The sequence below is a fragment of the Mixophyes fleayi genome, chromosome 4, assembly GCF_038048845.1.
Source record: "Mixophyes fleayi isolate aMixFle1 chromosome 4, aMixFle1.hap1, whole genome shotgun sequence".
Taxonomy (NCBI): Eukaryota; Metazoa; Chordata; class Amphibia; order Anura; family Limnodynastidae; genus Mixophyes; species Mixophyes fleayi.
Window position 1 is genome coordinate 62044857 of NC_134405.1, and position 72089 is coordinate 62116945.

At 42.3% G+C, this 72089-nt stretch overlaps 2 protein-coding genes across 4 annotated transcripts; one reads left to right on the forward strand and one right to left on the reverse strand.

Annotated features, from left to right (window-relative positions):
• Positions 1-7470: 7470 nt before the first annotated feature.
• Positions 7471-43998, forward strand: AEBP1 (AE binding protein 1). 2 transcript variants are annotated; one of them, XM_075207236.1, is made up of 22 exons: positions 7471-7817; positions 9523-9842; positions 12469-13173; positions 19183-19248; positions 23614-23679; positions 24659-24745; positions 26648-26722; positions 27978-28055; positions 30003-30071; positions 31883-31948; positions 32319-32428; positions 33098-33237; positions 33329-33413; positions 34094-34238; positions 35680-35768; positions 35881-36004; positions 37004-37200; positions 37391-37570; positions 37689-38079; positions 42212-42351; positions 42900-42999; positions 43253-43998. In XM_075207236.1, the coding sequence occupies exons 2-22, from the start codon at positions 9560-9562 to the stop codon at positions 43810-43812; spliced, it is 3756 nt and encodes a 1251-aa protein (XP_075063337.1). In that variant the 5' UTR covers positions 7471-7817; positions 9523-9559; the 3' UTR covers positions 43813-43998. The 2 variants fall into 2 exon arrangements, with proteins under 2 accessions (XP_075063337.1, XP_075063338.1); XM_075207237.1 differs by having other exon boundaries at positions 12469-13167.
• A 333-nt stretch (positions 43999-44331) lies between these two features.
• Positions 44332-56187, reverse strand: POLD2 (DNA polymerase delta 2, accessory subunit). Of its 2 annotated transcripts, none has more exons than XM_075207239.1 (11): positions 56084-56187; positions 55521-55749; positions 53558-53679; positions 52043-52166; positions 51659-51773; positions 50294-50492; positions 49919-49999; positions 49600-49757; positions 49399-49526; positions 45525-45626; positions 44332-45262 (listed from the first exon to the last, which is right to left on the reverse strand). In XM_075207239.1, the coding sequence occupies exons 2-11, from the start codon at positions 55738-55740 to the stop codon at positions 45120-45122; spliced, it is 1392 nt and encodes a 463-aa protein (XP_075063340.1). In that variant the 5' UTR covers positions 55741-55749; positions 56084-56187; the 3' UTR covers positions 44332-45119. The 2 variants fall into 2 exon arrangements, with proteins under 2 accessions (XP_075063340.1, XP_075063339.1); XM_075207238.1 differs by having other exon boundaries at positions 55461-55749.
• Between the last annotated feature and the right edge of the window lie 15902 nt (positions 56188-72089).

The window sequence follows — 72089 nt, forward strand, 5'->3', positions numbered from 1 at the left end:
ATACTACCCACCAGATAAGTGCCATCCAAATGGAAGTTGTTTAATAGATCGGCCAATCAATGGTGCATGAGCATTGAAATGTTATGAGCTGAACTCGCCTTAAATGCCTTCTATAAAGCAAATGATGTTAAATTGACATTTTCTCCAACATCTAGCTTTGTATGGGTTTGGGCTCTTTGTTATCACTAAAATTCAGAGTTACTCTTCCTGATGTTGTTTCTGGAAAAATTGCTGATGTTCAAGCTTTGAGTCCTCCAAGCTGATCAGATTAGGTAGGTGGTAATTGTCTGACTGCCTAATGTTGGTGAGACAGCCGAGCACCAAGCAAAAGGATAAGAATCCAATATGTGTACATACGTGGTTCGAGGCTTGGGTAGGCCCTGTGGCCAGATCACAGTGCTCCTCTCAGTGCAATCAGCACACATCAACTGACAGCGGCCATCTGTCCACTGGTTAGAAGGCTATTCCCAAAAACAACCTGATCCATTTTGACTTGATCATCCTTAGTACAGAACAGGAATGGAAGAGTACGCTTTAGATACTAAAGACATACTATCAAAATAAAAAACATTTGTGTATCACATTCTATAATATCAATATACAATATATTTTTTGAAATAAATATGAGGTTATAAATAATGCTAAAAAAGGGGGCAGGTGATAATGCTGAAAAAGTGGGCAGGTGAAAATGCAAAAGGGAGCAGGTGACAATGCTAAAAGTTGGCTGGTGACAATGGTAAAGCAGGGCAGGTGAAAATGCTAAAAGAGAGGGCTGACAATGCTGAAGGGGGCAGTTGACAATGCTAAAAGGGGGCAGGTGAAGAGGCTAAAGGGAACAGAAGAAGAGTCTGAAGGGGGATGAGGGGGATATTTAAAAAATAAAGCAGCTTTGGGAGGCACAATCTTTTTATTGTGTGGTGGTTATGAGGATGCTCTCTGTGGTCTCTAGGGTCACTAGAATGCTAAATATTAGTCAGGTGGGGTTGAAAGAGGTTTGTATTTAATTCTAGCTCTTTGACAACAATCTTCATATATTTTATTTCCTACATATGCCTGTGCTATGGGGTAGTTTTATCTGTCCATAATGGGGTGTTGTGTTCAGACTAAAGAGCCTAATCATTCAGGGTTTGTTAACATTTTGCATTACAAATAATTGCTCATATTTTCAAAACAGGACCCCAAATTTCCAGAAGCCAACTAGAAGACAACAAAGCTGCAAGAACAGGCAAGAGAGAAGAGCAAGAACTGGTAAGAGAGAATGCACAATCTGTCTAAATTTGAATGCTGGCGAATTCTCCTGAAATCAGGAGTATTTCTATACGCCTATATTGGGGGGAAGGAGGCTTAGTCTAGGGCTGCTGGAACCCTTAATCTGGCCCTATATATATATATATATATATATATATATATATATATATATATATATATATATACACTATATGGACAAAAGTATTCAGACACTTGACCATTACACCAACAGGGACTGTAATGACACTGTATTCAAATACATATACTTAAATAAGCAGTTGGTCCAGCTTTTGCAGCGATAACAGCTTCTACTCTGCTTGGAAGGCTTTCCACAAGTGTTTCTGTGGGAATTTGTGTCCATTCATTCTGTACATTTATGAGGTCAGGCACTGATGTTGGATGAGAAGGCCTGGCTCACATTCTCCTTTCCAGTTCATCCCAAAGGTGTTCGATAGGGTTGAGGTCAGGGCTCTGTTCGGGCCAGTCAAGTTCTTCCACACCAAACTCATTAAAACTATATCTTTGTAGTCCATGCTTTGTGCACTGGGACACAGTCATGTTGGAATAGAAAAGGGCCTTCCTCAAACTGTTGCCACAAAGTTGGAAGCATAGCATTGTCCAAAATGACTTGGTATGCTGAAGCATTAAGATTGCCCTTCACTGGAGATAAGGGGCCTAGCCCAATAACCCCATACCATATATCCCTCCTCCACCAAACTTCACAGTTGGCATAATGTAGTCAGTTAGGTCACGTTCTCCCAGCATCCGCCAAAACTCAGACTCGCCCATCTGACTGCAGAGACACAGAGAAGCGTGATTCGTCACTCCACAGCACACTTTTCCACTACTCCACAGTCTGGTGTCGGTCTGCTTTACCAGACTCAATCCGATGCTTGTCATTGGTCTTGGTGATGTGAGGCTTGCATGCAGCGGTTTGGCCATGGAAACCCTTTCCCTTAAGCTCTCGCTGCACAGTTTTCGTGCTTACATTAATGTCAGTGGAAGTTCGAAACTCTTCCACTATGAAATCAAGAGAGCGTTGGAGACTTTTACACACCATGCTCTTTAGCATTCGTTGACCCCGCTCAGTGATTTTATGTCGTCTTCCACTTTGTGGCTGAGTTGCTGTTATTCCTAAACGCTTCCACTTTCTTATAATAGTACTTACAGTTGACTGTCTAATATTCATCAGGGATGAAATTTCACGAACCGTCTTATTGCAAAGGTGGCATCCTATCAAAGTACCATGCTTAAAGTCACTAAGCTCTTCATAAAGACCCATTTTGTATCACAAATGTTTGCAAATGGAAACTGCATGGCTAGGTGCTTAATTTATACACCTCTGGCAATGGGTCTGATTGAAACACCTCAATTCAATAGTGTATATAAGGATTTTAGAGCACACATTTAACCAATGCAACTTTTTATAGTAATTAGGGTCATGGGTGATAGGAGCCCCATTTCAGTCAACTCAAACATATGATAAATAACAGAAAAGTACACATTATTTTGCTCACCCTTACTATCAGCAGATGTTACCGCTACAACCTATGGTTGACTGGGTCATTTATGATTGGCCTCTCGCGGCACAGAGTTATCCACATGTCACATATATACATCTCCAGCAAAATATCAAAACATTCTCAATCCTGGATGAAGTTTAAGCAATGGAGAAATTTCAGCACTTTTTAGAAAAGAGAGAGATTTGAATCCCTGCCTCAATGAGCTTACAATCTACTTCATCATTTGTGTTTTTACTGGCGATATAAAAACAAACGGTTGTGCAATCAAGCAGGCTGCTAGTGCTGGGAGATCTGTTTTTCTTGTTTAGTCCTCTTGTTAGTGCCTTTGGCCTTCTCTGTCCCATCACGAGGTCTCATCTCCTTCCAATGTGTTTATCATTTTGTGCTCAGCCAAGATAAATCTCCTCATGTTATCCACATTGCGGGTGATTGGTTTCAGCTATGGCCAGATGAGTATGACAAATTCTTCAAGATGTCCATCAGTGTTTAACCCTGATGCTTCCAACATTGCAATGCCCTCTGACTCTGACCATTTAGGAGTGCAGTGTACAAATATTTGCCCAGCTGCAAGAGTTTCCTACAGGACACACTGCAGAGCAGGGAGAGAGTTGTAATGGGAAGATACTCTGCAGGGCAGAGATACACTGTTAATGAGAAGATACTCTGCAGAGCAGGAAGAGAGTGTTAATGAGAAGATACTCTGCAGAGCAGGGGGAGAGTGTTAATGAGAAGATACTCTGCAGAGCAGGGGGAGAGTGTTAATGGGTAGATACTCTGCAGAGCGGGTAGAGAGTTTTAATGGAAAGATACTCTGCAGAGCAGGGAGAGAATGTCAATGGAAAGATACTCTGCAGAGCAGGTAGAGATTGTTAATGGAAGGATACTCTGCAGAGCAGGGAGAGAATGTCAATGGAAAGATAGCTGTAAGAGAGTGTTAATGGGAACATACTCTGCAGAGCTGGAAGAAAGTGTTAATGGGAAGATACTCTGCAGAGCAGGTAGTGTTAATGGAAAGATACTCTGCAGAGCAGAGAGAGAGTGTTAATGGGAAAATACTCTGCAGAGCTGGAAGAGAGTGTTAATGGAAAGATACTCTGCAGAGCAGGCAGAGAATGTCAATGGGAAGATACTTTGCAGAGCAGGTAGAGAGTGTTAATGGAAAGATACTCTGCAAAGCAGGGAGAGAGTGTTAATGGAAAGCTACTCTGCAGAGCTGGAAGAGAGTGTTAATAGGAACATACTCTGCAGAGCTGGAGGAGAGTGTTAATGGGAAGATACTCTGCAGAGCAGAGAGAGAATGTCAATGGGAAGATACTTTGCAGAGCAGGTAGAGATTGTTAATGGAAAGATACTCTGCAGAGCAGGGAGAGAGTGTTAATGGAAAGATACTCTGCAGAGCTGGAAGAGAGTGTTAATGGGAACATACTCTGCAGAGCTGGAAGAGAGTGTTAATGGGAAGATAGTCTGCAGAGCAGGGAGAGAGTGTCAATGGGAAGATAATCTGCAGAGCAGGTTGAAAGTGTTAATGGAACATACTCTGCAAAGCTGGAAGAGAGTGTTAATGAAAAGGCACTCTGCAGAGCAGGGAGACAATGTCAATGGGAAGATACTCTGCAGAGCAGGTAGTGTTAATGGAAAGATACTCTGCAGAGCAGGGAGAGAGTGTTAATGGGAACATACTCTGCAGAGCTGGAAGAGAGTGTTAATGGAAACATACTCTGCAGAGCTGGAAGAGAGTGTTAATGGAAAGATACTCTGCAGAGCAGTGAGAGAGTGTCAATGGGAAGATAATCTGCAGAGCAGGGTGAAAGTGTTAATGGAACATACTCTGCAGAGCTGGAAGAGAGTGTTAATGAAAAAGCACTCTGCAGAGCAGGGAGAGAATGTCAGTGGGAAGATACTCTGCAGAGCAGGTAGTGTTAATGGGAAGATACTCTGCAGAGCAGGGAGAGAGTGTCAATGGAAAGATACTCTGCAGAGCTGGAAGAGAGTGTTAATGGGAGCATACTCTGCAGAGCTGGAAGAGAGTGTTAATGAGAAGATACTCTGCAGAGCAGGTAGTATTAATGGAAAGATACTCTGCAGAGCAGGGAGAGAGTGTTAATGGGAAGATACTCTGCAGAGCTGGAAGAGAGTTTTAATGGGAAGATACTCTGCAGAGCTGGAAGAAAGTGTTAATGGGAAGATACTTTGCAGAGCAGGGAGAGAGTAGAAAGATACTATGCAGAGCTGTAAGAGAGTGTTAATGGGAACATACTCTGCAGAGCTGGAAGAGAGTGTTAATGGTAAGATACTCTGCAGAGCAGGGAGAGAATGTCAATGGGAAGATACTCTGCAGAGCAGGTAGAGAGTGTTAATGGGAAGATACTCTGCAGAGCAGGGAGAGAATGTCAATGGGAAGATACTCTGCAGAGCAGGTAGTGTTAATGGAAAGATACTCTGCAGAGATAGAAGAGAGTGTTAATGGGAACATACTCTGCAGAGCAGGGAGAGAGTGTTAATGGAAAGACACTCTGCAGAGCAGGGAGAGAATGTCAATGGGAAGATACTCTGCAGAGCAGGGAGAGAATGTCAATGGGAAGATACTCTGCAGAGCAGGTAGAGAGTGTTAATGGAAAGATACTCTGCAGAGCAGGAAGAGAGTGTTAATGGGAAGATACTCTGCAGAGCAGGAAGAGAGTGTTAATGGGAAGATACTCTGATGAGCAGGTAGTGTTAATGAAAAGATACTCTGCAGAGCAGGGAGAGGGTGTTAATGGAAAGATACTCTGCAGAGCTGGAAAAGAGTGTTAATGGAAACAAACTCTGCAGAGCAGGGAGATTGTGTTAATGAGAAGATACTCAGCAGAGCTGGAAAAGAGCATTAATGAGAAGATACTGTGCAGAGCTGAAAGAAAGAATTACTGGGAAGGTTATTAGTCCAATCTTCTGCAGACCACTTTTAGGAAGTTTTAACAATGCTCTTTTGCTGCAAGACTGACTCTGAGTTATGTTCTAGATATTATTTTATTACTATACGTCATTATATATATTACTATTGTGTGAGGCAGTAAAGTATTCTCAGGTGTCATGTTCCACCTGTCTTTTGGCTGCCTTCTCGTCCCATACATCTAACGTTCCGGATCTGTAATGCTCTGCAGGTTTATGGCATGCTATGCTGTTAAAAATAACTTATTGTGGCTCTTCTTGGATTGCTCCCCACTTGCTCTGGTCTCCCAAGAGTCCTTTGTTTTCTCTGTTTACAAATCTGTACCTAATTAACATTAAATCCAGTGCCAGCAAATTAATGCCCCCAACACATTTCCCATCTCCTGACCCTTTCCCTCCCTCTCCATGGAATGGGTCCCTCCCACTCTTCTTCCAGACACACGCTAGTCGCCAAACACACTCTGCAGAGACATATGGAAGATCACACAGTGTGCTGTCAGCCAGGGGGACTACAAAGATGTGGAGAGTCAGCCTGTGGCTCCAGCTTAAAACTTAGACCCCCTGTGTTGTTAAAAGCAAGCGTATGTATAAATAGAAATGAATGACAATGTAGCATCCATCTCCTCCACAGTCATGCAATAACACAGATGTAATCTACACATGGTCCATAATGTCTATTTTTTACTTCTCCCTCCCCCTTCCTTTGTAAAAAGTTACTTACTGAGCAGTGTTTTGTTATAAGATGTTATGAGGTAGGGCTCAGTATGGAGCATTTTTCTTTCCATGAAAGAGTTTTCATACTTCATCCCATCAGGCGCTTATAGCATCATATTGACTCATATGGGATTTTATTCTCCTAAAGATAAAACAAACCACAGTCAATAATATAGCAATTACCATAAGAGTAGGCTTTGCGCTGTGATACCTGGTACTGTGGTGACTCTGCACTGCTCTGTCACACCATATGCTTACTTATGGTGGTCTCTGATACTATTGGATTGCTTGAACTGTAGTGGAGGGAACATCAGATTGAGGTGGAACTTCCAGCTGCCAACATAACAGTTTGATGTACTAGGAAGGAATAACACATTAAAAAGTTAGAAGCACTTAAATACAAAATGCATCGCTTGGCAAACATTTATACACATTGGAATAAATATATACAATTTAAAGGTACTTTTGAAAACTTACAAGAAATACAATATAGGTGAAAACCCCTGCATTATTTCCTTATGATATCATGCACTTATTGCTGTATTTACCATATAGGCAAGCTGGGCAGTAATGTCGATTAGCTGACCCATACTATAAGTGCCCTGCAATACAGTGCACATCTGTACTGTGTCACATGCCACTTATTAGATGCTGCTGCCCCCTCTCTGATACCCCAGACCAGAGGCAGACAAGTCCTAGCAGGCACTGTTGATCTTCTATAAACAGCTGGAGGGCCACAGGTTGACTACAGCTGTATTGACATAAAAGAGTGCATCTTCCCATCAGTTCTGATTGGGTTGTTGTGGGGGGTGGGTAAAAAAAGATTTTTGTTTTTTTATAGTATGTTACGGTACTATAACACAACGTTCTAAGAATATAATTTAATAATCCTAATCACAGTGTGAAGCCAAATAAATACACTGAAAGTGATTACACCACATAAGACCCACATTTTCCAGCCTATGTCTCCTTCTCCCTCCCTCTGTTTCAAAAAACATTGATTTGTGGTGCTGGGAGGGTTAAGGATTTTAGAGGGGGAGCAGGGTGGAGAGGGGCTGGATTCAATTTCCTTTCTGCAGATGTCAGGTACAGACTGAGAGGGTCAGCAGGAGAGGGGTAATAACGACGCTAGGAATTACAATAAAAGTACAATCTCTGGACGTTTATTTCATATCCTTACCAGTAAACTCAACTATATCTCGTGGTCATTGAAGTTCAGTTGTCCTGGATGATCTCTGTGTTCCTCTCCCACCTCATCATCTCATTACTGTGACCCGACACACTGAAAACCCTGGTGAAGAGGACCAGAAGACACCTCCCGACTTTTTACTGGTACATGTGGGACTACTGACCAGTGGGCATTCCCTATTACACAGCCCGAGGGATCAAGTGACCCCATAAGAGGTAGGTGGAGCATACAGTCCTGCAGGTAACCCTACTGAAGTACTGCCTGTGTGTATGTATTCACTGCATGTGGATAAAACATATGTATATACATTATTAAGCAGAGTACAGAGTATAGCTATTTTGGAGTACATAAACTGAAGATGGCAGTTCACACCAATAAGTACCTGGCTTTAATGGTGTGTTCAGAATGAGTACACTTAATTGGAAGAATACAGATATTATTATTATTATTATTATTATTATTATTATTATTATTATTATTATTATTATTTATTTGTTATATTGTGCCACTTGGTATTGAGAGATTTTACTCTGTTTTGTAATATATAACATAAACAGTGATATGGATACGGTAATGTCCTAACATTTTTGCTTAGGTTTATTCATCAGGCTTTGTGATAGTTATTCCTTACTAGACTTGTGGATTTTGATTTATATTTCATAGTAAAATTAATATAATCTATTTATTGAGAGCTGCCTAAATAAAGATTATTATTACTACACAAAGTGTTTTTAGGTAACGTTGGAATTTATTTTTAATAGTGGCATTTTGTTTTACTGTCTATGTAAAATAACTAAGCTTACTTTGATCTGAAGAGGAAAACAGGCAAGCTTCTGTTCACTTTTTGAAATACAACACATATAGAAGCCATGCTCCCTACACACAATTGCCTGTGGGGTTCTATGACTGCGTAAATAAATCCTATACCTGGATATAGGATATGTTCATCTTAAAATGGGCATTAGGTAAGTGAGCTAAAAATCTGCTGAACCTTACTGGCGCCTAATATAAAACAGCTATTTTGAACACTAACACATACACATATCTACATGGGGAAACATTTGCCTATGCAAACCAGACTTCCTGTCAGTAAACCTAGAGAAGAACATATCACACCCTAAAATGTCTGACAGCAGGGACAAGATTCTATGTATATATATATATATATATATATATATATATATATATATATCTGTATATATCATATGGTGGCTAAGTGGTTAGCACTTCTGCCTCACAGCGCTGGGGTCATGAGTTCAATTCCTGACCATGGCCTTATCTGTGTGGAGCTTGTATGTTCTCCCCGTGTTTGCGTGGGTTTCCTCCGGGTGCTCCGGTTTCTCCCACACTCCAAAAACATACTGGTAGGTTAATTGGCTGCTATCAAAATTGGCCCTAGTCTGTGTGTCTGTCTGTCTGTGTATGTATGTTAGGAAATTTAGAGTGTAAGCTCCAATGGGGCAGGGACTGATGTGAATGAGTTCTCTGTACAGCACTGCCGAATCAGTGGCGCTATATAAATAAATGGTGATGATGATGATCCATCTATCCATATGTATGTATATATGTATGTAATAATAGTGCTTTACTCCCCCTGTGTGGAATGTGCCTTGTAGCGATCACATTCTATATGTTATTGCAACTATAATGGGGGGGGTGGGGGGGAGTGGTTTGCATTGCTAACTACGATGCTATTTGTGTGGAGTTTATATAGTCTGTTCTCACAATGGTCACATGGTTTACTCTGAATACTCTGCTTTCTTCATGCGGTCCAAAGACACACTGCAAAGTTAATTGTGTGTTTGTGTGCCTGTTGTAAAGAAATTTAAATTGTTCCCTCATTGCACAGTTCTACTGAATATGTTGGTGCTATATAAATCTATATATAGTTTAAATGAGCCCTTCTGTCCCAATTTTTAGATTTCTTTCCCCTTATCTCTGGCTTCCCCTGATGTGAATGATGTGGAGTGGTGGAACATCTTTGGTCGTACTCTCTCTGCTCCTGCCCCTGCTGCCCCCCACAGGCCGGGCACAGAACATTCTTACGGACGATGAGATTGAAGAGTTCCTGGAAGGATTTCTCAAGGAGTTGGTCCCAGAGGAAGATGAAGATGAAAGGGGGGAACCAAGGAGGGAGGAAGATGACGGCGGAGTAGTAATCAGTAGGACTGGAGGGTATGAGGAGCAAGAAGAGACCCAAGTAGGGAAAAAGAAAAAAGCATCTAAAGGCGAGAGTGGAGGTGAGTGCCATGTGTGGGTAAAAGCTGCATGGGATATTGCTGGAGGAAGTGGGGGCTGATAGGGGGACAAGGTCCTAGTTTCAGATAATCTTCGGTTGGGGATAACAGATTAATTTATTTAAAGGCCAAACTGCATTTGGCCCGTAAATAAACAACTTAGCAAAAAAAATTAATAAAATGAACATAGAACTGTTTCTACATTGCCCCTGGGAAGTGTTCCATAATTCCCTATATGGCCCAGTATCATCTTATTCTACTGTGTTACAGTTTATCAATTATTAAGCTTTGTATTGCATCTATGTGTTATTCAGTCCCTTGTATGTGCTGTTGTATACTCCCTATGATACTGTGTACACTCTTTAGAATCCTATTTGAATATAATGTTATGGGAAAGCTCCAAATAGGAATGCACATAAGTGCAAGATAAACTACATGTTCTTATCTTTCACACATATGCAATCCATCCTATAAATAAAGATATTTGAGATCATTTCTACTCTTTAGCTGCTTATCTCTAACCACTATACTATGACTCCCTGCTTCATGTGAACCTAAAGAAAATGTGTTTCATTTGAACACAGGTTTTATCACATACCTTCAGTTATGACAAGTTCCTGGTGCTGTTACATACATACATGATAAAAGTTACAAGATCTCTTTAAATATGGCAACATATATTTTATCTGTAGTTTTCCTGTAGCCTATCCCCCTATGGCACATAGTCCAGCAGGCTGGGAGTGTGTATGTTTCCCTGTGTGATCACGTAAGCATTCCTGGGCCCTTACTTGTCTTCCGGGTGATGTGACACAGCCTGACATTAATTATGTGCAAGAGGAATCACAGAACTTCAATCTTTAGACACACAGGTTTTTCTTTTTAGCATGGTCTAAGCTATACCTCATTGTGTACAAGATATATGAAGCTATAACTATGCTTTGTTCTGCTAAGTGGAGAATCCGTACAGAAAGCCAATAACATGCTGCACCCATGTCCATTTTGTTTTATGACAAAAAAACTTAGTTATTGCTACATCCACCCTGTTCTGAGCGGCTGCAGCTCACATGGGGCAAAGACGTCCCTTTGTCAGTGGCCTTTTTGTTCTAAATGTTTTGTTATATCAGATTCACTTTTACTTCTGTTTTCTGCCACCCGGTCTCTCTCCGTGCATGGCAGCAAATCATTTGCCAGAAGTATTTGAGGTTCAAAAATTATAAATAACCTGGAATGGGACAGGCACAGATGTGTCTTACACAGGAAATTGAGAAGCCTATGTAGATGTCATGTAGGGAAGAGGACCATCTTCTCAAAAGGATTTGGTTGGACCTCCTTCTGCCATATCCCATTTTTAATAAATGAACCCCAATTTGTGTGCCTGATACCTAGTTAAGAGCAAAGCAAAAAATAGGAGTATGTTTGCTCCTGGACAAACCATGTTACATTGTAAGGGGTGCATATTAATGTATTTTTGTGCGCGCAAGGAATATACTTGCTGCTTTTTCACGTAGGGGCCTGATTTATCAAGGAATGTAAACGGCGATTTTGTGCGTGCAATCGGTAAAATCAATCTGTGCATGACCAGAGCCGGCTGATACGCCACAGAAAGCAGCCACGTTCAATTTATCTTGAAGCGCAAAGGACACTTACTACAGCCTACGATTTCAGGGAGAGAATGGGCGGGGAGGGGGCGTTTGCCCATAGTCAATGTACAGTAAGTAGGTGCCCAAGCTCTTGGCATCTCAAAAGTACTTGTTTTTCAACCATATCTCTTGCTCCAGCTGCAGGACAAGTCTAAGGGCCAGATTTACTAAGCTGCGGGTTTGTTGGGGATGTTGCCTATAGCGACCAATCAGATTCTAGCTGTCATTTTGTAAAAAGTACCAAATAAATGAAAGCTAGAATCTGATTGGTTGCTATAGGCAACATCCCCACTTTTTCAAACCCGCAGCTTAGTAAATCTAGCACTAAGTGCTGCTTACTAGTGGTGACGGCTGTGTATGCATGTTATAACAGCTGTATGCAATCAATAGCAACTGTAGACATTTATTTTATGTACAGTAGATGTTAATAACATCCTAATAAATGTATTTTTTTTCTGTGCATTCTTTTAAAAATGTATATTTCACATAGGTATAGGACATATCCTACAGTGTCTTGTGTATTATGGGAGCAGACCTACACCCAAATTCAACAGTGCACGTATCTTCAGGTCCTTGTTGAACTCGTGCATGAGCAGACCCGAATTACGTTTGTTCTGAAACAAGGGCTCATTGCGCTCGGTATGCGTGCTTAGATGAATCAGGCCCATTATAGCTTTATTTTTATACTGAAACTTAAAGTTGATCTAGGACATGCCCCATCCAAACTATTAACCTGTCCCCACATTTTAAACTTACCTCCCCCTCTAATGCAACAAGGTGCAAATTTTTTTTTTTTGCCTTGCTCCTTACTCCACATCAGGTCCTGGGTAGGTAATATTTGACAGTGAATTTATGTGCAATTTTCCCTCTCACAAATACGTAGAAAATAATTCTTGTGTGTATAGAGGGCCGTGCACTGTGGCTCTGAGAATTATGATCACTGTGCATAATGATTCCAGATTTTGATGATATTCCTTTTCCACCCGCAGAATCAGCTGGGAATGTTAAAGAAAAACCCAAGAAAGACAAAAAGGAGAAAGCACCTAAACCCACTAAAAAACCAAAAGAAAAGGCACCCAAAAAGGAAAAGCCTCCTAAACCAACCAAGAAACCCAAGGAAAAGAAGCCAAAAGCAACCAAGAAACCCAAAGAAAAGCCACCAAAAGCCACCAAAAAACCAGCAGGGAAGAAACAAGACCGACGTCCAGAGTTAGAAGAAGAAGTGGACAGGTACGAGAAAACCAAAGAGGAAGAGAGGTACACGAGACCCAAAATTCATGAAGATGAAGACCATTATAGAACACCACAGATTACAGAGGGGGAAGAAAGATATAGGAGGCCCAATATTCCTGAAGAAGATGAGGATAGTTATAGGAAACCCCAAGTCACAGAGGGAGAAGAAGAGGAGGAAAGATACCGCAGACCAGTAATTACAGAGGAAGAAGAAGAGGAGAGATACAGAAGACCCCACATCCCAGAGGATTATGATGAAGAGCGTTACGTAAAACCAGAAATTACAAAAGAGGATGACAGGTATAGAAAACCACCAGTGATTAAAGAAGTTGAGGACAGGTATAGGACACCTGAGGAGGAAAAGTACAGAAGACCCCACATCATAGAGGAAGATGACCGGTACGGAAGGCCACCATTGACTGACACAAAGTCACAAGCTGGAGAAGATAAATGGGGTGAGGGTAAGTCTACAAACAATGGGAAGACATGGATGCATATGAAAATGTATATCATTAAGGAAAGTTCTAACAAAACAGGGCAGATATAGTCTCTACCTTAAAGGATCGCTAAAGCTACAAATTAAAATTTCATATATGAACCATGAAGGTAAAATACTTTGTTTTGTGTTAACCTGACATTCCCTGCAGACCTAGTAAAATATAAAGGTACAATTAAAATGATCAAAATTGTATGGGACAAGTATATGGCTATTGTGAGGGACAAAGACTAAACCCCCTACCTTCATTTAATATTTTATAAAAAAAGAGTAAAATAAAATTTTGCATAGAAATAAATAGGGACAAACATATGAAAAATAGACAGACACAGTAGCAAGTTTGGAGTACCCTGCCTGGAAAAGTGTGTTGTTACTATATCTCTCTATGATTTATAGCACACTAACTTTCTGATATTCTAGACACAATTTGCTAATAGTAGAGGTGAGTGAAATTTCTAAAACTGTTCCACAGAATATTGGCTTGCCAAATGTTTCACATTTCACCAGCAGAATGTGCGGAAATCCCCTTATTATTTTTATTCCACTCGGAGTTCCCAGTCTTACAAAAAAAAAACAAAGCTTTAAACAACCCCCCAAAAATATGCAACTGACCTGCACACTATTAATAATAAAAATTAATTGATCGAAGTTGGAGGTCACTGGGATTCTCCTTCACCTCCAGCCATTTACAAGTGTTTTCTCAATTCTTGCCTTAAATCAGTTTTACAATTTCAGCCTCATCTTACTGGGAGCTGTAATGATGATGTCACTGACCAAGTGTGTGGGATGGACATCAGCAGTAATATGCGGACACTCAGCAGCTTGCAGTGAGCAACTTCTGACTCATTTTCCTACTAACCAGAGCTGGGCTTACATGTAAGGGAAATTCAATACAGTTTCAGGGGACAAACACTGTATTTTTATAAAGAGGTTTTCAAATGCATGATTTTGGAACAGTGTGAAAAAACGTGCTGTAGTGAGTTTGCAGAAGATACTCTTTTGCAGTCAAAGAGTTGTTTAACACAACAAGTACAGTTGAGCCACAAAATATTACATCAATAAACATAGAAAATATGCATATACACAAATACATAAAGAGATAATAGTGTCTATAGTGTTTACTACGAGCTGCTGCGGCTCGCTTGTACTCTCTGCCCCTCGTCCCGGCCGCTGTCATGACGACCGGGACGTCATTTCTGCCTCTACCCGGCCATTACCAGGGCAACGGTCGGGATACTTCTCCAGTCTCTGACGCGTCTAGACAGGTAACAACACAGCCGGGTGCGTGTGTATGTAATTTATGTTATTTAGCGCTGCGACCTGGCAAGCTGCTACTCGGGCGGATGCGCGGTTTACACCTGTCACAGCTGGGACTCATTGTCTGTTTATGGAGCTTGCTCCTGATTGGCCACTATTAGTATTTAAGGCAGGGAGGGCTTAGCCTCCCTGCCGGTTATAGCATTCAGTTCCCTGGCTGCTGACCTGCTGTTGTACTGAGTTCCTGTACTTTTGGATTGACCCTTCAGTGTATGACCCTTGGCTTGTTAATTGGATTGTGATTCTCTGCTGGTGACCCTGACTTCTATCCTGTCTTTCTGCCGGACCTGACCCTGTTGCCTGGACCTCACTTCGCTGCCTGCTGGTGCCCTTTGACCTTGGCTTGTTCCTGACTACGTTTATCTCCTGCTGCCATTCCCTTGTCATGCTACGGTTTAAACCATAAGCTTGTACTATGCAGAGCATAAGACCTGGGGGCATCCGAGTACCTGTGAGCACATCAAGCTCTTGGGGAAAGGCGGCTGCTACAAGCTTATGACTATAACCAGTAATCGTGACAAATAGTACCTCTTTCTCCCGTTATTCCTCTCCAACACTACACAGTCATTTTTTTGTTCTCTGCTAGTTCTCTCTTTTCTCTCCTAGCTCAATTAACTCCCTTCTTCTAATCTTTCTGTTCAGTACTTATTTGTTTTCTAATTTAATTATATTTCTTCTTCCCCCAGTACAGTAATCAGAATCAAATTTCACACCCTAGTTCTCTCTTTTATCTTACAAAATCTCTCTTTTTCTCCTCCAAGCTCTCTCTTTTTCTCCTCCAAACTTTCTTTTCTTCCCCAGGTGTTTATTTTTCTTCAGTTTTTTTTCTCCCTTAATTATATATCTCCCCCCCCCCCCCCCGCGTTCTTGCCCCCCCCCCCCACACAATTTTTTTTTCTTCGAACATTCTTATTCCATCCCTGATGCTCTGTCCCCTGCCCTCTCTTTCAACCCAGAACTTCTTATGTTAACCCCTAAAGCTCTCCTTTTCTACCCTTCCACTGGAAGCCCCCATTACTGGCCCTCTTTCTCCCATATGTTGCCCGCTTTCTGCCATTATTACACAGCGCGGGCTCTTCCTCCTCCTCAGTACCTCTTTTGCTCCACAGTAAACTACTGCCAGGGTAGACCACAGGGTACTGTGCTTCATATATACCATCTAAATATAAGTAACATATATATTTTCGTTAAAAGTGTGAGGAAGGTGATATGACTTAAAGTGTGGGTTGTTATGGGTAGTCATGTGACCCGGGATAAAGCCCAGAAACCCAGCATAAGAGTGATGAGGCCTGGGGGCATATTAAATATAAACACCAATGATTAACAGCGCTATGGAGAGTTTGAAAATTATACAAAGGACTAAATTAAAACAGGGGATAGTCTCCAACAAACATAGCCTATATATCTGGTTTTACTGAATGGATTATAGATGGCAGATTTTATTTAAAAACAATTTGTCATGAGATAAACACTTAATAAAAAAGACAATACATTTATTAATTTGCTTAATTGTTTAACAAGTCTAAACACAGACATAGCACATACATATTCATAAAACATAACAAATATCCAAGTGCATCGCTCATCAGATAGAGCTCTCAGCAAATGATACCAGCAGAATGAAATCGTTTTTAGGTTCCAAACATGTCACTGGTCAATAGTGACCCAAACCAGGGATCTTCAATGTTTCAGTCCTATCACTGATAGGAGTCCTGCCGTTATCTAAGTTGTAGTGTTGGAATCACATTGCGTGTCTGGTGACCACCATAAATCTTTATACCAAAGGTTGTATTTTTGTAATCCAATTTGCAATATATTTAGCAGTAGAAAAAAACACAGTTTGCTCACAGAACCCTGCTGGAGTAGAAGCTCTTAGTAATTGAATCTGTGAAGCGTTTCGTCCATTAATACAGACTTTTTCAAAGTAGTGATTTTTATTGAAAAACATAAGTTGGATTACAAAAATACAAACCAAAATTTTGGGTTTTTGCCGGTAATTTGGCTTTTCGATAAATATGACCCTTAGTCACAAGGATTTGTTACTTTTGGTATGTTCTTCAGTGATATAAATGTTCTTATAGGAGACAAGATAGACATTGCTCAGAGTAACCTGTAGACCTTGGCCTTTTAAACTGACATTAAAATATACCTGTGCCATGTACATTAATTATTTATTAGAATAAAGTTTATAAATTAACTAGGAACTGGTGATGTCGATGAGGTATGATGTGCTCTCTGTCAGTAGGGAATGACCATGCCTTCCTATAAATAGTGGTTCAACCCACCAAGTGGCTGACTCCACTCTGCATAGACCATATATGTTGTCTGCTCCACAAAGTATATCTATTCTGATAATGGCGAGGAAAAACTACAATTATTTTAGGGAAACCAACTGTTCAGAACAAATATTTTGACATAGATGTCGCTTATAAAGCAAATAATATCCCAGCATACTTACCATACTTACCATACTTACCATAAAAACATGACGCACCAGCGTGCTATAACTTTGAGAACAAGACTTTGTTTTCCCCATGTCACCCAGTTGGTATTTCACTAGCCTGGCCGGTAAAATGGGCCTCTGTGCCAATGTTATTTTTAAAGCATAAACATAACAGAGATGGTGAGGCTGGTATTTTGTTCCAGCCATTACTGACATATCATCATCATAATCATTTATTTATATAGCGCCAACATATTCCGTAGCGCTTTACAATTGGGGACAAACACAGTAAACTAATAAACAAACTGGGTAAAACAGACAAAGAGGTGAGAAGGCCTTGCTCGCAAGCTTACAATCTATGGGACAATGGGAGTTTGATACATGAGGTTAAGTCTACATTTTGCATTTCGGTCCAGCCAGACTGCAAAGTAAAAGTGACTCATAAGCTAAATGATCCTGTCACACAACAATGTTGGTCATGGGGTAGTTGTCTTGTGTGAAATTGTGTAACGGGTGGTAATAGGGTAATGTAGTGAGGTTAAGAGGGTGGTTGAGGAATATTATAAGCTTGTCTGAAGAGGTGGGTTTTCACCTTGAAAGTTTGTAGACAAGAGAAGAGTCTTATTGTGCGAGGGAGAGAATTCCATAGAGTGGGTGCAGCCCGAAAAAAGTCCTGTAACCAGGAATGGGAGGATGTAATGAGGGTATTTATGTGACATTTCCATATGATGAAATGCAACGTGGCTCATGTCTCAGTGATATCACTAGTTCCTAGTGACTTGATAGGTTGCCTCCACAGTGTGGAAGTGACGGGGACATTTTAATAGGGAAGTGTTCAGCGGTGGTACCCGTTATACCGATGATAGTTATTCCGACAACTAATATAGCGACAAAAGAATTCAGAACAGTATGAGTCCGACATGAATCAACCCGGCAACTGTACAATCTAATCTAAGGGGTAGGGTTAGGGTTAGGGTTACAGTTAGGGTTAGGGTTAGGCGCCAGGACCTGGCATATTAGGGTTAGGGTTACGGTTAGGGTTAGGGTTACAGTTAGGGTTAGGGTTAGGCGCCAGGACCTGGCATATTAGGGTTAGGGTTAGGGTTAGGTGCCAGGACCTGGCATATTAGGGTTAGGGTTACAGTTAGGGTTAGGGTTAGGCGCCAGGACCTGGCATATTAGGGTTAGGGTTAGGGTTAGGTGCCAGGACCTGGCATATTAGGGTTAGGGTTAGGTGCCAGGACCTGGCATATTAGGGTTAGGGTTACAGTTAGGGTTAGGGTTAGGCGCCAGGACCTGGCATATTAGGGTTAGGGTTAGGGTTAGGTGCCAGGACCTGGCATATTAGGGTTAGGGTTACAGTTAGGGTTAGGGTTAGGGTTAGGGTTAGGGTTACAGTTAGGGTTACAGTTAGGGTTAGGTGCCAGGACCTGGCATTGCCGTTTTAAATATGGAGATCCCAATGTCGCTATATTATGTGATGTATTTAGTATATTCGGAATTGATAGCAGGCAGGTCGGAGATCTTGGGTGTCTGTTTTATAGTAAGTCTACATTTGATTCATGTCGGGCTCATACTACTGAATTCTTTTGTCGCTATATTAGTTGTCGGAATAACTATCATCGGAATATCAGACCCCTCCCGTGTGCAGTATATCTATAGCTGGCCGCATGAGTCAATGTTATCTTTACAGCAATGTTTTCCTTTCCATTAGCACAATGTGGTTTGTTAAGTGCAGGAGCAGTTTGTGGCCCTAATAACAAACAGTCATAGTGGCAGAGAGTAAATCAGGTAGCAGCCCTGTCATAATCTACCTCTCATATGTTACCTATAAATCAGGACGTCAGTCAGACTGTCCAATCACACAGCGGGGATTTAGACTCAGAACACAATGTTTCTTGCAGCGGAGGTTTAGCTGGAAGAAGAAATAGAGGGGCCAGGATTAAACGGTAGAGAGCAGACAGGAAATGTGGTGAACCCAAGAGACCAAAACAACACAGTATTGTGGAGAATGTCTGTATGAAGTGCATGTATCTTGGCATTAGATTAGTGTTCTGAAAGACTTGGGAAAACTCTTTGAGAGCTTTCATAGGGCATATACAACCTAAAAAAATAATAATATAAAATGCAGACATTATTTAAATTCCAAGCACAGTAATAGCAGAGAAGAAGTGAAGATGTCATACTAAGGTGTCTTATCACTTTGTATTACAGAAGGGTATGTCGAGCCGCTTCCTGAACCTGAGGAACCTGATAGAGAGGAACGGATACCTAAGCGTGGTGAGTGTCATATTCTCCTCTGTCCTACGTTCATAAAGCTGCTTTATATATACCAAAAACTGTTCCCTATACGTACAGTATATACATCTAGATGCAATGGGAATTTTATACAAATATAGTGTTTTTTTCTCTGCTACACTGAGAATATTGTATATACTGGGCTACACCCTGTTTCGCTTGTGCCTTGTCCAAGTAAAGGGATGATGAGTGTGTTTATATTATAACTCAATGCATTAAAGGGGATATTACACCTTCAGTTAATTTTAACATATTGTCTTGTATATGTCGTGCTGCGACTTTCACTAAATACATTGCACTTTCTAGCTTTATTTTGTGTTTTCAGCCTATATGATCAGACAATAATGCTGTTATTTGCCCTGAGTTACAACACATATCTCCTGTGCTCATATATATTTATTTCCACAGAGCAGTTCTGTGTTGAACCCCAGGGGCAATGAAAACAATTGTGCCTGATAATATAATGATATGACTGAAACTGAGGCTAGAAATGAAAATAAATGCATTTAGAAAAGGATTTAGTAACAATTGTTTGAGGGCATTTACAAAGCAATAGATTAAATCTGAAGGTGGAAGACTCCTTCAACCCATGTGACTATATAATCTGCTGTTACATGTGCAGCAGTGTAAAGCATGGGTCAGACTTGCCTACTCTCCTGGGAGACTCTAGAATTTCAATGAGTTCTTGGCATCCTCCCAGCTCCCTCCTGATCTCTGAAGTGGATGGGGCAGTGATGAAGCAATTAGTTTTTTTTATTACCCTGATTAATTATCTCCGAGCAACATTCTTTTCCATTCCTCTGTCCCCTGCTGCAAGTTCTCTTTTCAAACCAGTTCTATGTCAACCCCAAAACTCTCCTTTCCTACCTTCCGCTGGCAGCCCTGATCCTCCCATCCCTGGCCCTCTTTCTCCCATTCCTTGGCCCTCTTCCTCTCACTCTCTGGCCCTCTTCCTCTCACTCTCTGGCCCTCTTCCTTTCACTCTCTAGCCCTCTTTCTCTCACTCCCTGGCCCACTTCCTCCCATTCCTTGGCGCTCTTCCTCTCACTCTCTGGCCCTCTTCCTCTCACTCTCTAGCTCTCTTCCTCTGCCCTCTTTCTCCCACTCTCTTGCCCTCTTCCTCTCACTCTCTTGCCTCTTCCTCTTACTCTCTGGCCCTCTTCCTCTCACTTCCTGGACCTCTTCCTCCCACTCCTTGGCCCTCTTCCTCTCACTTCCTTGGCCTTCTTCCTCTCACTCTCTGGCTCTCTTCCTCCCATTCCTTGGCCCTCTTTCTTCCACTCTCTTGCCCTTTTCCTCTCACTTTCTGGCCCTCTTCCTCTCACTCTCTGGCCCTCTTCCTCCCACTCCTTGCCCCTCTTTCTCCCACTCTCTGGCCCTCTTCCTCTCACTCCCTGGCCCTCTTCCTCCCACTCCTTTGCCCTTTTTCTCCCACTCCCTGACCCTCTTCCTACCACTCATTGGCCCTCTTCCTCTCACTCCCTGTCCTTCTTCCTCCCACTTCTTGGCCCTCTTCCTCCCACCCTCTGGACCTTTACCTCCCACTCCCTGACCCTCTTCCTCCCACCTCCTGGCCCTCTTCTTCCCTCTCCCTAGCATTCTTCTTCCCACTCCCTGGCCCTCTTCCTCCCACTCCTTGGCCCTCTTTCTCCCACTCCCTGGCCCTCTTCCTCCCACTCCTTGGCCCTCTTCCTCACACTCCTTGGCCCTCTTCCTCCCACTCCCTGGCCCTCTTCCTCCTATCCCTGGCCCTTTTCCTTCCACTCCTCCATACTAATGAACAGCCAGTTCTTCCTCATCCTCAGCACCTCTTTGACTCCATAGGAAAGAGCTGCCAGGGTAGCCCCAAGGATACTGTGCTTATATATACTAGAGATGCTCAGGCTCAGTTCCCCGAGAACCAAACACACTCGAGCTTAGCAGATCCGAGTACTGAGCTGAGCCTGCTCGGTACTTTCACGCGCCCTCGGAATTGAAACTGAGGAAAAACTTCATTGTTATGTCGTCAGATCTTGCAAGCTTTGGATTCCATAAGTACCGCCCTCCACGGCGATCCAGCGCCATTTCACAGAGGGACACAGAAGGTGTAGCATAGTTCTTGCCAATCATAGGTAGAAAAGAAATCGGAGGGGTAGCAGTGTTCTTCGAAGTCTCCAGTGACATTCAGGAGAGCTCCATTGCTAATTCTCATTGATGAAATAGATATAATAGGCCTGGCAGGCTTGGTCTTCTAAATCTGCAGTCACATTGTATGGTTTTATATAGGTAAAGCACAAAACAGCTCCATTGCTCCATTGCTAATTGCACCACTTTTCTTTACTGATACTGCTGTGTGGCAATGTTTCCTAGATGTGCTAGGAACTGCCGTGTGTTTGAGTCATTGCTCTGACGCTTAGTTTCCAGCCAGGTCGCTGCAGTCTTTGTTTGAAAGTGTATGAAAATAATATTGTGACCTGTGAGGTGGTCAAAATTGACTGCAATTGACTTGAAATTAGTGTTATTGAGGTAGGGGGAAAAAAAACAAAAATGTGTGATTTTAGCAAAAAAAAAATAGGGATTTTAGAAAAAAATCGGATCCAAAACCAGAACACGCAAGGGCGGTTTTGCCAAAACCATAAGCAAAACACGAAGTTAATCCAGATCCAAAACCAGAACACGGGGGTCAGTGAACATCTCTAATATATACCATATAAATATAAGGAATATATATTAGTTGCATGTATGTGAGGACATTCAATTAAGGCTATGATATGAGAGTTGTTCTTAAAACTTAATTGTAAAAGAAGGTATATGTGTGAGGAAGGTGATAAAGTATGGGTTGATGCATATCAGTAGTAGCAGCATCACGCCCCAACACTGGGATCTCCTGGAGGGGATATATAAAAGGTAAGTAAGTGTGGTCAGACTGATATATGAATAAGCCATTAACATGCCTCTACTTTTTGTACAGTCCTTTGTTTTGTTGTTCTGCCGCCACTCTGCAATTTGGTGGTTGACAAAGAACATAGTAATCAGATACGAACTTACACTATTGCTGTGCGTAGCAAGCTGATTATGCAAACTGTCCTCATAGGTGTGTTGCCCTCACTGGGCCTCATTTATAAAGTGCAAAACATCTGTAATGCAGCGTAGTGCTAAATCCTCTTCAGTGGTGTCTGGATTCCGGACAAACCACGTGGGTTTTTGGAGCAAGGGGACAGCATTTGCAGAGCTACAGAAGTTTGTGGTGGCCGATCGGAAGAGTTTGGGGGAGTAAGGGCATTTGTTGTAAAGTATAATGGTGCACATAACTTAGGTAGAGTAGTGCTAAAACAAGATTTAATATCATGAAGAAAGATTCTTGAAAGTGTAGAGGGCTGGAGAGTGCATGTTGCTATGCAGAGGAAGGCACGGCCATTTCTACTCTCAACAAACTCAAAGCTAGTCGTCTTTGGGTCTCGTCCTTTTTGTTTGTAATGGGGTGCATTTTGCTCCCTCCCGTTACATATTAATGGAGAAGTACACTTCTACACTTCTAGCTGTGCTTTGCCCAATGTAAAAGAATCTTCAAACATACAAAATTGCTATATCATCATCTATTTATAAAGCGCTACTAATGCCGCAGCTCTGTAAAGAGAACTCACTCAAATCAGTCCCTGCCCCATAGGAGCTTGCAATCTAAATTCCCTAACATACACACACAGAGATAGCAGCCAATTAACCTACTAGTATGTCTTTGGAATGTGGGAGGAAACCCATGCAAACACGGGGAGAACATACAAACTCTACACAGATAAAGCCATGGTTGGGAATCGAACTCATGACCCCAGCGCTGTGAGGCAGGAGTGCTAACCACTAAGCCACCGTGCCACATGTAATAAAGACCATCACAATGTCCTTTTACATCATGTTTTACTTAATATAAATATATATATATATATATATATATATATATATATATATATTAAGGAGAATATTTGGATTTACTGCTAACTCTACGGCATCATTAGACATAAGTATATGCATATGTACAACTGATATAGAAAATACTGCTATGTTTTCAGTTGGACATATTTTTAGATGTGTGCAGCTCAATAACGTTAGTAATTAATTTTTGCATCATAATTCTTACACATGTGTTTGGGATTCTAAATAGGGCCCCTAGTGAACATTGTAAATAAGGTCTATGGTCTGCTTTGCGTTTCACCTTAATGTTATTTCATAAATGTGAAGGAATGTCGGTCTCTGATATATTGAACCAACATAATAGGTTGTTTTTTTCTTAAAACACATCTAACCCTACAAATGATTTCTCCTCTATCTATCTTACTCACCACATGGACTTACTGACTCTACTCTTCCCACCAGGTGTGGACGAGGAGCCCCCAACTGAAGATTACAATGAGCATCTGGAGAGAGAGGATTATGATGACTGTATGAGAACGGTTCATTTATTCTACATTGTTCTCTCTCGCTCTTCCCTATTTTTAATTTGGTCTTTCTTGAACTCTTTCCTTCCATCGTGGCCAACTATTAGAGAATAACTCGTATTGCAGACTTATCCATTCACTTTGACCACTGACTGTGCGGATAACTTGTACAATACATTGGAATTTTTTTTAAAAACTGGTGGGAAAAACAAAACAAATTGTGGATTATGCTAATTATGTAGTCACTAACTGTTCATAATCCAGGAAAAGCGCTAAGTTTGGAAGAGTTGTAATAGGATATTTTTTCAGGTCAGGTCATGTTGGGAGGTGTAGTGTCCTATGTCTGTATAGTATGTAATAGAATTGTATTATGATCATATCCAGTGATCAGGTCATGTTGGAGGTGTAGTGTCCTATGTCTATATAGTGTGTAATAGAATTGTATGATGATCATGTACAGTGGTCAGATCATGTTGGAGGTGTAGTGTCCTATGTCTATATAGTGTGTAATAGAATTGTATGATGATCATGTACAGTAGTCAGATCATGTTGGGAGGTGTAGTGTCCTATGTCTGTATAGTGTGTATTAGAATTGTATTATGATCATGTACAGTGGTCAGATCATGTTGGAGGTGTAGTGTCCTATGTCTGTATAGTGTGTAATAGAATTGTATTATGATCATGTACAGTGGTCAGGTCATGTTGGAGGTCTAGTGTCCTATGTCTGTATAGAGTGTAACAGTGTTCAGATCATGTTTGGTTTTGTTACTGCCTAAGCCCACACATAACACACACAAATCTACACAACAGTAAAACTTACTTAGAAATGCTGCCAAGTATGTAATTATCTAGTTTTGCGTCTGTTGAGTCACCCTTTCATTTTTCTTTGTTGATTTTGTATTTTCTACCCCTCTTTTTTTCCATCCGTTGTCATTGTATTCTTCATAATATAATCCTTCATTTGTTTTCTTATTCCTATGCAGACAGCTACAGCAAGCGTGATAAGAAGCCTCCCAGTGCTCCTGAACGTACACCAGAACGTCCCGTCATATATGACAAACCAGCACCCAGTGAGAACCTTTCTATTATCTCCTCCTTTAAGCAGGCACGCTGAGAATCATATTGAGCATTCACACCAAAGAGAAGTTCATTAAGTCCTTACATACCACACGGATTAAATAAAATATACTCTGATTGCCAGTTTATTAATGATTTTTTTATATAATAAAGTGAAAAGACAATGCATTTAAATGAAACTATAGATGAACTGATAATGTTTCTGTAAGTGGGGAACTCTCATTTTAATTAGCACAAAGAATCCTATAAAATTAATATTTAAAATAAGTTATCTTTTTAACACTGTACCAGCTTTGATGGACACAGTGACTTTGTATTTAGCAGAACTTTTCAGGGACTGAGGCTTGCCAAGAAAAACATAGATTGATGTTGGATTGTTATTCCTATGTTGTGAGACTCAGACATCATCTTGAAGGACTTTGTGGAATGTTTAAAAAACACAGGAGAACAGACTAAATATCTCATGCTCTTCACTTGCGTCAGCTTGAGTGATGAGAATATATCTCAGTCATGAGTGGGAGGTTCCCTCTATATCTCTGATTCTGGTTTTCACTTATGAAATGTATGCTCCATGTTCTATTACCAAATTAATCCCCCCCTCCCTGCCAGGTCATAAAGAAGGGATTACGTCCCATAAATTATGACGGGAGCTGGTTTGTTCCAAATTGAGTGTGTTACCAGAAATTTTGTGGTCAAATTCATGAACATTACGATTGTAAAAGTAAAAACCACAGGAAAAAAAACTAATGTTTTTGTTCAAAGTGGAATTCTGAAATGTTTTACGAATATTGCTTTGAGCACTAGTACTTATAATTTATCTTAAAAAGTAAGTGTGGCTAAATATTCAGCAGAATAATTGTGTTCTTTTTAAAGAAATAAATAAAACTTTAGAAGAAAGATGCTTTTAATGAAGGTGTTAAAAACAGATAAATGTCAATGTCAAATCTTTCTGCCGACAATACATGATTTAGAAAAAATATTTGCGTCCGCGTTTAAAAAAAATGGAAAAAGTGACAAAAAGGATTATGTGCATTTGTGAAATTGACTAGAGATAGATAATTATTTTAACCATTTTTTTTTTTTACAATATAAAACTCTAAAACCAGTCTTATATATTAGAGCCATTCTGGGTTCTTATTGGTAGACATCGACAGGATAATTAGCAGCTCCCAGTGGGTAAAGATCACTGAGATGATCATGTGAGTGTAAGACTCATTGATTGACAGGGGAAGATGTGGGGGAGTTTGTTGCAGATTTAATATCCTGTCTACTGTGGTTTACATACTGTACATGGTGATACACGATAACAGAGCATACTTGTTCCCTATCCAAAGTGAGTTCATTAAAAGTTATTTTGGGTATTTTTAGGCTTTCAGTTGATATCTTTATTTTAAAACAAGCCAGTCTTGGCTTACATTCACAAATAGAAATGTCACATTTGTACAGGAAGTAAAGGGAACGGTTATTTTATCTTGACACCAATTATAATTTGAACATGTAGGATTTTAGTGGCTTGGCACGCCACATAACTCCCTATGGTTATGCTCCTTCCTTTCACTCTCTAAAACAACATTCTTAAAGGGGAAGACCATACAGTTGATTAATCATAATCCCCAATTGATGATTAGGTGCTTTAAAAAATATTATCCTTAAGTTTTCCACTGGCTTCCGGTAGAAAATATGGAACACTCCCATATACAACGATAGGGCCAAATGTCCGGATCTGACAGCAGTTGGACAGTGATCACATACACCGGCCAATCAAGAATAAAGCACCATAAAGTGAAGAACAATGTCTGCATATCTTATTATCATCTGAAGAAAATAAGTAAGATAGATTTCATAGAAAACATAGTGAACAATTTCCAATTACCTCTTTGCTTTTGTCTCTTTAGAGAAGCCAATCGTTGTAACCCCTCCACCGCCTCCTGAATATCCGGATCCTAGACCAGGATTTAATTATGAGGACTGTAAGTACCATATGAGAACAGGCGTTATTCTATCATTAGTTTGAAAATGTTCTTAACAATGTTTATGATGGAATGTCTGACTATGTATAGCAGTGATGGGCAACAGGTGGCCCACCGAGCCTTCACCTGTGGCCCCCAGCTCTTTCCTGCTTTATTGTCAGATTTTTTTCTTATAGATCGTAACACTTGTTTAAAATGCCTGCTGGTAGTTTATTACAGATAAGTGTCTCTTACTTTGATTAAATGTATTTTTTAACTTATTACTGAGATTAAGAGTAAAAGGTGAGAGGGTCCCTGAAGTGATGAACATCTATATGTTCATCACTTAAAAAGTATTTCTTTAATATGTAAAAATGTCCATGTTTATTATAAAAGTTGTTTTGCGCTTTCTATGTTCTTTGCAAAATAGACATTATATTGTGAAACGAAGAGTTGGAAAAAAACAGCTAAAAAAAATGACCACACTACGTGCATTCTGTAAATGTGACTTTTTATTGTAGTGGTAAGAAAATCAAACCCACGCTTTACGCGTTAACTAAAAAAGAAGCGGTAAAGTAGGAAAAAACACTGTATTATAACATTATAGAATAGAGGAATGGAGGTGCCACAGGATGTCTAGTCTCCAGCTAGATGGAGGGGCATGTTATAAAATCCTTTACTAGGTGGTAGAGAAGCTTTAATACTTAATGCTGGATAATAGAGAGTAGCTCAGCTGACTAAAGAGAAGAATCAGAAACACAAACTCTTCTCAAAATGGTTAGAAATGACCGATCTTTTAAACCTTGATGTAGTGTAACATTTGTGGAGGAGATAAATAAATCACAATAACAAGTAAAAATAATAAATCATTTAAAGGTATGTTTTATAGTATACAGGAAGGCACTGCAACCTTTAAAGGCACTAAAGTCCTTTCATCTGTGGTCTTCAAATAATCACCTATAATTGACTACACCTGTTCCAGTGTGGTTTACACTCTCATCTGTTTTATGACATTGTTGCGTGCTTTATATTAGTAAAGACATTATAGCATTGTGTCAGGATGTGAGCCCAGGGGTGTTTTGTGGTGTATTTAGGCATGGGGAGTATACTAAGCAGAAAGTACAGAGGACTAGACTGCATAAAGCAGTGCTTGAATAGAGAGTAAAGTACAGGTCTCATGATCGTGAGAAATGCTCACACCGGACTCCTTACTAAATGGTGTCCTCCAGCAAATCAAAGCCGTTGAAATCCATGCAGCCTCTGTTTATCTGTGCAGATGACTACACAACGTTCTCCAAACCCCCGGACATAAACGAGGAAAACGAATGGACGGATGAAGAGAAATATTCATCAAGTAATAATCTTATGTATTTGTCTTTATGTATGGACAGAGGGATGTCATTATTAATAATCATACAGATATGTCAGCACTATTACAAATGTTTGCAGTGTACAGCCAGTATATCATGGGCAGTAGTAGTTCCTCCATCTCCAATTCATTCTCAGATCTGACATAAGAGAACCACTAAGTTTGCCTTATACACTTTTAGGACCCCACCGCCCTCACTGGAAATCAATATTGTAGGATAGTTTTAGACATTGAGTAGAAATCAGTGCAGTGGAAATGCAGGCGCACCATCACAATGTATAACCCAATTGCAAAGCTTCGCTGTCGACCACATTGCCAGACATGCCCAGCACCATAAACATTTTAGAAGGGGCACATTGTTACGTTAAAACAGCTTATTGGTAACCTAATGGGCCATGACGGAACTTTCCAACACTGCCAGGTTCCACCGAAGACTGTCAATCTATCTGGTCATTGGACTGGGTTGACAGAATTGTGCAGACACTACCAACTGCAGGGATCTCTGAGTCTAGGGGAACTCAGTTAATCCATTGGGCTTTCCCAAAGATATCCCATAGGCAAGCGCAGAGCGACAATACATGTGGCCGGAGTTGCTTTTCTAGACCATACTTATTGGTTGTTTATTAAGCGCTTTATTTTAAGCACGTTGCTTCAGTTTTTACAAAGGGAGGTGACAAAAGAAAAATTCCAATTTATAATTGCAGTAATACACAAACACAGTGGAGGGACAAAGATAAAAGTCCCATCTGATAAAAAAGCATTCCATGGGGGACCACAGAAACAAGAAAAAAAGGAGGTTGAGCCTAAGCTACTACTGCATCTCTATCTGTTGTATAGTAAAACATTATCCAGGTGGGGAAATTGGAATTAATTGAAGACTGACATATTTCCATACTGCCTCAACAGCTTGCATCTTGCCTTCTAGAATACAAACTAGTTTTCCATTGACCATTGTGTCATTCATATTAGATATAGTTTGTTAAACCTCCAGTTAATGGTAGTAATCTATTTTGTTGCCAATAAGATGTGAGTAATAAGTTCCCCCCCATGTTTATTAATTAGTCTAATTGGGTCGTTTAGAAGAGTTGACTGGGGAGTGAGGATAACCGGGTGTTTCAGGGCCCTACTAATAAACACTTCAATAGTTTTCCAAAACTCAGAAGTGACTGGAGTGAGGTCAAATAATGACTCACCTTAGAGGGTATTTTTGTGAGGAGGAGAGGGAACTGGCGCCATATTGAGACATTGGGGCCCATGGAGAGATGGATGCGCCGTTCTTTTCTTTTGTAAAACATGCATTTCTGTACTGCACATGTGCACTAGAACGCATACACTTGCAGTCTTGGACGCATCTTACAATTACATCTCTTTACGCTTAGAGACCAGGACTGGTAACGGAAGGGGTGGGCAAGTGTGGTAAGGGCATGTTCGTGTAATAGCGGCACATTCACAGATCATCAGCCCAGACGCTTTAAACCCATTGTCTATTGGAAACCCCACAAAGCAACTGCTGGTTGTGCTGAAGCTTCAGCTTGTTTCCATATGTACACACACGTCATATCCACAAACGTGGGCATGAAAGCTGGTTTTGCGCATCTGTCTCTTGCTCTGCCATCAGCTTAAATATCTCAACATGTAATATACATATTTTTGCAAAATGTTATTATTTTTCACCTTAGAGACTTTTATAAATGTCCATACTGTATTCTGCATTGGGTATGTCTCCATGCAGACTGTTCATAAAAAGCACCATTGGCTAGCAAATATGATTTTATTTTTGTGCTTCCAATCACCCAAACCTTGCCTTTTATAAAAAAAAAGTGATAGAAAGTACTTCAATTAGAATGGGGGTCAATTCACTAGATTCAGATGTTTTTAATTATATCTTTCTGTATTTGGCTCTATACCCCATGTTTTCTTTTCTGTACACAGAGAAACCTCAGAAGCCAACTAGCAGCAAAGAGGAACGAGAGAGGGAGGAAGAGGAGAAAAACCGCAAAGGTGAGGAGGCTGTGACTATGAGACAGATGAAATAAGAAACAGAGGTAGGCAATGTAGGGGGGGTGGTGACATTACAGAGAAGATGGGTAATGAAGTTGGTGGGAGTGAGCCAATGAGAATATGAAGAGAATGAGAGATATAGATAGATGGGAAGGAGGTAGGTGGGAGTGAGCCCATGAGAATATGAAGAGAATGAGAGATATAGATAGATGGGAAGGAGGTAGTTGGTAGTGAGCCCATGAGAATATGAAGAGAATGAGAGATATAGATTGATGGGAAGGAGGTAGGTGGGAGTGAGCCAATGAGAATATGAAGAGTACAAAAGCTATACCTAGATGGGAAGGAGGTAGTTGGTAGTGAGCCAATGAGAATATGAAGAGAATGAGAGCTATAGATAGATGGGAAGGAGGTAGGTGGGAGTGAGCCAATGAGAATATGAAGAGAATGAGAGCTATAGATAGATGGGAAGGAGGTAGGTGGGAGTGAGCCAATGAGAATATGAAGTGAATGAGAGGTATAGATAGATGGGAAGGAGGTAGGTGGGAGTGAGCCAATGAGAATATGAAGTGAATGAGAGCTTTAGATAAATGGGAAGGAGGTAGGTGGGAGCGAGCCAATGAGAATATGAAGCGAATGAGAGGTATAGATAGATGGGAAGTAGATAGGTGGGAGTGAGCCAATGTGTGAAGAGAATGAGAGATATAAATAAATGGGAAGGAGGTAGGTGGGAGTGAGCCAATGTGGATATAAAGAGAATGAGAGATATAAATAAATGGGAAGGAGGTAGGTGGGAGTAAGTCAATGAAAATATGAAGAGTAGAAGAGCTATAGATAGATGGGAAGGAGGTAGGTGGGAGTGACCCAATGAGAATATGAAGTGAATGAGAGCTATAGATAAATGGGAAGGAGGTAGGTGGGAGCGAGCCAATGAGAATATGAAGCGAATGAGAGGTATAGATAGATGGGAAGTAGATAGGTGGGAGTGAGCCAATGTGTGAAGAGAATGAGAGATATAAATAAATGGGAAGGAGGTAGGTGGGAGTGAGCCAATGTGGATATAAAGAGAATGAGAGATATAAATAAATGGGAAGGAGGTAGGTGGGAGTAAGTCAATGAAAATATGAAGAGTAGAAGAGCTATAGATAGATGGGAAGGAGGTAGGTGGGAGTGACCCAAAGAGAAGAATGAGAGATATAGATAGATGGGAAGGAAGTGGGTGGGAGTGAGCCAATGAGAATATGAAGAGTAGAAGAGCTATAGATAGATGGGAGTGAGTGAATGAGGAGAATAAGATATATAGGTAGATGGGGAGGAGGTAGGTAAAGAAGCAAGTACATAAAGCCAATACTCCAGGCTCTGGTTGTTGCTGTCAGATTGCTGGAGACAAGCAATTGCATTCGTAACCAATCTATGTTTAGAGTTTTCATATTGGGCCTTAATTTGTATTTGTTGAGAGTGGGAACTGTGGCTGTGGTGCTGGTCTTCAGGCCACATACAGAATAGAAAGCTCTATTCATTGGCGGTGCACATGAAATTATGAGTTTATGTCGCTAACTGTAATTGCAGAACCTATAAGCTTTGTAAAATAATGCAAAAAGTGATCTGCTCGCAGTAGGTCAAAGATCAAAGACATATTTATAAGGAGAGAGAGTGGAGAATGCTGCTATCCCCTAAATGTCCCCCCTGTAGGCTGCACTCCAGAGGACATAATTAAATTTGTTGGAAAGTGGTTTTATCCCTGATTGGGTGAGTGTACCCTCTGGTTGCATTGTATGAACTTATATTACCTTACAATGTATGTCCTATGGCAGAAAAAAAGAAGACATGGGACACATGGGATTCGGAGGAAGTGGAAGAGCCCCCAAAAGAGAAGAAAAGTGAGTAGATCTCGCTGTCACCTCAACCTCTTAAAATATCCTACAAATGAAGACCTGTGGATGAGAGAAAAAACATAAACGGTATGAGTTAAATTTATCAAGCTGTAGGTTTGAAAAATGGAGATGTTGCCTATAGCAACCGGATTCTAGCTATCATTTTGTATTTGGTACTAAATAAATAACTAAAATCTTATTGGTTGCTATAGGCAACATCTCCACTTTTCAAACCCGCTGGAAACTCGCAGCTTGATACATTTACCCCTATGAGGCACACAGCCATCAAATACACAGCCATCAAATACACAGCCATCAAATACACAGCCATGTGTTTTCTGGAAATTAAAGACATAAGCCCTTTCCTTTCCCATAGAGTGTCCCCCCATTGGTCTGGAGTCCCATCGGATAGACGATGATCAGCTGCTTGCCTCCTCTACGTTACGCGATGGTTTGCACGCTCAGAGAGGTCGGCTCAACATGCAGGTATGTGTATGGCGAAATCTGAAGGCAAAACAGCTGCTATTATGTCTGCTCACCCCTTATTACATCACAGAATGAATCACCTTTATTCTTAGAGAGTAAGATAACAAGATATGTTTCTTTATAACTCAATCACTTAGCCTTAACTGCAAATTAAAAGAAAAGATAAGGAATATATTTACATCTTGGTTGAAATATATAACTGTTGCGTCCATACCCACAGAAAAGCTCTAATTCAGTGATGAAAGATACGTCTCAGTACGCCTTAGAACAGTTGGCTTGTTAAGAATCCACCAGTTTGCCCCAAGTAGGTTAACTAGCTCACGCTTTACCCGAACATAAGTAAGCATATCCGTTATTGTTCCAAATATTGTCAGTAACCTGGGTGTAGGGAGAGTACAGTGGGGGTTAGCTATATTTTATTCTGTAAATCCATGTTTTTTAAGGAAATTGCATGTTGTGTGCTGTTTTCAGAAAACAATCCAACAATTAGTATAAAATGAATATATGTAAGTTAGTAAAAAGAACATGTTCAAGCAATAGAAACAGCCATTAAACTGTAGTGTCAGCCGCTTGTGTTTCTGCGACGGATCCAGAGATAATGATGTACGTAGTAAGTTACACTGAACTGCAGATCCTGACAGATAGAACTGTTCCCTGTGCCACCCCTAGGCAGGTACTAACGAAGACGATTTCTTTGATGGTGCCTGGTGTGCGGAGGATGAAAGCCAGTCACAGTGGTTAGAAGTGGACACACGAAGAACCACCTTGTTTACTGGAGTTATAACCCAAGGACGGGACTCTGTCCTGCAGTGAGTACATCCATCTCCACTATAAAAACTTACAGAATGGCATCTACGTGGACAGTTCTCTACATGTATATTATTTCCTTCTCTACGACAGTGATGACTTTGTGACCTCGTTCTATGTGGGCTTTAGTAACGACAGCCAAAACTGGGCCTTGTACAGCAATGGATACGAGGAGATGGTTAGTATATGCCTTTCTGTGTATTGCATTTTATCATAAGGATATGCCACACCTATATACGTAATAACTGAATAATAACACATATTTATCACCTGGTATAAGAAGTCATTATGATAATTATAGGCAGGCTCAACTTTTATACATGACACTAAGGGGTAAATTTTCAAGCTGAGGGTTTGAAAAAGTGGAGATGTTGCCTATAGCAACCAATCAGATTCTAATTATCATTTATTTAGTACATTCTACAAAATGACACGGGATGTTACTTATTACATAAACCACACCTGTGTGAAAATCTTTGTTCTGATAGAATTTTTAACCGTCATTATTAGTATTCATATATTTTGTGGGTAGAGTGTGGGCTAAATTATTATTCATGACAATGCAGCTTATCATTACATTAGGGACAAGTAAATCCAGTTATATTACTAGTTCATAGTAAAGTGATAAGTTGAGTATTGGTTCAGCCCACAAAACCCAGGAACCAATGACAGATTCATCACTCAGTGGTGTCATGAGTTTCAGAGGAACTGATAAGCTGCATTTTCATATACTAGTACAGCCCAAAATATGGCTGCCTCCACAGTTTAAGGAAGACCGATCTTAGGAGTAACCGATCTTATTAACTTTGTTAGTCTGGCTGTTTCGAATATTTAAACTAATTGCCTGTCTCTTTGTAGATATTCTTTAGTAATGTGGATAAGGACACACCGGTGCAGACTGATTTTCCAGAACCTGTAGTTGCCAGATTCATCCGTGTATATCCGCAGACCTGGAATGGAAGCCTTTGTATACGCTTGGAGGTGTTAGGATGTCCAGTTTCCAGTAAGAGAGCTCACCACACAATGAACATTCATGCTGCATATGTTATAAACGCAGGACAAACACATAGCACCAGAGGCAGAACTAGCGAGTTGCGGCCCCGATGCACTGAGGCGGGGAGGAGGGAACCGGGGCCTCCGACTCTCTGCATCTGCCATGCAGAGGGCCCCATTATCTCCATGGGCCCCAGTGCACGGCACCTGCTGCATCAATGGTAGTTCTGCCAATACATAGCACATATGTGATGGAATGTAAGCCAAGTTGAAAAACTTGCTTAAGAGTATAAGAACTTAGTCAGTCAGTAAGTTATAAGAGTAATTAATGCAAATCTCACAGATTCCAACACTGATCATCCACTACCGCTGATACTTTCTACCTTCCCTGTAGAATCAAATCCAATTCCAGCATTGGACTCAACAGGCAATTATTATTTACAAGTGACCATACCCTCATTCTTGTATATTGTCATCCCCGCATCCAGGTGTGCTTTGCCTCCCAATAAGTGTTGTGCATTCCTTCATGGAACTATTTAAAATCACCAATCTGGCAAGTGAGTGGAGTCGGTCATTTATGAAAGTGAAAAAGCACAAGCGCAGTCATAGGTGCCCACTCGCATCCCACTTTTTGGAACCCCACAAAAACCAATGTGCACCCACTTTTACAGAATTGCAGAGCAGACTGGAAATACGCATGATGGAAACAGTAAAGACGTCACTTTGACATCCTGCCGGGAAGCATTTTAGGCCATCCTATTCATTGATTTCAACATTTCTGTTTTTCTATTAAAAACACTGCTAAGTTTAGTCCAATTTATATTTTACCGATCGAGTGATAGGACATTGGAACTGTCCTTATTACATATATCACTTTTCTCTGAGTGAATGTTTTCATTTCATTGATTATTGCACCTCTCTGTAAAAATGCAACTGGAGGTACAAAAGGCACCCCATTGAATGATAGGACGAGTCCTGAGTACCCATAAAATGCCCTTTTGCCATGCGGAAAATGCTTTGCAAACCCACTGCAAAAAAAATAAAATACTTACATGTATGTTTCTTCTCCTTCACTTTATTTTATTTATATAATAGTGTGCCACAAAACGAAATTTCCTCTTTGCGTGTGGATGCATAAGTCGTCTCATTCCTGTATAGCCTGCACAGACCAAGTAACACTCCTTATCTGCTGGCTCATCCCATCACATCTTGGCTTGTACATCCATGCACTTTCCTGTTAAAACTGGTACATTTGTGCAAAACTAACGCCATTTGCTATAATTTAAGAATTTAAGATAGTGAAGTCACAGTGGGACCTGAAGAAATGCCTGTAATTTGCTGACATATATGACAGTGCACTTGCAGGTGTCAATCCGGCATGCATGAGCAAGTACATGTACACAGCTAATGCCTGAACGCTCCTGTGCAACCTCTGCAATGTTTCCTTCTAGATGTGGTCAGTTATTACAGCCAGAATGAAGTGTTAACATCTACAGATAATCTGGATTTCCGACATCACAATTACAAAGACATGAGACAGGTGAGCTACTCTCCACGTCTTTGTGAAGTCAGCTGCCCTAACATTTATCCCTCCGCTCCTTGTAAATATTTATCTTTCTTCCATTATATCACTGGACATGTGTTTCCTGCAGCTAATGAAAGTTGTAAACGATGAATGTCCAACCATCACTCGAATATATAACATAGGAAAGACAGCTAAAGGATTGAAGATATATGCCATGGAGATTTCGGATAACCCAGGGGAGCACGAGATAGGTGAGGAGGCTGCTCTACCAGTCATGATGTAATGAGATGGGCTCCAGATGGATTGTCTGAGTAGTGGAGGGTCACAACTTGTAATGAAGAGAAAGCTTGGTAGTAAAATTGCAGTCTCGAGCAGTGGTGGGTAACATTATGTTTCACATGCTGCCCTTGGTGCCTCTATTTAAAGATAAAGAGATTAATCAGAATGCAAAGACTTTTTGTTCTATTACCCAGACTATATTTCCCCATAGTGGTATATCAAAGGACCCGTTAAATGCATTAATAAAGCCTACATGTTGTGGGAAGCAGCTAATATGATCCAGTCACTTTTAATGATACTGGTCCAGTCTCAGATGAACCAGTGCACAGATAGAGCGGGAAGGGGCAGAGGGAGGTGGGAAGTGAAGAGAGTAGGCTGAACCTTTGCCCACTAGTGTGGCGCTACTAACAGGATCAGGGCAAAGATGCAGAAGTAAAGGCAAGGGAGAAGAGGAGAGACAGTGGGAAGAGTCGAGTGATGAAAAGGAGAAAATAGGGGGGAGAGCCGGGGGCAAAAGGTAAACAGGAGGAAGAGAACATGAGGATAGAGGGCCCAGCTCAAGGGAGCTTACAATCTAAGGGTGAGGGGGAGAATGATAGGAGACACAGAGAGGGAACCAGAACTCTAAGGGAAGAGATGAATGCAAGTAGGAAGGAGCAGAGAAAGGATGAGGGGGAGGTAAAGTATGGCGAGTGTAGAAGGATAGTGAAGAGGGTTAGAGGAGGGTAGGGTTAGAGGAATAGGCTAATCTAAACAGAGGAGTTTTGAAGGAGCTTTTGAAGTTGGGCAGGCTGGGGGAAAGCCTGATAGAACGATAGAGATTGTTCTAGAGAAATCTTGAATGCGGGAGTGAGAGGTGGTAAGCAGATGGAAGGTGAGGTGGCGGTCATTGGAAGACCATAGAGGGCGAGAAGGAGCATCAGTGGAGAATGTTCTTTGCTATTGACTCTCTTTCCTATCTTCCTCTACAGGAGAACCAGAGTTTCGGTACACGGCTGGGCTTCACGGCAATGAGATTCTAGGACGGGAGTTGCTTCTTCTTCTTATGCAGTTTATGTGCAAAGAATTCAGAGACGGCAATCCGCGTGTTACAACCCTTGTCCATGAGACTAGGATTCACCTCGTACCCTCCATGAATCCCGATGGGTATGAGATTGCAAGTCCAATGGTGAGTGCATAGCACATGCATATATAAAATTACTTCCCAGAAATTGCTATAACAATGTCTGTGTATGGAAGTTTATACAATAGATATTGATCAATAAACAAGACAGATGGGGAAACATGATACATTTTGGATCAGATTTTCAGAACTACAGATACAAGTCTTGACCTCAAATATCTCTCATCTATTCCAGGGGTCAGAATTGGGTAACTGGGCACTTGGCCACTGGACAGAAGAAGGATACGATATATTTTCTAACTTTCCGGACCTCAACACAGGATACTGGGCAGCGGAGGACAGGAAGTGGGTCCCTCACCGTGTTCCTAACAATAATCTACCCATTCCAGAAAGCTTCCTGGTAGAAGATGCCACGGTAAGTTTTGTGTGACTGTCCATAGGTTGATAGAATGACTGGTAGATTAATTAAAGGAAACCAGAATGGAGCATTGTATGAAGGGAAGAAGGCTGTTGTTAAGTATTTCTTGTTTTAGGTGGCAGTGGAGACTAAAGCCATCATGGCCTGGATGGATAAAATTCCTTTTGTGTTGGGAGCCAACTTGCAAGGTGGTGAGAAATTGGTCTCCTATCCATATGATATGGCCCGGGCTGTAAAAGAAGAACAGCAGCCACCACCTCGGTATCGTCATCAGTTTTATCAGGAAGAGGAAGAGGAAGAAGAAGAGGAGGTTTCTCAAGTTGCAGGAGAGGATGAAGAAGGAGTGTCTAGATCCGCTGATCATGCCATTTTACGGTGGCTTGCTATTTCCTATGCCTCTGCTCATCTAACCATGGGAGAGACCATCCGTGGAAGTTGCCATGCGGAGGACTATACGAAGGGCATGGGAATTGTTAATGGAGCGAAATGGAGACCTTTGTCTGGCAGTAAGTATTATTATTATTATTATTTATTTATAAGGCGCCACAAGGTTTCCGCAGCGCCGAACACAGTACAGGGAATAACCGTACAGAACAATAAACGAGTAATACCAAGACTTCAGAGACTCCAGGCAAAGCAAATATAATAGGAGTTGGAGCAGAAGAGAAGGTAGAGAGACAGGAGGGAGAAGGGCCCTGCTCATACGAGCTTACATCCTAAAGGGAGGGGAAACAGACAGCCGGCACAAAGGGAGTCAGAGGAGGGGAGCAAGTGCACACCTCTACAGAGGAGGAGCCAGGAGATGAGATCAAGCATGGAGAGAGGGTTAGGTGGAAGGCTGGTAGGCTTTAAGGAAGAGATGGGTTTTGAGTGCCCGTTTGAAGGAGTACAGGTTAGGAGACAAACGGATGGAGCATGGTAGGTCATTCCAATGCAGGGGGGCAGCTCGGGAGAAGTCTTGAATTCTGGAGTGGGATGAGGTGATCAGAGTGGACGAGAGGCGACGGTCATTGGCCGAACGCAGGGACCGGGCAGGAGTGTTCATGGAGAGGAGATTGGAGATATAGGGGGCAGTAGAGTGGGAGAGGGCCTTGTAGGTGAGGGTAAGAAGTTTGAAAAGAATACGGTAGGGGAAGGGGAGCCAGTGAAGGGCAAGGCAGAGAGGTGAGGCAGAAGAGGAGCGGTGGGAAAGGAAGATGAGCCTCGCAGCTGCATTGAGTATAGAACGAAGGGGGGCGAGGTGAGAGCGGGGGAGGCCAGTGAGAAGGTTGCAGTAGTCCAGCCGGGAAATGATAAGCGTGTGGACAATGGTTTTGGTTGCTTCATGAGAAAGAAAGGGCCGGATGCGGGCGATATTACAAAGTTGGAAGCGACAGGATTGGGCAAGGGATTGAATGTGGGGGCAAAAGAGAGGGAGGAGTCCAGGGTGACGCCCAGGCAGCGGAGTTGGGGAACAGAGGAGATGGTGGAGTTGTTAACAGTAATTGAGAGATCCAGATGGGATGAGGATTAAGACGGAGGGAAAACAATGAGTTCGGTTTTAGCAATGTTAATTTTGAGAAAACGCGAGGACATCCAAGAGGAGATGGCAGAGAGGCAGTCAGATACACGAGAGAGGAGGGGGGGGGGGGTCGATCAGGAGAAGACATGTAAAGTTGAATATCATCGGCGTACAGTTGATACTGAAGGCCGAATGAGGTGATGAGAGCACCGAGGGAGGAAGTGTAGAGTGAGAAGAGTAGAGGGCCAAGAACAGAGCCCTGAGGGACTCCTACTGGGAGGGCAGAGGGGGGGGGGATGATGAACCGGAAATGGATACAGAAAAAGAGCGGTCGGTGAGGTAAGAGGTGAATCAAATGAGGACAGAACCAGAGAGGCCGAGAGAGTGAAGGGTCTGCAAGAGGAGGGGGTGGTCTACGGTGTCAAAGGCTGCAGATAGGTCCAGGAGGAGGAGCAGGGAGAAGTGACCCTTGGATTTAGCAGAGATGGGAAATGGGAAATCATGTTGCAATTTTTATGGACACTAGAAATAGGTAAAACCAATGGCTTAACGGTGTTGTACACCTTCCACTTCTTTTCACAGCCATTGCCAAAGGGTTTTAAAAGGGGAGAGGTGTTCAGTTCTGCTGAAGATGACATGATTAGCCTTGAGCTATTCACAATAAAGAGAGTTGCTATGACCGTGTACATCCTACTTTTTTCACCCTCTCTGCCAATAGCAGTCAGGGGAAGTATTTTCAAGGCAGGCAGTACAAGACTTTCCAAATGGGACTTATTTTTACGGTATTTCTCTGTATGGTCAGGGAGACCTGGAGAGAAGTTATTCAGCACAAAAACTATTGTTAGTGGTGTTGGGCATCCCATTTGCTTGGCTGAAGTGAAATGAAAGCAACATAGTGCCAAAAATGCATAAAAAGCCCTAAACTGTCATTCACCTTCATGATCATGGGGATGATAAGCTTATGGCTTTCTGTGTCCTGGTGAATTTTATTGTTCAGGGTAGACAGGGAATTTCTTGGTTTAGTATTTTAAAAAGAAGAAAATATATTATCTTCAAGGAACAAAAGGCAAAGATAAAGAACAAACAAAACCCAAAACAGTGTTTCTGCCCATAGTTACTATGAACTAATTAGTAATGTTACCACAAAACTTGATCAGCTAGTTCTCCAGCAAGTTTAGGGCCAAGAAACCAAGGTATAAGTTATGTTTTCACTTTTAATTGGTAAAAGTATTTATCTTTAACCAGTGGATTCTGACTAATGTCTCCCTTGCTGCCAACATTGGAAGATTCAGTGCAACCTTGATCCAACAGCAGCTGACATGTCAGGCTCTGTTAGATGCAGTGGATAAATAAGTGTTTAAAAGCAAAAGATAGATCTCGTCCTGCAGCTCTCTTTTTATTCAGAAGACCCAATGATGTTGCTAATTTGAAAGTAACTTCAGCTGGACGTCAAGCCTACCCTCCATCAATGTAAATGTATGGACAAGGGTGGATTAAATATGGCAGAACAGTTATGCGATTTAAAGAGCACTTGTCACCAACATACAGTGCAGACAGCCATATGCTAAACTAATATTCTATGGATTCACCTGAACCCAATGATCTCCCATAGGCACTGAGTGTGTATGTGCTATAACATGGTAAACCTTTAGCTCCTTGCCTGGCACATATGGAGTTTGACTATGTAGCCAGTGAGAAGTCAGAGAGTGAGGGCAGAGTAGTCAGTGAGAAGTCAGAGAGTGAGGGCAGAGTAGTCAGTGAGAAGTCAGAGAGTGAGGGCAGAGTAGTCAGTGAGAAGTCAGAGAGTGAGGGCTGTGTAGTCAGTGAGAAGTCAGAGAGTGAGGGCTGTGTAGTCAGTGAGAAGTCAGAGAGTGAGGGCAGAGAAGTCAGAGAGTGAGGGCAGAGAAGTCAGAGAGTGAGGGCAGAGAAGTCAGAGAGTGAGGGCAGAGAAGTCAGAGAGTGAGGGCAGAGAAGTCGGAGAGTGAGGGCAGAGTAGTCAGTGAAGTCGGAGAGTGAGGGCAGAGTAGTCAGTGAGAAGTCAGAGAGTGAGGGCAGAGTAGTCAGTGAGAAGTCAGAGAGTGAGGGCAGAGTAGTCAGTGAGAAGTCAGAGAGTGAGGGCTGTGTAGTCAGTGAGAAGTCAGAGAGTGAGGGCAGAGAAGTCAGAGAGTGAGGGCAGAGTAGTCAGTGAAGTCGGAGAGTGAGGGCAGAGTAGTCAGTGAGAAGTCAGAGAGTGAAGGCTATGTAGTCAGTGAGAAGTCAGAGAGTGAGGGCAGTGTAGTCAGTGAGAAGTCGGAGAGTGAGGGCAGAGTAGTCAGTGAGAAGTCGGAGAGTGAAGGCAGTGTAGTCAGTGAGAAGTCGGAGAGTGAGGGCAGAGTAGTCAGTGAGAAGTCGGAGAGTGAAGGCAGAGTAGTCAGTGAGAAGTCGGAGAGTGAGGGCAGAGTAGTCAGTGAGAAGTCGGAGAGTGAAGGCAGTGTAGTCAGTGAGAAGTCGGAGAGTGAGGGCAGTGTAGTCAGTGAGAAGTCGGAGAGTGAGGGCAGTGTAGTCAGTGAGAAGTCGGAGAGTGAAGGCAGAGTAGTCAGTGAGAAGTCAGAGAGTGAGGGCTGTGTAGCCAGTGGCAATGAGAAGTAAGTGGAAGCTGTTGTCTTTGACTGTGGGTCCACTGCCAAAGAGAAGCTAGTTAGTTGCCATGGGTGTCACAGAGTTGGGGTTGGCACTGCCAGGGAGAAGTTAGTGAATGCCAGTTTAGGGCTTGTAATGGGTTCCACTGTTGAGTTCATTTCAAGCTTTACTGAAAAAACAAAAAACTCATGTCTAATTTTTTTTAGCTCATTTTGATAAATGCTTTGGTTGTATTAGGATATGAGCTATTAAGGTACTTTTCTATAAATCATTTAACAACTCTAGGGAGACACAGCTATTGGTTAGAATACAGCAATAGTGACTTTGCTTTGGTTGTATTAGGATATGAGCTATTAAGGTACTTTAATATAAATCAAAGTCACTATTGCTGTATTCTAACCAATAGCTGTGTCTCCCTCGCCAGTGCCAGAAGCTGCATGGCTTATTCCGCACCTACCAGTTTATATAAGAATTTAGTTTGACCGTACGTATTATTATTATCCTGTTCTCCTTGCCAGGTATGAATGATTTCAGTTACCTCCACACTAACTGTCTGGAGCTCTCCGTATACCTTGGCTGTGACAAGTTCCCACATGAGAGTGAGCTGGCTGAGGAGTGGGAGAACAACAAGGAATCTCTGCTAACTTTCATCGAGCAGGTTAGTGACTCCTTTCTGGTAATCGGCCAACTACCTGCGTTTAGGTGCCATCTATGTTAGTTTTACAAGGGAAAACGGATCCTGTGCTTTTAACATCCATATAGTCTAGAAGCCTAACCCCGCTGCCTTATGTGGTCAGAACTCAATGCAGCCTTCTATTATCCTTATAGTCCCAATTGTAAAGCGCTACGGAATTTGCTGGCGCTATATAAAAGATGATGATAGTCTACAGTACAGGAATAGTTTCCTCCAATAACACTTCTTACATTGCTTCGGTAATATAAACACTGTATTCCGCTACCTCCCTGACCCCTCAGCATTATGCGAGACACTGGGACGGATTCAATTTAACTGCCGGCTATTACGGTATGAATTTCCGCTCATTTTCCTGCGCATCTCTGGGGTGTTAGGAAAAAACCGAGTGGAGCTTTCTGCCATAACATCGGCACGATGGTGGACATTCCGGAGACAACACACGAAGACTTGAATCCACCCCACTGTGTTCTGCTACTACTTAATGTACAACATTTGTCTTCTTACTCGGACAGGTTCACCGTGGGATTAAAGGTATTGTGACCGACCGTCAAGGAGAACCTATACCCAATGCCACCATCTCTGTAGGTGAAATAAACCATGACGTCACAACAGGTAAGAAGGGAAGACACATGAATGTGTGAAGAATGAAATATCATTGCAAAATAGCCCAAAATGTGGCCATATCTGTAACTCTCCCATAAAAGGGAGGACTGTCATTTTAATAGGTTTAAATGTGCTAAAAATGATTATGCTTTTGCCACTTGCATGTTGCTAGATGTTATTTAGAACAATTACTAAATGATCCAGCATACAAATCTAATGTCAAACATGGTAACATCCTCTGAAATATCTCTATTCCTGACAGCGAGCGGTGGTGACTATTGGCGAATCCTAAACCCAGGGGAGTATCGAGTGACTGCACGGGCAGACGGTTATACTCAGAGCACCAAGACATGCAGCGTTGGCTATGAGATGGGGGCAACTCACTGCAACTTTGTTTTGGCTCATTCCAACTGGAAGAGAATCAAGGAAATTATTGCAATGAAAGGAAAAGGTCCTCTGCGCCTGGCTCCAGCTGGAGGTCGCAGGCTCTCGCCTTCAGCAAGGCAGCGCATGCAGCGACGGCGTATGTGGTTGAACCGCCAGCGCAACCTTACCACCACTGCTCTCCCACCAACCACCACTCCTTTTGTTCCAACCACCACTTTACCTCCCACCGATACCCCCACCGATACTCCCACAACCATGCCTCCCCACAAGCTGGAGCCCCCCACTCCCTCAGAATCTCTGTGGGACACAGAGACTGAGACCTACACAGAAATAGTCACAGAAGTGGAGACAGAGATCTGGGAAGAGGAGAGCACCACTGCCGCCGCCCCTTTCACCACAGCAGAGACTTACACCGTAAACTTTGGGGACTTCTGAGAGGGAACTCTATGCAAATTGATGTGTGAGCGTCGTAAAAGTGTTAAAGATTCTACCCCAGAGGGGTCAACTCTACATGTATATATAGTGCTGATCTGTCATCTAGAAGCCAGGATGCAAGGTCCACAGTTAAACCATGATAAAGCAACGTGGCCATTAAATAAAGTCCTGATATTTCCTTATTAACACATTTGTTTTACCTTTGTACTGCTGGAGCTTCCATACATCAGGATATATAATAACCTCTCTGGCACAGGAGTAAAATATCACATAGGAAAATGTACTTGCCTGCTAGCTCTGGCTTGAACACTCTGCAGGCCATGCTGGCACTAGCCACAGACTGCTACGCTTTCCAAGTATGTAAAGTCTCATCAATTACCAATAATAAAAAAAAAAAGAAGTATGTACAAATCCATCTGGCGCCTGTGAAGTGTTCAGTCATACTCTAGATGATCACGGCCAGGAGAGGAAATGTACAGGCACATTAACTGGTAACAATAATACAATGCACATCCAGGCTGAGAGAGAGAGAACATTTTATTATCCCGCTCAGTTTCATATGTATAAAAAAAAATACAAAATTAGAATAGAAAGGAAACATGAAATTTACCTAAAAATCATTACAGTGCACCCATCATGTAACATTACGTTTGTGTCAATAAATCTGCAATATCTTAAAATCACAGCTTTCCTTCAAGGCTCCATGACAGAAACACCTTGCCTTTCTCCTGGACTGCCAAGCAGTGTGACCGATCCCTCAGAGTCAATAGTCATGTCAGCACTAACTCAAAGTGACTGTCCAAAAAGAGGTTAGAGAACTTTACAGTTTTGCATTTATTATTAGACAGCTCAGTATGTGTGTGTGACCGGAGAACCCACTGTAAAGGGAGGTAAAATGTAGGTACAGGAACACTTAAAACATGTCCCATTTCACCATCCGGAGAAATATTACTTAATTACAAAACAAATACTGTACCACCTGTAAAATGTCATTACCCATATCTAGACACAGCTCCTCCCATTCCACAGGGACCAGAGCTAATGATGACAACTGTGGTACTCTCCTAGATAGAAGCTGTTTTTCCGTTGTACATTGCCAGGAATACAAACCAAAGATAACTGTGTGTCCTGTGAGCAGCAAAAAACAAATAATGTAAATGTTTGGATAGCAATACCCCTGTAACACTAATTAGAGTGAATTGCAGAGTGTACTTTGTCTCTTCTACATCAATGTCATCGCTCCATATGATGCTGACGCTAAGAGAAGACATTCTGTAATCTCGGTTTTAGGGGATGAGGACACTGGGTCAGTCACATGACTCGTCATCTGCACTGAATCCGGAGAAGCTGATTGGTTGGCACTGTAGGGTACTAAGGTTCACCAGGCAGGCCGTCTGTGTACTGCTGAAATCTGGCACAGTCAGCAGCAGAACGCGCTGGCCCTCGGCTCCTGCAGTGAACACAGACTGGGTTAACACGCTCTGCAGGACACACTCATATAAAACATATTCAGTAATGTTCCATTGAGCAGACAGTAAACAAAATGTTCCACACACCTGATACATCTGGGTTCAATACAGAACAGAGGAAAAAGAAACATATTGCAACCACATCTGTCACTATAATTTTTACAACTTTGTATTTAGAAACAACAGAAGAGAAATGCAGATTGTTTTGCAGCTCGTCATTGCATTCACAGATCAATCACTTACCTGTGACTTCTTTGCAACTGAACTTAGGGGCACTTCCACAAAAATACACATGCGGGCAGGAATTCAGGATGAAAGGGTCCGATTGGTAGTACGGGTAACACCCTGCAAAGATGGCGAGGTGAAGATAGTTTATTGAATAAAGCAATCACATCACTATGCATCACTTATAAGGACACAATGTACTGAAGTTTATACAGTAAATAGGACAAATTGTTGTCTGCGAGTTGGTAAAATCTTTACCTGAAGAATTCTGGGACCTTAGGAAGAAACATAGCCAATGGACGACTTTAATACAGTGTACAATAGTTCATAAGTAATTTACTTCCAAAGAGATGGAAAAAAAATCATAGTTAAACAACGTGCTAAAGAAAAACAAACAAAAAACACACTAAACACCATCAGAGGACAATAAAATAATATTGATTTTGGTTGACTGAAGGCAGCAAGGACCCTCCTGAATGAGCAGACTTTCAGCAAACTTTTGTAACAGCAGATGACTCCCTGCACTGTGTAATCTGCAGAGTTTAGATCACTCTCTTTCCTTCATTTGTCTTAGTTAATTGCAACTTATTCATAAACCCATATCAAATCCCACAATGCTTACCAAATTGTTTTCCTTACTATCCTTCCATGGCACTATACTTAGAACTATAACATTATTTATCCCCCGCACACATTTGGCACTGTGGATCACTCACTTCTCATACAAACGCTACATTCCTTGGGTCTTCAGGACACAGTCCTGGTTTAACTTGTACTTATAAAACCGTTCTCTCAAGTGTTTATTTCTCAGGATTTACCTGCTCTCTGCTTCCTTTATCCATTGCAGTACCACAAGCAGTCTCCTCTTTTTAATCTATACCACTTCTCTTGTAAAACTAATAAGCCCAGTTAGATTATGGAGGGTGTTGACTGCGCCAATCTGTAGTTCTCAGTTGCCGCCTTGTTCATTGGGTAGACGTTCCGTTCCGGTTTATAGGAATTGCTGGGGCCCAGTTACATGTGACTAGTATAGTATGGATACACTTATGGAGGGAACCGCTAGTTTAGTGCTTATTTATAGTTAAGTGGTGTTCTTGTTTTTCCTTACTGTAACAGTTGAAAACGTAATTCAAGTGTTTGAGTGAAGGTGCGTGAAATCGTGAAGGTTGGGTGGACGAATTGGGGTGGGTACATAACAAGGCGACTGAGTAAATAAACTATATGTGAATCAATAGGGGAATTATATCATCCTTCTTGTGCTGATGTGTCAGTGTTCTTTTTCTTTTTTTATGGTGTATAATGTTCCTTAATTTAGGATGATGTGTATCAGTTATCCTTGAAGTTGCAATCTATTCTGGGTTTTTTTTTGTTTTTTTCTTCAGTCTGTCACTTTAAAATGTTCCTTTTAGATTTTGGGGACGTTTTCTGGGTCAGGATGTTTTATGTGGTATGTATAATTTTTAGGAGTCTCAGAACTTGCATGAACTGAGTGTTTGACGGATGTACATTAGAATATGGTCAGTAGAATATAGAACAGCATGTAGTCAGCTTGATAGTAAGATAAGTCTTTCAAACGCATTTCATCCGTCTATAGTGTAAATTTCCTCAGGGACAACTGCAGTAACTCAAACATCTCCTCAACTCATCTCCTCTCCTTAATCCCACCTGCACTCAAACAATTGAATTACATTTACAGCTATTCTACATTAAGCAAACGAAAGGAAGGGTTCTTTTAAAGAAAACTACTACATGCACTCCAACCACTTAAATGAGGTTCCCTCCCCAAGTGGATCCATACCACACTATTTCTCACCACATACTCTGTAATGGAGAAACCAGCTAACCACATGTAACTGCATGTTGGCATCCTTTAGATTTTAGCATCATCGCTATGTAAAATATACCCAAATGTATCTATACAGATCTCTCACCATCTGTCTTAGCATTTCTTGCTGAATGTCTCTTTGCAATTTCATCTTGGTTGTCCTCTCAATACCTCAAATATCTGAATAATATTCCCACCAGACATCTATATTTCTGTTGACACTGCTACAATAAAACCTATCCCTCAGGCTCACTGCCTAGGTGCTACCCTTTGACTCAGAACTATCCCCACATGCAATCTGTACAAATCCTGTTACATACATTTAAAAAGCATTTCCAGAATATATACATATCTTACACAAGACATTGGAAAAGCTTCCATTCATGCACTTGCTCTCCTTCCTGCTCTTACAGAATCAAATGTTTATCACTACAATCTATTCTGGATACAGAAGCTAAACTAATTTTCCTTGCAAAACATTCTACTGCTGCTCTATCAGTCTCTACATTGCTTGCCGATATAAAATACTTATACTACTATACAAAGCCATACACAAAACTGCACCAACATACATCTCATTATCTATTTATTTATATAGCGCCACTAATTCCGCAGCGATGTACAGAGAACTCATTCACATCAGTCCCTGCCCCATAGGAGCTTACAGTCTAAATCCCCTAACATACACACACACACACACACACACACACACACACACACACAGACCGAGAGAGACAGTGTAATTTTAAAAAGCAGCCAATTAACCTATCAGTATGTTTTTGGAGTGTGGGAGGAAACCGGAGCACCCAGAGGAAACCCATGCAAACACGGGTAGAACATACAAACTCCACACACATAAGGCCATGTTCGGAAATCTAACTCATGACCCCAGTGCTGTGAGGCAGAAGTGCTAGCCACTAAGCCACCGTGCTTCACTTGTCTCAACATATCTCCCAACTTGACCCCTCTTCTCTGCCCTGTCTCTCATCCATTCATATCACGGTTACAGGGCTGCACTCATTCAGTGGTATTAAACATGACTTTCCCCTACAAATATTTCTTGAAAACTCACCTCCTAACATAATCTTATCAAATTCCAGACTCACCTTCTTAACATCCCTAGATTATTCTATGCAATTACCACCCTTCCACACATTGCACTCAAAAACTTCCATGTATTCTCCTTACATACTCAAACAACCTACTGACCCAGAAACCAACATTGCTTTGTCACTGGATTATGTAGACTCACTATCTGATTGATGCAATACGTGGATCTTAACCTCATGTACTGTAACTTTCCAAGCAGGGCCTCGTATCTCTTTGTCTATCTGTTAATGCCCAGCCTTACTGGGCATGTACCCAATTGTAAAGCACAGCAGAATATACTGGTACTATGTCAACAAATGTTAATACATAAGTTGATGAACTGCGGTATAACAGCGTACCTGCTACATTCTCTCCACAGACAGCACCATCTAATGGTTATAATATAGTAGGGAATTTAGACTGTAGCTCCAATAGGGCAGGGACTGATGCGAGCGAGTTCTCTGTACAGCGCTGCGGAATTAGTGGCGCTATATAAATAAATGATGATGATGATAATAATGTACTGCACAAACTTAAAATGTCAACAATACTTAAGCTTTGAATGAATTAGCTCACATCAGTGAGGCACTTTTACGTTAATATATTTAAAGGGTTCCTACCCAAGTATGCCATTTATGATTTGCTTATCATAGTAAACACATGAAACCTGATTAAACAAAGTTCCAGTAAGTGTGACAGTACACGGGCTGATTGCATTCTCTGCGTGAATTTCACAGAAACCCCTTCAGCCTGTGTTACAATGCATTACAGAAAATATGTCAAACTCATTTGTGGCTATGAACCCTTGGACTTATTCTAAAATTATAGAACAAGTATAATAATCAACACTTTGCTCTTCAGTATTTAAACTAATTATGAATTTAACGTCCACTATAAAACATTTAGTCCCCATGTTGTAGGAGGACTTTATTAATGCATTGCACATGGGAGCAAATGTATGGCCGCATGGCTCCTTACCCAGAGTATCTGGAGCAGTAGGACACAAGTGCCCCACTTGTAGTGTCCATTCCAGGATCTCCAGGTAATCCTGCTTTCCGCTGTACTTATAGATATCACTGATGTTTTGACCGGCCGTGCCCAGAAACCTGTGGAGAGAGCAGATAGTCAGATGCTACTAGATTAGTTTATTATCGGAACAAGTAGTGGTAAGGTGGGTACCTAATGCCATCTATCTCTGCTTCATATGGGTTGGTCACCAGTTGAAGGGTGGAGTATGGTGCGGATTGAGGGAACATACAGCGGTGCAGGGGCTGCTGGGGTAGGATGTAGTTTGTTGGATCATAGGCGCCAGGCATTACATCCACAAACACAGAGGCCTGGGGACAGGAAAGAGTCAGCAGCACAGAACACCAACACTTCTACCATAAAGATACCAATCCAGGCCAAAGCCCCACCCACCCACCAACAGGGCACTGTTCCATTCATTCAATGCATTGCGTATAGTAAAGATACAACAGGTTTGTGGTATGATACGTACACTGAGCTGGAGCAGGATCTCATCCAGCATCTTCACAGCCTCCACGCTGGCAGCCTGAGTCTTCTTACTGAGATATTTAGCCTAAACAATATCGCAAGAATAAAATGTCAAATGAAGCCATTAACTGATTCAAATACAATCTCTTAAAGAGGTGACCTCCTCAGCTAATCCCATCATGTAACCCCATTAGCTGGGTGAGGCTGAGGCAGGAGTCACCTCACGACCAATAACAGGCAGGTCTCTACAGCCAAGGACGCTCGCTGCTTCCAATCTATTGGGATGTAAATGATGTGATTGGCCAGAAAAGTATAACCCCTTTAGAGAAAATGTTGCTGCATCTGTTAAATGATGAGTGCAAGACACACCATTTGGTACCTTATTTAACGAGTCCTTGCTCTGTGTGTTCTCACTTAGTAGGTTTCCAGCTAGTATAACGCGAGATATCCGAGCTGCACAGCTCTGCTCCTCCTCTGCCCCAGCCTGCCCGGTCACCAGGTCTAGAAGCAGCTGTAGCCCCAGCAAGCTGTCCCCGCTGCCTCCTCCTAGGCCCAAACCTGATGTCAGCAGCACATACCTATAGCAAACCACACAAAAGAAAGGAGAGTCTGTGACAAGAGACTGTGCATGAAGCAGAAGACTCACAGAAAACAACACTAAGGAAATATCAAATTATTATTATTACTGGAAATGCCTGGACATAATTCACAAGAAATAAAAACAATCATTTTGTCTTGGCCTACACTTAATATGCTGCTATTAAATTTTATTTAAAGATTTTTTTTCCCCCCAAAGATTGAAACATTCTTGTAGTTGGAATTTTGTGTGAATTTTACTGCTGGGGCCCGTACTAGACAAATAAAATGAGTGCCCACGCCAAAACCACTGGCACAAATACTGTGAGTCTATGATGCATGGCTTCTATCTATAAACATAATGTGCTTACAGATTTCTAGGAATTAGATGTTGCTTTGAAACCAGTGCACATACAGACAGAACCACCGGTAGTGTTTTCTGCAGGTACTCTATAGTATTGCTCATTAAGGTTTCATACAAAAGAGTAATTTTAATGTGTGTTCCTAAAGCCTATAAGAAATACTTTGGTGCAAATAATCTAAGGAATATTGTAATGGATTTGTACACACACTTTCTGGCAAGTCTCAATGCTAATTACAACACAATGGAGGTCTATGGTATAGTGCACTATGCTGCAGGGAAGCTTTGTGACCAAATGAATGTCTGCGCTGCCTGTTGGTGATCAGTAGACATAATTCACAGGAAATGAAAGACATGGGAGGATCTTCAGCTGTCTGCAGCGGAATATCAGGTCATCAATGAGCAATGTATTGTACCTTCATAGTCACATCTGAAGAGGTCCTGTAATGATGGGCAACGCATTTTAAATTTACCTTCTTCGGGACACTATGAACAGTGTACAGTGTCTGCACACTGTAATCCCACGGTGGACACAGAATATGAGTAAAGAAACAAAGAGGCAGCCAGAGGGACTTGCTGAGTGTTTTTCTATAATACATTCCATGTGCCCAAGGGCTGGCTGCAGAATCATTGTGGTTTCACATGGTCTAGTTATAAGGAAAATAGATTCTTCTTTCATGACTAAAGTACATTTCATGAGAAAAAAATACATCTGTCAGCAGAAGGCTTGTGGAGTGGGGAGGACAGGCTGCTAGACAGCCGTGTGGGGTGCCAAGTAAAACATCACATGCTAAAAGGGGGGTTCACCTGTCCTCATGCAATTCTGGAAGAGGAGATTGTGAGGGAAGAGAAGACAGACAGAAATCCTCCACCATGAATTTGCCTGCGTCTTCCTCTGAGCCAAGGACTGCTATAACAGCACCTAGGAGGGCACAGGGAGGAAAGGGATTCTAACATTACATAAGAAGAGAGAAATACAATATACTTTCATAGAAAACAGCTCACAAATACACAAGTTATTTGGTATTCACAAAACTTCATATACAGTAATATATACAGAATGTTCCATGCTGTTTGCTTCCCAAAAGGAGAAGTACAATTTCCTTTGCTCTACATTCTAAGCAACTGTTCCATGATTTGTTGTAGTGGTTAGTTTATACCTTTTACATAGAAGGTGATGGGGACACTCACCTGTAACAAAGTTCTGCACATCTATGGATCCCTCTAGCTTAATCCTCTGCAGCTCGTCCTCCAGTATAAGCTCATCTGAATCACTGATATATTTTTGCCTTGGTGGCTGGGGCAGAAGATTGTGCTAGATACGTAGAAAGGAAAGACACACATCAAACAGTGACTGGTCTACAGTAGAATGATATATTAGATGACGGTGACTTAGACCTTTCTTGTATACAATTCACTACAAGAAGTATGAAAGCAATGCAGCTTTACAAACTGTTAAATACGATTCAGTCAGGGCCAGCACAATAAATATTGCCATACACTTCCTGAGGAATATATCGGTGCTTCTAAAATAAGCAAAGAAGAACGCATGATATACCAAGAATACGTTCCTCCAAAAACAGTTTAGAATGTTTTGGCTGACACCTCCTGGAGCAGTCTGGAATTACACGACTTACAGAAAATAATAAGCTGTAGATGCAGTAGGGAAAGCAAACTATTTGCCTCTGGCCTCTAAATTGCCCAACCACACAACAGAAAGAATTGACTGTTGTCATGTCAGCTTGTTCTGAACAAACTATTTTTTTTAGCAACTTCATTCATCTCTAGTTGAAGGGACATAAAGAATGGAAGGTGGGAGCAATTTTGTTCATGGGACTGCACCCTATCAAGTCACCAGGAACCAGAATCACCATGAAACTCACAGCCTGGAACCTTCACAATACATGAACAAGAAAGGACTTTGAGGTCAGCAAAACCTAAATATTGAACAAAATAAACCACATCTAAAATACTAAAGTTATGATTGTAATCATGCAAGACTACAGCAAAAATAAACATGCAAAATAGTATATAACAAAGTACAATATAATAGAGCCTTTACTTGCCAAGCCATGTAATATTTTCATAACAGAATTACTTTGTTGTTTTTCCATGTCTGGTAAACTGTTAATAGGTAATATATCTACTGTTTCTTAAAGTGGGACCACTAACAGGACAGACACATTATAGATCCAAGCCATGTCGGAGACTTGAGAAGGACACACTCTCTTTCACGCCTATGTAAAGATACTGATCAGACAACCAGTGAATGAAAAGACTGCCCATACAAGGTGTTCATCCCAATTGTTGGGCTGTTGGCTGTACATCTAATGATGCCAAATCTGCCGCAGATCCATCGTTCATCAAATCCAGTCGAATGAGTATCTGCAATGGTCATGTCAGACTTCCTTGTTCCGGTCGCCCAATAACTGAGCCAGTGTGTGTCATACATGCTACGATGTTGGCCCAATTTAGTAGACATTGATCAAACAGGCCGATGTGCGTATGGCCAATTTTGGGTGCTACCTTATACTGACATTTAGTCTTAGTACCAGTTCATTTTTACAGTAGATACTTCCTATACTACAATCACCTACAATTCTGAAGTTTCCTCTATGCTATTCAGTGATCCGATGAAGGCTGTATAATATACAAGCAAGTGACTTAAATATACGTACAGGATCACGGGAGACACTAGGAAATTACCTCTTCACTGATCTCACGCAGGATGGACGGCTGCAGCTCCATGGATTTAAACAGAGTTCCCACCACACAGCACCTCTCAGTGCCTTGCAGTTCACATAACTTCCGCACAGCTATGTCTTCACCTGTTAATAACAAACACCAGGTAACTCACTACGACCAATGTCTAATTTGTTCTGAGGGTGATTAAGAGATGTTTTTGTATATAAAATTGCGCACAACATTTGCTAGGATTGTTGCTGCTGATAAACTTTGAATGTATAAATAAATTTGCCCTTATTAGTGCTCATCATTTTTGGGAGTTAATAAAACAGGTGAAGAAAAAGTAATTTTTCCTGTGGTTGGGACTTCTGCAAACATTAACCCAACCATTTTACTGTTTAAACGGTCATGTCTCAATTTTTTGAAAACAAAAACTTCATTTGTATTGGATGTGAGACTTGATCTCCTGAAACCAAATTTGGAAAAAGAGTCAAGAGCAGAAGCTAAGTGGTTAGTATTTCTGCCTCACAGCACTGGGGACATGAGGTCAATTCCTGACCATGGCCTTATTTGTAAGGGGTTTGTATGTTCTTCCAGTGTTTGCGTGGGTTTCCTCCGGGTGCTCCGGTTTCCTCCTACACTCCCAAAAAATACTGGCAAGTTAATTGGCTGCCAACAAATTGACCCTACTCTGTCTGTGTGTGTGTGTGTGTGTGTTAGGGAATGTAGACTGTAAGCCCCAATGGGGCAGGAACTGATGTGAGCGAGTTCTCTGTACAGCGCTGCGGAATTAGTGGCACTACATAAATAAATGGTGATGAATATACTTATGTAACATACATCTGTGTCATAAACAATGCTGCATGCATAATTTTTTTTTTTTTTTAGTTTTTTACTATTAATTTTTCTTTCAGTGGTGAACATTTCTCTAGTAAGAAAAGACCCAAGGAACACATGGGCTAAACAGCTGGATACTATTGGGAACAATTAGCAAAATTGGACTGTCCAGTAGACAGCATTTTTTGTCTGGTTCTGAATGACAACCTATAGATTGCATACAGATGGTGATTGGGATTTGCATTCATTTTCAGCACGTATGCGCGCCGATTTCTGCCAATTTGACCTTAAGCATCCAACCTGGCCATCACAATTGCTGCACATAAGGGCAACTTCTGTCACTGACAGTCAGTCATTCTCAGCCTGCAACAATGATGGTGTATACAAGTGATAAGAGTATGGCTTCCACTTTAATAAGTTACACTAATTTATCTGACCTTGCACCCACAACCTACACACAGAGGAGGCATCAAGTTGACATATTGATTAGGTTCTGGTTCCTAGTGAAATGACAGGCTACATTCTCAAGAACATTACTTGGAAAAATGATTGTCTCCATCGTGTGCAGGTAACAGGTCCACTTTAAATAACTTAGTAAGTAAATAGATAAAAGGTGATAGCTTTTTTTAAAAATAATAATAATTTATAACGAAAATATGTTAAGATGTTTGTATGAAACACTTGTTAGACACATTAGTTTACTACACAAGAAAACTGGTATGTTGGGACACTGGGGGCTTATGTCACATAAAGTATTTTTGAAAACAATCATGGAGTATTCAGGAGATCAAACTGCATTAAATGTCTGTTACCATCACGCGCCATTAATCCTCTTCCTGCATTTCTGGCACATCACATACGATGCCTAATCAAACCCCTTGACTTAAATGTAAGATGTGATTTCTAGAAAACTGCATGCCACACCTAAATAAAAAGTTGAATGCAAATCATACACCAAGACTAAATAAAAATGATTTTGTGTTATTTGCATTAAGGTCACAAAGCATGGGATAGATGTATCTATGCTTAACCTGCTAACAATAATGATGTTCTAATCCCATTTTTCATATCTTATTTTAGACATAACCTGTGCTGATTTCATTTTCAGCCCAGTCTGGTACATTAAAGCTGCCCACAGCAGTATTACCCCATTTCTTCCTTGCACACTCTATTAGGAGTGGCCTCATCTGGAGCAGCCGGGTGGCATAGATGTGGGCATACTGGCGAGTGAAGCTGCGATCTCCCAGGCAAAAGGTCTTTGAGCAGTTGGCATAGTGGTCACTGGACACTCTGGGGAAGGTGGAGGTGACTTCAGAGGGAGGTGTCAAGAGACCAGGCCCCTGACCAACAGCTAGGTCTGTGAACATGATGCCAACCTGGAAAATAAGATGGTGATAGGTGAAAGCAATAGAAGCACGAGAAGAGGTATAAGAACAGGGCTAAGTGGAACTGGGCCACATGTGGCCATAGGGGGGCACTTCGGTGCCCTTGGTTCACAAGCTGCCTTAGAACTATGTCCCAAAATATCGTGCTAGTGACTGACAGGACATGCTTGGACTTGTAGTTCCACAGTAGCTGGTGAATCACGGGTTACCTACACCCGGTGTAAATGATTAGTATATATTTACAAACACTGCATAGGTATCACATAGAAATAGTATAATGAATCATTTCTATCCCTCTGCCCTTTTATTATCCCGACATTCTCACCCTCCACCAGCTCCCGCCACTGCAGCCCTTTGAAGCTTGGTCGTGGCTAGATCCCCTGCCTTCATGGGGAGCACTCTGACGTCACCGGGTCATGTGACAGCTGTGGTCACATGGTACACAGGGGAGGCTGCTGCAAGTGTTCCTGTGCAGCCACAGAAGGTAACGGGGAATCAGACAGAGCAGTGATCTAACCAGGAACATTGTAATGTTTATACTGATATTACTTCCCCTGTTGGGCCTATTCACGTGTAAGGTGCTTTTCAGACAATAATTAATCCCAGAGTCTTAAAAACAGGACACAAGTGTATTAGCTGGTTTACATGTCAGCAATTTGAATATTCCAACATTGTGAATGAGTATTCCCCAAGTTGCATTACATGTCCTATGTGGTTTAGTGCTAACACTGAGTGTCTTCAGTGTTTACAACACGTTTTTCAGTGTTTACTACACGTTTACAACCTTATGTTTATGAAGGTTGTAAACGTGACTTGTTTTATTGTTTTTTTTTTATATTTTCATCGCAACTTTCCAGTGTTTGCTATCCACTGGTGTAGTAGCACTTTAGTGATTGCTCAGCAACGTAATTCATCATCATCAACATTTATTTATATAGCGCCAGCAAATGCCGTAGCGCTTTACAATTGGGGGAAAAAACATTGGTAAGACAATACTGGGTAATACCTACAGACAGATAGGTAAGAGAACCCTGCTTGAAAGGTTACAATCTGTTATTAGATATCTATGTGGATTGTAGCGTTATTAGGGTGTACAATAAACTTTTCATATTTTTTATATAGAACTATTATCTTTATTTTGCCTTGGTGAGTATATCGATGTTTTTATTAACGATACTAGATTCAGTATTATATTTATTTTTTAATTTCTCTGTCGTCACTGTAACTTCCAGTTTTCTAACACTAGGGGCTAGATTTACTAAGCTGCGGGTTTGAAAAAGTGGGAATGTTGCCTATAGCAACCAATCAGATTCTAGCTATCATTTTGTAGAAGGTACTAAATAAATGAAAGCTAGAATCTGATTAGTTGCTATAGGCAACATCCCCACTTTTTAAAACCCGCAGCTTAGTAAATCTAGCCCTAAGGGGCATATTCAATTGACGGCGGGATCGCCGTAAATCCCGCGCTCAAAAAATATTACCGTTATTACGGTAATCCTGCGCGAGAAAACCGTTAATACGGTAATTTACTCGCTGAATTTCAGCTCGCGGCTCAGGGAGCTGCGAGCTGAAATTCAGCGAGATATTGCCGTAATAGCGGTAATATTTTTGGAGCGCGGGATTTTCGGCGATCCCGCCGTCAATTGAATATGCCCCTCAATGATATATACTTAATATTGGAAAGTGATCGATCCTAATTGTGCTTTGGCTTTGCTGTAGTCCTCTTATGAATCCCATAGTGAATTCCACAGTGGGTCCTGTGCCAACAATGGAGGGAGGCAAATTTACTTAACACTTGCAGTACTTTACTTAAGATTGCAGTACTTTAAAAGCAATAAAATAAAGGGTGGGGGAGAATGATTTCATAAGGACTGTCTGAGAGCTTTGAGGGGCTTTTATAAAACGGTCATATGTGAGTACTGCCTATTTTTCATGCTGACCAAATAGTATACATCGGAGTCTGAATGTTCAGTAACAATGGTTGAAGCCTTGATGTGGCATTGCTGCTCACATGGAGGATACCCATGTGCTAATTCAACCTGTACGTGTGATTGGAACAGTATGGATGACAGGGAAGACTGTGTTCTCTGGGCCAGACAATACCAGAGGGATTGATGTTTTACATATTAATCACATTCCTGATCTAAAGAAGTTGTCAGAGATACGAGACCCACCATTATAGGGAGATAAATGTGGTGGATTATTTTTATAGCATTTGCATTTTATTTACCAACATTTTAAGATTAACCTAAAAAATATCAAAGCCATTGTGACCTTGTATTATCCTTCATAGCTATAAATAAAGTAATAAAATCTGGGAGAGGGGGGCACTACATGGCCTAGATCTCAAGAGAAAAAGCAAAATGGGCACACAACCTAAGCATACTAACCCCCAAAGGCCTCAACAGACTTCAACCTGGGGACACTTCTCTGTAATTACTAAGAAATAGTTCTACTGTTCATTTAATAATCTAATAAAAAGGTAAACAGGCGTTCTATTTATCTCTTGTAACTCTTAAATGAATTTACTATATCATCATCAGCTATTTTTATAGTGCCACTAATTCCGCAGCGCTGTACAGGGAACTCACTCACATCAGTCCCTGCCCAACTAGAGCTTACAGTCTAAATTCACACATACACACACACGTCAATTTAATAGCAGTCAACCTACTAGTATGTTTTTTGAGTGTGGGAGGAAACCGGAGCACCCGGAGGAAACCCATGCAAACACGGGGAGAACATACAAACATATAAACCATTCTTCCTTACACAAGCTTTCGGTCTTTTTCCCTCCAAATGTTAAAAAATTAGTGACGTGAAAAAAACAGAGCGTCGATCTGAAAAAACACTACCAATAAATAAAGTAAGACCCCTCTGTGCCTCCAGTGCCTCCTCTTTACCCCTCTCCTTTGACTCAGTGCCATTTTAAAGTAGCCAGTGGTGACACCCTCCAAACATGCCATCATATTAGCTAGCATGGACTCATCAATGGGCCTCTACCTATCCTCTGCCACCAGCTGTTCCCTAGCCCATCCCTTCAATGCTTTCCGAACCAGAAACCCATGTTAACCTTGTAAGTTGGAGTAAAAGGAGATGCCCGCTAAGGCTGTGGACATGGCTACCTTAAACTTACCCCATTGGAAACAGTCATAGATAAAGGCAGACATACAGTGCTGCAGCATTTTACCTCCCTGTCCTTGAAAGCCAACCAGTCTCTCCAAACTGCACCATACATCCTGTGCGTGGTTAGAGCCAGGGATTTATCTGATATGCTAAGCCAGACTGACCATCTGCCAAACATATGGGGGACATGGCACACTGGTAACCGTGGCGTGGGGCACCAGCCCTCTGCACCTATCCCACTGAAATCTGGACAGGGAGTCAGCTATAGAATTCTCAACCCCGGAAACAAACAGCACGGAAATCAATATTAAAATACAAACATCGCAGCACGAACTGAAGCAACAACCTGATAGCCGGAGGGGATGAGGCACATTGATTGTTAATAGCCTGGACCACCCACATGTTGTTGCACCAAATATTATTGATCTGTCCTGAAGGCTCTCCGTCCAGAGACAGACAGCTATGTGACCTCTGTGGCCACACATAGGGAGAAGGAGGTAACCGCGGGCACTAAAAAGAAAGGGGTCTGGTCCCGGGAAAGGGTCCAGCCGCCAACCACACTAGGTGTCCTGTGGCTGCCATTTGGCCCGGGGGGGAACATAAAAGAGGGGGTTGGAAGACATGCTTCCCCCTAATTTGGCACTGTGTTGGGTTGACCGGATAAAGCAGAGTTCGATCGCCCAGTGATTTAAAAAAAAAAAAAAACAGACGGCCTACAGTTGGCCTCATTAGGCCACCGGCCTACTGGGAGAATTCCTGGTAAGGCTGATGGCCAATGCGTCCACGAGTACAATTAATATTTTTTTGTATTTTGATTGTAATTATCGCTGTAATTATTATTATTCCTGTTTCCCGAGTATTTAAAATGCACTCATAAACATTTATGAGCTTACTAAGAATATCATAAGAAGAATTGTAGTTCCTCTGTGACAGTATTGCATGTGATATGCTTAGACCCATGTGTTAATAGAAATTGTAATATGTTCTCCCAGCACTATTATCTGGCATCTGAGTTGCAAACTATGGCTATTGAAGCATAAGTTCTGTGATTATTATTACATCAAGAAACCAACAGTACAAAACAAAAAGTTTATACCCTGTGCATAGGCAAACCCAGGGGGCTTTCCTAGTGTCTGGAAACCCACCTTCCAGCCTAGGGCACTGTATGCTTGAGGTGGCTGGACCCTGCCCCCGGTAACAGCCACCTTGCAGCTTGTGTGCAGATCGTTTCTGTCTGCACTGTTCACAGTTATCTCTCCCCTGCTGTGAGTGCACGCCCCTCCCCCCCCTGCTGTGTGTCCCCGCCCCCCCCCTGCTGTGTGTCTCCACCCCTCTCTCCCCTGCTGTGTTCCCTCCCCTCTATCCCCTGCTGTGTGTCCCCGCCCCTCTCCCCCCTGCTGTGTGTCTCCGCCCCTCTCCCCCCTGCTGTGTGTCACTACCCCTCTCTCCCCTGCTGTGTTCCCTCCCCTCTATCCCCTGCTCTGTGTCCCTGCCCCTTTCTCTCCCCCTGCTGTGTGTCCCCGTCCCTCTCTCCCCTGCTGTGTGTCCCCGCCCCTCTCTCCCCTGCTGTGTTCCCTCCCCTCTATCCCCTGCTCTGTGTCCCTGCCCCTTTCTCTCCCCCTGCTGTGTGTCCCTGTCCCTCTCTCCCCTGCTGTGTGTCCCCGCCCCTCTCTCCCCAGCTGTGTGTCCCCATTCCTTTCTCTCCCAATGCTGTGAGTTCCTGCCCCTTTCTCTCCCACTGCTGTGTGTCCCCGTCCCTCTCTCCCCTGCTGTGTGTCCCCGCCCCTCTCTCCCCAGCTGTGTGTCCCCGCCCCTTTCTCTCCCCTGCTGTGTGTCCCCGCCCCTCTCTCCCCTGCTGTGTGTCCCCGCCCCTCTCTCCCCTGCTGTGTGTCCCCGCCCCTTTCTCTCCCCTGCTGTGTGTCCCCGCCCCTCTCTCCCCAGCTGTGTGTCCCCACCCCTTTCTCTCCCCTGCTGTGTGTCCCCACCCCTTTCTCTCCCCTGCTGTGTGTCCCCGCCCCTTTCTCCCCTGTCCCCACCCGTTTCTCTCCCACTGCTAATGTAAGTGGGGGATTTAATGTATAAGTACAATAGGTCCTTTGTAAACATAGGCTTGGAGGGACTTAAATATAGGTGTGGGGGAGGGGGGAAAAGGGATTTTAATGTAAGTGTAGGGGGGTATTTTATGTGATGTGGATGGGTGTGAAATATTAATTTCATAGTAGGTTGAAAGTGGGAACTTTTAGTTTATTGGTGGGGTGAAGAATGTGGATATTTAATTTAATAGTGGGGTTATTGCGGACCTATTAATGGTGGGATGATGCGACTAGTCATTTAATGCTAGGGTGGTTTGAGTGCTATTAATTTAATGTGTGGCTGACTTTGGGGAGAAGAAGAGATATTTCTTAATAGTGAATGCTAATTATGTAATGTTTGGGAGGTGAGAGGTTTATTTATTAAATGTAAATACTATTAATTTAATGTTGGGGTTGTTTGGGGGGAAATGGATCTTTTTATTAAAGGTGAATGACATTAATTTACTGTCCGGGTTGGTTGCGGGAGGCCTAATTATTAAAACCTAACAGTAGTGCACACGGCATTGCCTGTGTATATGATGGGGAGTTTGTATGTTCTCCCTGTGTTTGCATGGGTTTCCTCCGGGTGCGCCGGTTTCCTCCCACACTCCAAAAACATACTGGTAGGTTAATTGGCTGCTATCAAATTCACCCAAGTCTCTCTCTCTCTCTCTCTCTCTCTGTGTGCGTTAGGGAATTTAGACTGTAAGCTCCATTGGGGCAGGGACAGATGTGAGTGAGTTCTCTGTACAGCGCTGCGGAATTAGTGGCGCTATATAAATTGATGATGATGATAGGAAGATTTGGAGAGCAGTCAAGCACTGTCTAAAATTATAACCACGCCTCCATGCATGCTGGTCACGCCCACTGGCGGCAGTATTTGTATCTTTATAAATACTGTGTTTGCCTCCGCTGTGGTTGATAAAAACTAGAGATGGGCGGGCTCGTTTCCCGAGATCCGAACCCGCCCGAACTTTGCCTATCCGAGTACCGAGCCGAGCAGGCTCAGTACTCTCCCGTCCGTTCGGAATCGAAATCGAGGCAAAACGTCATCATGACGTCGTCGGATCTTGTGGCTCGGTTCTCGCGATATTTGAAATACATAAATACCCACCTCCACAGCAATCCATCGCCATTTGACAGAGGGAGAGAGCAGGGTTAGGTCACAGGCTGTATTAGAGCAGGGTCAGAGCAATAATTGTATACCTTATTCTTCCAATTATTATTGAAATTCTGCTACCAATTCTATTAGCAATTGTTAGAGCAGGAAGAGAAGAGGAGGATAGAGGAGGCATTTATTTCAATATTTAGCACTACAAGTGCTTTGGGGTGTCCCATATTCCCCAGTGTGAAACAATAATTTTTCTGGCTGCAAAAAGTCATATCTAGCAGCAGTATCTATAGAATATTTTGCACTACAAGTGCTTTGGGGTGTCCCATATTCCACAGTGTGAAACAATAATTTTTCTGGCTGCAAAAAGTCATATCTAGCAGCAGTATCTATTGAATATTTTGCACTACAAGTGGTTTGGGCTCATTAAAATGGATTCAAAGCAGTCCACATATGAGCAGAAGCAGCAAGCAGGTGCTGGCACAAGTCCTGATGGTAGTGTTCCCAGTACGTCATCTGGTAAAGCCTATGTAAAAGTACATAGTCTTTTTAAATCAGGGAAAAAAACACACAAATTTTTTTTACCATGTTGAAGCGAAAAAGAAGTGTAACTGAGGAAAACTTAACTGCCGATAATTTTTTTTTTGCCAACATGCCATTCTACACACGCAGTGGCAAAGAAAGAATGAGGCCTTTGCCTTTCTCTATTAGTGGCAGATCAAAAAATGTTGCTGAGCCTTCTTTTTGTACGGTCACTCGTGACCAAGTAAGACCAAGTAATTTGGAGTCTAAAAGTGGTGCACAGCTACTGTTACGAGTGAAAGCCGAGCTGCAAGAAAACAGTAAGGCATTAGAGTATAATGTATGCTCTGAATCAGAAATGACACCAATCCCTGTGGAGAGTCCATCCACCAGTGGTATGTCTAATCGTGAGCATTCTGTTTGTGTACTCATAAAGAAGGGCCCTTTTAGCAGTTTTGCTGATGTGTGCCTGAACAGCACGAGTGTAGCCGGTGATACACAAATTGAGGATGCCACTTTGGAATTAGAAGAGGATGAGGGGGAGATTTGTGTAGGCGAGGAGAGCGCTAATGAGGATGATGACAATGAGGTTGTTTGTATAAGTCCAGTTCTGCACCAGTGGCAGCAGTTCTGGCACATGACAAGAAAAAGGCCATTGTTATGCCTGGGTATAAAACAGAAAAATCCACTTCTTATGTGTGGAATTATTTCTAACCAAATCCAGACAACAGTTGTATAGCCATTTGTAGTGTATGTCAAGCCACAGTCAGTCGAGGGAGGGACCTTAACCATCTTGGAACCTCGTCTATGTTACGCCATTTGACGAGAGTTCATGGAAAAGTGTTAGGAAAAGCTGAAAGTTCTTCCAAAAAAATTACAAGCACTCCATCATCAGCTAGGACCCTTCGGTCACCGACATCCCGACGGCTACAAAATACACCCACAACACCATCCTCATCAATATCCTCAGTAGCGCTCGGAGTTAGCCCTGCATCCCACTTAGTAAGGCTGGATGACTCCTGCACTATAATTGATTCCTCTGAAGAAAGCGTTCGTCCCACTGCTGCTGCTGTTGCTGCTGCTGGGGCTGAATCGTCATCCCAGAGGAAGGCCAAGAAAAAGACCAGTCCTACATTACAACAATTAACTGTGAAACAATAATTTGTTAGGGGAAGCAAATATGACAGCAGTCACCCAGTCGCCAAGCGAATCCCAGACGCCATGGCTGCCATGTTAGTGTTAGATCTGCGTCCAATATCCACAATAAATGCAGCTGGTTTTTCACAGTTAATTCGAGGTTTCGTGTCCGCGTTACAGAATTCCATCGCGACACCATTTTTCCCGTAAAGCTATTTCACAATTATACCAAAAAGTGTGTAAAAATGTAGAGATTGCACTGAAAAATGCCATTCTGCCCACTGTCCACTTAACCACAGATATGTGGACAAGTGGAAGTGGTCAAACCAAAGACTATATGACTGTGACAGCCCACTGGGTTGGTCATTCGCCTTCACCAGCAGGAACAGCAGCAGCATGTACACCACTACGTAACATTTGTCACAGGCAGGCCACTCTTTGTATCACTGGCTTCACTAACAGGCATACAGCTGACAATTTGTTACGAAAACTAAGAGATGTGATTGATACATGGCTTATACCACTTGGACTCTCCCCAGGAGAGTCATTTCTGATAACGCCAACAATATAGTGCGGGCATTACAGCTGGGTGAATTCCATCACATTCCCTGTTTTGCTCACACCATCAACTTGGTGGTGCAGAGCTTCCTACAAAATCACCGTGAGGTGCAGGAGATGCTTTCAGTGGCCCGTAAAATTTCAGGCCATTTCAGGCATTCTGCCACAGCATGTGGGAGATTGCAGCAGCTCCAAGAACAGTTTAACTTGCCCTGCCACCAACTTAAGCAAGAGGTGCTTCAGAGTATGGAGGAACAGCGCAAGGCCATGCAAGCGTATTGCACAAGCCATGACATTTAGGAAAGGAGGGGGGATGTATTTCACTCTTGCACAGTGGGGATTCCTTTCAGTGCTGTGCAAGGTGCTGAAACCATTTAAAGTTATGACGTGTGAAGTGAGTGCAGACTCTGCTAGCTTGAGCCAAGTCATTCATTTAATTAGACTATTGGAAAAGCAGCTTGAGAAACTGAAGGAGGAGATGAAAGCAAGCAATTCCGCAAAATATGTTGGCCTTGTAGATCAAGTACTTAATTCGCTTCACAATGATCCTCGAGTTAGGATCTTGAACGCAGATCAATACGTTTTGGCCACTATGCTTGATCCAAGGTTTAAGACCTACATTGAGTCTTTGCTTGAAAATGAGCGAGATGTGAACTTTTGCAAGGAGCTATTGCTCAGCAAGTTGTCCGCTGAACTGGGCCTTTGCTTGACGACGTGTCCTCCTTCAGTTTCTCAAGCAGCTGCTGCTCGTAAAAAATTACATTTTCCAAAGCGAAGCAGGGAAGACGCATTTGGCAGACCAGAACACTTTAACATCTGGGCTGGTTTGAAAGATTTTTCAAAAAAATGTCTGACCTTGCCCATAACTCCATCCAATCCGAGTATTAACATGCAAAGGATGGTGGAGTGTTATTTTCAAGAGATAATTGATATGGAAATGTCAGACAGTCCCTTTCCTTACTGGGAAGAAAAGCAGACAATTTGGAAACCCATGTACAAACTTGCTTTGCAATACCTAAGCTGCCCACCCTCCAGTGTGTACTCTGAACGAGTATTCAGCACAGCCGGAAACCTAGTCAGTGATCGCTGTAGGAGGTTACTTCCAAAAAAAGTTGAGAAAAAAATGATGTTCATAAAAATGAATTACATCTTCCACGAGGAAGGCCTTCACCATCAAAGACATCCAAGCACTGACAGTTCTCTAATGGCGGATTCAAGCGGCGATGAATTGATAGTTTGTGATGATGATGTTCACACTGATGAGGGTGAGGATGAAGCTGATGACGATAACATCTTTTTAAAACTTTCTATATAAGTGTAGGGTGCAATCTACCCCCAAATAGGAAAGGGACTTGGGGCATTTCTATATCACGTACAGTCTTGAAAGGCTGCTGTTTTGGCAATTTCTCAATAAGGGTAGGGTGTCATACACAGACTGACCCCAAACTGGCTTTGTCCATTTCAACTTATATTGTACAGTCTATAACGGCTGAATTTTTTACTATTTTACTACAAGTGGAGGGGGGCCTTTAGAGACAGAAACCAAACTGCCTTTGTCCATTTGAATTTATATTGTACAGTCTATAACGGCTGAATTTTTTACTATTTTACTACAAGTGGAGGGGGGCCTATAGAGACAGAAACCAAACTGCCTTTGTCCATTTCTTTATATATTTAACTATAAGTGTAGGGTGTAATATACACCCAAAGACGATGGCTGCATTGCCAATAGGCATAGATGGAGAGGAAGACAATCTGGTTTGTGTGTAGAATTAATGACGGCCTACCAAGAATTAAACTGTTTTTTTCATAATGTATTAGCTTTACAATTACCTTACTTATCCAAGAAACAGGTGGAGCCCTAAATTCGGTTATTTTAGGCCCAAAAAAATTGATTTTTAAACAAAATTGTAAAACAAAACCAAACCAAACCACGTAAGGGTGGTTTTGCCAAAACCAAAAGCCGAAGGTAATCCAGATCCAAAACCAAAACACGGGGTTCAGTGACCATCTCTAATAAAAACAGAGATTTTGACTCCATAAAATAATGTACAGGTTTGTGTGTACATCATAAGGAGTCACCTTCCTTGCTCTGATGAATTATTTTATTGTGTCACTTCCTACCATAAATACTGAGAAATTATTAGATGAATCTATCACTCTTTTGGTAAAAAAGTACTTCCTGATGGTACCTTTCAGTCTTTTTCCCTCCAAACATGTCTCCTTATTCTAGAAATTCTCTTATTGTAAAGAATATGGCCATCGTGAACTATTAATATGTTTAATATCTTTACGTTTCAGTCATCCCCTTCTGTCCTCTAAGCAGTACAATATTTAGCATGCCCTTCACTAGTTTGTTATTTTTTTACCTTTTTGATGATATGGCCTCCAGAACTGTAGACGCTATTGCAGGAGCAGAAACTGCATTTTGTCATGTCCCTCCCTGCTCCCTTACCCACCTAAAAGGACCTATAAGTCATGTTTCCATGACAATGGCGAGAGATTCAGAAGGAGATGTCTGCAAGAAGCAGCGTATCTGGCAGGAGACGGGAAATGTTCTGATTATACATATTGGTCCTTATTCATTAAGGAAAGCAAGGCAAAAAAATGAGCAGGTTCTCTCTGAGACAAAACCATGTTACAATACAAGGGGTGCATATTAGTTTATTGTTTTGCACATAATTTAAATACTGGCTGTTTTTTCATGCAGCACACAAATACTTTATGGCTTTATTTTTACACTGAAATTTAATGTTGATGTAGGACATGCCCTATCCCAACTATAAATCTGTCCCCACTTTTTAAATTTAGCTCCCCCTTCTATGTAACAAGGTTTTGCCAAGGTGCAAAGTTACTTATTTTTTTTTGCTTTAATGAATCAGGCTCCTTGTGTATATTTGTAGTTGCAGCTATGACACGTGTCGTACTACTGTTTATTTACAAAATATAGCTTCTGAAATCTATATCCATAACTTACATCCCCTCCACAAACTGACCACGTCCCTTCTGGTCTTATGCCACTACTTCACTAGGGTCACATACTCTTTTAATTTAAAAAAAAAAATAAAAAAAAATCGGGTTACCTTAATATATGAACCCTATAATAATAAGAATACTGAGCATGATTATAATGTAAATCTTTTTATATCTACTGAAGAGTATTGCAATTTAAAATGCACTTACACGGCCAAGGGAAAAAGATAGCAAGAATAGGATTCAATATGTAAGATAATTGGAATTACAAGGTACCTGATCAATATTGAAATATAGGAACATTTTGATGGGACAACAAAAAACTTTAAAATTTGAGACTGTCCCTGGAAATTAGTGATGTTAGTAAACAACCACACCCACATCAAACAGCCACACACATATTACAGCTACTACCCAAGAGGTTTGTCACATCCACCAGCCACACCCATTTCAACCAGCTCTCCATTGTCACACCCACCAGCCACACCTGTGACATCATAATAAACTTGCCTAAATAAAAAACATTTCTGGCCACCGATCATCATTCTGGCTGAAAGCAGTAGGTAGGTAGGAAGGAAGGTGATAAGGAGGGGTTGATGTCAGGTCCATCTTATCCACTGGGCACGATGGGCAGGTACCCGGGGGCCCCAGGGGCAAAGGGGGCCATAGGTAGGGCTCTTATTTAGAATAAATAATCCTGCAAAAAAAATTCCTAAAAAAAACAAAACAAGAAAAACGTACATGCGGTCAGGTCAGGTGGCGATCCGACTCCCTACTTGTTCCCCTGCTCCGTGCTGCGCTCGCACTGCATATGTCGGGCATGATGACGTCATGCCCGACATTTTCATTAAGGAGCGCAGCACGGAGGAGCTACGACGCGAGAAGCAAGCGACAGCGAGGATTCAAAGAAGCAGACACAGAATAAGAGGGAAGAAGGGGGTGCAATCGGAGAACAGGGCGATTGAAAGGTAAGTGAAGAAGGGGTTTGATTTTTCAGTTGCTGCACTTCAAGGGTCACTGAGCGAGTACATTTTAAAAAGAAGTTATATACATATATATATATATATATATATATATATACACACACACACATATATATACACACATATATACATACACATATATACATATATAAATACATATACACATACATACATATACATGTATATGTATGTATATATATATATATATATATATATATATATATATATATAGTGTATAGAGTACAGGATATGGCGCAGTAAGGTGCGTTACCAGGGGTATATAACCCAAGTTCAGTGGAATAATAATATAGTTCAAGACAGTTCAATACTTCAATTTTCCTGGACGATCCTTAAGGACCACAGGTATAAGTCCAGTTGGTAAGCATTAAAAGACAGAAAAAAACAGGTATGAGATCAGTGTGTTAGTGATAGCCCATCACCTTAATGAACACACACCACAAGGAATAAAGGTTGCTTATCTGCATATATCTTGTCCAGAGACTGGAACACAGCTAATAAACGGCTGCTCTCTCAATGATATATAATCAGCATTTTCTCCAAGGAGGTAGTATAGTCAGCAAAACTGCATGCCTGCTCACCAGCTATACATCAGCAGCATACTGTAAACACCATAACTCTCCTCCACAGAGTGGATAGGGAAAAAAGAATAATGCACTATATGGTGTAGTATTTCAAAGAAACCAGCATTTAATAGAAAGTAACATATAAAATGCACACTCACATTGAGTAGTTATAATATAAGCTTGTCTGTAATTAAGGTAACAGATATACCATGTCCTCGGGTACAACAGGAACCTCCCACAGTCTCCGCACAGTAATTACTAATGGTATGGTGATCCAAATATAACCCAGGAGTGAATAGAATGATCCTCTACGCCTTTCGTCCCTAGCAGGACATCCTCAGGAGGTAGTATATATACATATATTTATGTGTGTGTGTGTGTATATATATATATATATATATATATATATATATATATATGTATATGTATGTGTGTATATATGTATATGTAGGTAGGGGTACTGATGCTCTGCTTTGCCTGGGGGCCCATAATGTTGTGAAGATGGCCCTGGGTGATGTGAGAGGTGGTGTATTGTGATGGGGTTGTTGTGAGAGGGGGTTGATGTGGAGGGGGTTGGGTTGATGTGGGGAACAGAGACTGCGCAAGAGCAGGTTTGCATCAGGAAACAGAGACTACACAAGAGGAGGTGTGCATTGAGGGACAGAGACTGCACAAGTGAAGGTGTGCATCGGGGGAACGGAGACTGCGATGGTGGAGGACAGCGCAGTCCTCCTCCCTCGCATTTCTCCGTCCCCCGATGCACACCTCCTCTTGTGTAGTCTCTGTTCCCCCATGCACACCTCCTCTTGCACATTTTCTGTCCCTGAATTCACACCTCCTCCGCACAGTCTCTGTCCCCCGATGCACACCTCCTACTCACAGTCTCTGTCCCCCGCTGCACAGCTCCTCTTGCGTAGTCTCTGCATCGGGGGACAGAGTCAGCACAAGAGGAGGTGTGTAGAAAGGGGCAGAGGCTGCGCAGGTTGAGGTGTGCATCGGGGTACAGAGACTGCGCGATGGAGGTGTGCATCAAGGGATAGAGACTGCACAAAAGGAGGTGTGCATCGGGGGAGAGAGACTACGTAGGAGGATGTGCACACCACAACTGCACAGTCTCTGTCCCCTGCAACATACGTCCTCCTGTGCAGTCTCTATCCCCCGATGCACACGTCCTCCTGTGCAGTCTCTGTCCCCCGATGCACACATCCTCCTGTGCAGTCTCTGTCCCCCGATGCACACATCCTCCTGCGCAGTCTCTGTCCATCGATGCACACCTCCTTTTGCGCAGTTTCTGCCCCGCGATACACATGTCCAGCGCATAATCTGTCCCCCGATGCACACCTTCTTTTACGCAGTCTCTGTCCCCCAATGCACACCTCCTCCTGCTCTGTCTCTATCCCCCGATGTACACCTCCTCCTCCTGCGCAGTCTCTGTCCATCGATGCACACCTCCTCTTGCGCAGTCTCTGTCCATCGATGCACACCTCCTTCTGCGCAGTCTCTGTCCATCGATGCACACCTCCTTCTGCACAGTCTCTGTCCATTGATGCACACCTCCTTCTGCGCAGTCTCTGTCCATCGTTGCACACCTCCTCTTGCGCAGTCACTGTCCATCGATGCACACCACTTCCTGTGGTGTCTCTGTCCCCCAATGTACACCTTCTTCTGTGCCGTCTGTCCATCGATGCACACCTCCTCTTGCACATTCTCTGTTCCCCAATGCACACCTCCTCTTGCACATTCTCTGTACTCCGAATCACACCTCCTGTTGCGCAGTCTCTGCATCTGTCCCCAGATGCAGAGACTGCGCAAGAGGAGGTGTGCATTGGGAAACAGAGACTGCGCAAGAGAGGGTGTGCATCAGGGGACAGAGACTGCGCAATCTCCCACGATCCACACCTCCACCAGTGCAGTCTATCTCTGTCTCCTGATGCACACTTTCTTTTGCGCAGTCTCTGTACACTGATGCACACCTCCTCTTGTGCAGTCTCTATCCCCCGATGCACACATCCTCCTGCCCAGTCTCTGTCCCCCGATGCACACCTCCTCCTGTGCAGTCTCTGTCCGTCAATGCACACCACCTCCTGCGCAGTCTCTGTCCATCGATGCACACCTCCTTCTGCGCAGTCTCTGTCCATCGATGCACACCACTTCCTGTGGTGTCTCTGTCCCCAAATGTACACCTTCTTCTGTGCCGTCTCTGTCCATCAATGCACACCTCCTCTAGCACATTCTCTGATCCCCGATGCACACCTCCTCTTGCACATTCTCTGTACTCCGAATCACACCTCCTGTAGCGCAGTCTCTGCATCTGTCCCCAGATGCAGAGACTGCGCAAGAGGAGGTGTGCATTGGGAAACAGACTGCGCAAGAGAGGGTGTTCATCGGAGGACAGAGACTGCACAATCTCCCACGATCCACACCTCCACCAGTACAGTCTATCTCTGTCTCCCGTGCACACTTTCTTTTGCGCAGTCTCTGTCCCCGATGCACACCTCCTCTTGTGCAGTCTCTATCCCCCAATGCACACATCCTCCTGCCCAGTCTCTGTCCCCCGATGCACACCTCCTCCTGTGCAGTCTCTGTCCCCCGATGCACACCTCCTTCTGTGCAGTCTCTCCGTCAATGCACACCTCCTCCTGCGCAGTCTCTGTCCTGCGATGCACACCTCTATCTGCGCAGTCTCTGTCCTGAGATGCACACCTCCATCTGTGCAGTCTCTGTCCTGCGATGTACACCTCCTCCTGCACAGTCTCTGTCCCCTGATGCCCTCCTCCTTTTATGCAGTCTCTGTCCCTTGATGCACACTTCCTCCTGCGCAGATTCTGTCCCGCGATGCACACCTCCACCGCAAAGTCTCTGTCCACCGATGCACACATCCAACTGCGCAGCCTCTGTCCCTCGCTCAACACCTCCTCCTGCGCAGTCTCTGTTCCCCAATGCACACTTTCTCCTGCACAGTCTCTGTCCCCCGATGCACACCTCCACTTGTGCAGTTTTTATTCTCCGATGCTCACTTCCTCCTGTGCAGTCTCTTTCCTCCATTGCACACCTCCTTTTGTGCAGTCTCTGTCCCTTGATGCACACCTCAACTGCGCAGCCTCTGTCCCTTGATGAACACCTCCTCTGGCGCAGTCTCTGTCCCCCGATGCACATCTCCTCTTGCACAGTTTCTGTTTCCCATTGAACACCTCCTACTTGAGCTGTCTCTGTCCTCTGATGCACATCTCGTCCTGTGCAGTCTTTGTCCCCTGATGCACAACTC

What these genes read in the sequence shown, in the direction of transcription:
- AEBP1 (XM_075207236.1), top strand. Translation starts at nt 9,560, where the DNA reads ATGATGTGGAGTGGTGGAACATCTTTGGTCGTACTCTCTCTGCTCCTG. An exon ending in CCCAGGGGAGCACGAGATAG is followed by an intron (nt 36,005 to 37,003) that starts GTGAGGAGGCTG and finishes CTTCCTCTACAG; the next exon opens with GAGAACCAGAGTTTCGGTAC. An exon ending in ATGAGATTGCAAGTCCAATG is followed by an intron (nt 37,201 to 37,390) that starts GTGAGTGCATAG and finishes CATCTATTCCAG; the next exon opens with GGGTCAGAATTGGGTAACTG.
- POLD2 (XM_075207238.1), bottom strand. Translation starts at nt 55,740, where the DNA reads ATGTTCACAGACCTAGCTGTTGGTCAGGGGCCTGGTCTCTTGACACCT. An exon ending in TGCGTGAGATCAGTGAAGAG is followed by an intron (nt 52,167 to 53,557) that starts GTAATTTCCTAG and finishes CTACGTATCTAG; the next exon opens with CACAATCTTCTGCCCCAGCC. An exon ending in GCAAGGACTCGTTAAATAAG is followed by an intron (nt 50,000 to 50,293) that starts GTACCAAATGGT and finishes GATATTGTTTAG; the next exon opens with GCTAAATATCTCAGTAAGAA.